This window comes from Gossypium arboreum, chromosome 13 (genome assembly GCF_025698485.1).
Source record: "Gossypium arboreum isolate Shixiya-1 chromosome 13, ASM2569848v2, whole genome shotgun sequence".
Classification (NCBI taxonomy): Eukaryota; Viridiplantae; Streptophyta; class Magnoliopsida; order Malvales; family Malvaceae; genus Gossypium; species Gossypium arboreum.
In genome coordinates this window covers 30,578,644-30,650,732 of record NC_069082.1, presented here as the reverse complement: position 1 = coordinate 30,650,732, position 72,089 = coordinate 30,578,644, and the positions used below count along the sequence as shown (strand labels likewise).

Sequence of the window (72,089 nt, the reverse complement as noted above, 5' to 3'; positions counted from 1 at the left end):
ACCATGTGTCCCCTGGTGTTGATTTTGAAATTAATTCAGTATGTGTAACACCTTTTATCCGTATTCAATGTTGGAGCAGGATATGAGGCATTATCGGAGTCACATCACAAGCAAACATACAATTCTTAGTCATAAATTTGCATCCAAATTAAAATCATTTGTATTTAATCATAATGTCCCAAATACGAGCCTATGAGGTGCAAAACATGCTTTGGGAGTGGTTCGGGACTAAACCGACAACTTAGGAAATTTTTACAAAACTTAGAAATTTTTTTTTGCTATGAACAGGGGTCACACGCCCGTGTGGGCAGGCTGTGTGGTCACACACACTCGTGTCCCTAAGCCGTGTAACTCTCTGTTTTGTAATGCATGAACAAATTCAGGTCACACAGCCAAGTTAGACGCCCGTGTGCTAGGCCGTGTGGTTAATTAAATTTTCATAAAACAGGAGTAGACTTCACACGGTTGGGGCACACACCTGTGCCTGAGGCTGTGTACCTTACACGATTGAGACACATGCTCGTGTCTCTGCTCGTGTGCTCAATTCTGAGCATTCTATTTCTCAAAATTTAGGTGCAGGGGACACATGGCCGAGAAACATGCCCATGGGGTAGATTGTGTGTCACACATGGCCTAGACATACGCCCATGTGTCTACCCGTATGGACAAAATAAAGGCTATTTACCAAGCCATTTGCCACCCTCATTTACACCTACACATGCACAAGTTCAAGGCATAATTCATAGTACACTTGGACAACCAATACATCCACAAACAAGGCCAATTCATGTCATATCATTATCACACATAACATACTTACAACATCATATTCTACCAAACCAAATCAAACCAAACTCACATCCACAATTACCAACACACATACTTTTATCATGCATAATTCTTCATAAATTTCATAGCATACCAATGAGCCAAGTTACATGGCCAAATACCATATCAAGCCTTTGACAATTACAATACATGCCATAATCTCAAAAGGTTTAAAATCATCGGTACCCAAAATAACAAATAGATAGTGTGAGGCGATCTCCGACGATCTCCAATTTGAGCTAGTTTGGTGACACTATAAAACATGGAAAATGAAATGGAGTAAGCTATATAGCTTAGTAAGCACGTATGTAAGAAACCCTACTATACATTAATCATGCAAGTTATATAACATAAGATAGTATAATTTACTAAAACCTCATGATCATAATTCACTTCCATCACAACTTACCTTGAAATCGTCATTTCATGAATTAATAATCATAAGCTTTGAGTACATACCTGTACTATCTCATAATAATTTCATACTTAGTCTCATCATTTTCATACCCAATGAATCACTCAGAATAAAAAATTTGGATACTCGGGAAACCTTGCACACAATGTGCCACATATGTAGCTATTGCTACCTTTATCTTATATCACATATGTGCTCGCTCTCGAGCTATCCACGGGCCTGCTCACACAAGCTGTCAGTTGAGACGTAGCTACATAGTGCTGCTCACACAAGCTATCAAGTAATCGCAACATATGCTGGTATACTTAGCCACTGGTAGGACGTACAGGACCAGCACCCGGAATCATATAACATAAAACCCTGGTGACATGTCACTTGTATCCTAATCTATTCCTAAGGTTCGATTGGGATTTCTCGCTTGCCAAATCATCGTTAAATGTGTCTATAAGTTTGATTACACAATTCATGCATAAATTAAAGCAAATAAAATTCATTAAAGTAAAACTTATTTAACATACGAACGTACCTCGGTTCCAAAAATGACAAAAGGATCTATTCATCAATTATTTTGTTTTTCCCCTGATCTAGAACCGAACTTCATTTTGATATATAATGTCAAATTTAACTTATTTAATCATCACATTATTCAATTCAGCCTAAAACACATTATGGCAAAATTTACTTTTTTGCCCCTAACTTTTCAACTTTTTACTATTTAGTCCTTAGGTTCGTAAAATGAATTTCATTCAATTTCATCACAACCCAAGCCTAGCCGATTGTTATATATGCTCATAATAGCCCACATTTTCCATTTATTCACACTTTTCTACACATTTTATAGACTTTTACAAATAAGTCCCTATTTGACGGTTTTACCGAAAATCACTTTTCAAAAGTTGTTTAACAAACAACAAACATGTATTTTCTACCATCAAACATAAAAATACAAGCATATTCAACATAGGTAAAATTTTAAACTTTAACTTTCTTTCAAATTAGTCCTTTAAATAGTTAAATCAAGTTACAATGATCTCAAAAATGTAAAAATAATTAAAAACGGGACAAGAACGGACTTACAATCGAGCTTGAAAGCTTGGCCAAAAACCCTAGCTATGTCTTCTCCAAATTTTTGTCTATGGAGGAAGAAGATGGACAAAAGTTTTCCTTTCTTTGCTTATTAGTCCATTTAATAACTAATTTACTAAAATACCCTTAATGAAAAACATTAAAAACATACTTAACCATGTCCATATTTGTTCACCAATTTAAACAATGGTCTAATTACCATTTAAGAACCTCTAATTTAAAATTTCATAACAATTTACTACCTTTAGCCTATAGAACTCAAATTTTACACCTATTGCAATTTAGTCCTCCTAGTCAAATTGAGTACTCAATCGATAAAATTTCTTAACGAAATTTTCACACAATTGTTCTATCATACTGTAGACCTTACATAAACAATAAAAGAAATATTTCTACTTCAAATTTATGGTCTCGAAACTACTATTCTAATTTGACCCAAAAATGGGCTATTATAGTATGCTCCACACGGCCTCACACACGGGCTTGTGACTTGGCCGTGTGGTATAAGTCAGTATACCCTACAGGTTCGGCATGACCTAGCACACGGGCATGTATGGTCATTTTTAGGGCACACAGGCTTGCCACATGGGCGTGTGTATTGGCCGTGTGACCCAAGTCAGACAGTTACACGGGGTCAGACACTGGCTGGGACACGACCATGTGCTCCCATTTCAAATGTTCGCACGGCCTGTGACACGGATGTGTCTGGTGGCTGTGTGAGACACATGGCTTGGCCACACAGGCATGTGTCCCTTGTTTTGAGAAAATTTTTTAAAGTTCCATGAAAGTTTCTTAAGTTATTGGTTTAGTCTCGAACCACTCCCAAAGCATGTGGCCTCGTAGGCTCGTATTAGGGACAACTTGATTGATGTTGATTAATGAATGTATGGATTGATTAAATGTATTAACAAGTATGTATAAATTTCTTATAAGTCTGATAATGCTTCATATCCTATTCCGGCGTTGAATATAGGTGAGGGGTGTTACAGGGCTGAACTGGAAAAGATATTTTCCTTTGCTAGAATTTGCATAAAAAAATAGTAATCACACCAGTTTGGGTATATCACCATTTGAAGCTTTGTATGGAAGAAGATGTAGGTCACCCACATGTTTGGTGAAGTTCAATGAAAAAAAGTTGGTTGGTCCTGAATTAATACGAGAAATAGAGGAAAAAAATTCTATCATTTGCAATCATCTGAAAGCTGCCCAAGATCGCTAAAAAGCTTACGTTGATCTAAAAAGAAAAGAAATCACTTTTGTGTTAGGTGATAAAATGTTCCTGGAGGTTTCTCTTTGGAAGAAATCATAAAGTTTGGCCAGAAAGGAAAGTTAAGTCTACATTTTGTAGGATCATATGAGATTTTAAAACAAGTTGGGCCAGTAGCGTATAGGTTGGCATTACCAACAAAGTTATTGAAGACTCATAATGTGTTCCATGTGTCTATCTTAAGAAGGAATCAATCAAATTCAGATCATGTTGTGCAAATTAAAGTATTGGAAGTAAAGCAAAATCTGTCTTATGAATAGGAGCCTATTCGCATCATAGCAAGAGAAGTGAAAGAGTTAAGGAATAAGAGGATCCCATTAGTAAAAGTGTCTTCAACTTTTCACAAGTATGAATTTCAAGGATGAAATTTTTTAAGCAGGGGAGAATTATAACAGCCCACCTAGCAGAGACTCAATATCAAGTTAATGGTTGCTGTATAAGTTGGTTAAGTTAAGCTTAGAATTAAGTAAATTATTTTTTTTGGCTGGGTAGTATATTTGTGGGATTCTCCATCTGACGAATTCCAAGTTTTAGCAAATTTCAAGTTCTGGCAAGGTTTAGAGTTTGGTGGACTCTTATGTTATGTATCCACCCATCCTAGATGTTTTGGCCGAATTTGTTAAGTTTGCATTCTTAATAGATCTGTTTCTATACTAATGGTATATTATGATGACTTAGTCATGTTGGGATTTAGTTGAGACTCAGTTAGAACTGAACTAGAATACTGTAAATGCTTAGACCTAAAACTTGTTAAGTGCATTTAATCATGGAAATCAAGGGTGTTAGTGGAATTATATGATTTTCCCACTAAACCTTGTCTTTGTTGCATGAGTATAAAAGAATATCGTTGGTCATCAAGAAATATAAATATATAAGAATATCGATAGCTTAATGATTTGATAGGGATTTTTATATTTCTTTTAGCTTAAGAAGCTAACAAATGTCTCAGCAATAAGGGTAAATGACCTGATTTGTAGATCATTATACTAGAGTTTTTGGTGAGTTCTTTCTTACTTCCATATGTTGTAAATTCCTTTATTGTATAAATTGTGTAAGGTAAGAAATCTTTCCATATCGTATAATGGTGTCTGTGTTGGTGGTGTCATCCAGTATCATTAGTGTGAGTATAGTTTGTCTGTGTTATGAAATACATACCCTCCTTATTGCACAAGCCAATACCACCAATATGTGATATGTGAGATGTAATGTTGAAAATGGGGGTTATGGTTGTGATGCCTCTACTAGGGAAACAATATTGCAAACCAAATAGATAGATCACAAGAAAACATACTTGGTTGAACAGAAATGATATGTAGAGTTAAGACGATGTGTAATGCATATGAATATGATAAATCGACATGATTCTGATTCTAAATTTTGGGTATGAGGCTGGCATAAGGATGAGTTGTGTTTATAAGTTATGGTTTAATTGGTAGATAATAACCGTCTATGTGTTGTGTTAAGTTGGCATATTGAATCAGTCTATATTCTGTAAACACCATTTGACGTATTATGATCATTATGTTGCACTTCCCAGAAAGGTTGGAACCATCGTAGGTATCGATGTTTATGTTTTATATATGCTTCCTATATCTTTAGAACTCACTAAGTTTAACTGAACTTACTCTGTTATCTTTTCCATTTTAGGAGTGTTAATTAAAGGAAGAGAATTTTGAAGGGACTATGCCAGAGTATTGTTGATTGTAAGCCTTCTGTTAATTTCATTATCATGCATTCTGTGGGCAGAGTGGAATGTTGAAATGTTTTGTACAAACTCTTGTAATGATTTGCAGTTTTATTAAACCTTGTTTTCATGAAGTCTTTTGTAAACTTTCGCAATATATGTATGTGTGTGTGTGTTTTATCCAATGAACTATAGTTTATGAGATAATGTTTTAGGCGTGTACGCCAAACTATTTTGACTGATTATTAACCGCCAATGATGCACTTGAAACTTTTGTAAAGGAAATAACTTTATCGACTTTTATAATGCTTCCACTAAACGTTTTATCTAAAATACATTTCTTGGCGTATAATTAATTTGTTTGTTTTGTAATTGTCATTTTGAGGACTATGTCAATATTTTAAATTATTAAAAATTTCAAAGACTTTTACTATAGTCGTTTGATCTTAAGTTGTGGCATACCATATTTGGATCCAAATATCAGGTCGTGTAAGGTGTTTTACATTATAATATTGAGTTTTAGGGTTTAAGGTTAGGCATAATTGTTTGATGTGTTTTTCCTCCATTAAATTAAATATTATCGATGTGATGAATAAAATAAAAATTTTAAAATAAGATTGATGTAAAAAAATAATATTAAAAAAATATATTTAAAATAAAAAATTACATCTTCTTATTTATTGTGGCATATTTATGCCATGAAGACAATTGTGTAACACCCCTTACCCGTTTCCTTGACCGGGACAAGATACGAGGCATTACCAAACTTAAACATACACAATCACATAAAATCGGGCCATAAAATTTCATTCAAATAAAAAAATTCATACATATGTATAACGTCCCTTAAACGGGCTTACAAGGCCCTAAACACGCATCGGAGATGATTCGAGACTAAATCTAAAACTTTGAAAACTTTTGGGAAAACTTAGAAAATTTCATCATGAAACAAGGTCACACGCCCGTGTGGGTAGGCCTGGTCATGTGGGCTCGGGACACGCCTATGTCCTCAGCTCTTTGTTTATGATGTCACAAAATAGATTCACAAGACCAAGTCACACATGCTAGGCCGTGTCTCCACACACTGAGACACACATGTGTCTCTGGCCAAGAAAGTGGCTATTTAACAAGCAATTTGGCACCCTCATTTGCACATACTTAAACACAACTTTAACAGTACTTTTCATATTGAACATTTAAACATCATCAAAAAAGTCATGATCATGGCAATTTCATATCAATTTATTCATGCATAAGGTATCATACTATGCCTAGTTTAAACTTATCAAACTTTCATACCATGACTGTCATTAACCCATTCTCTTATTTCATACTTATGCAAATTATGTCATCAACCAATTATCAAGCACCTAAACCATAACCACACACCCATCCATATTAAACAACATTATCACACCACATGAGCTTTGGCACATGCAAGTACATATAATTAGGCATTACAACCGAAATAGTCAATATAAGCCACATCTCATGGCTATATAAACAAAATGAATCAATATATCATCATAAGTAATACTTTTGGCCAAATCAAATGACACATACACAATTGAATAAGCCCCTATACATGCCATAAACTTAAGTGCTTGAATACTTATACCCCAAATGGTAGCTTGATAGTGTGATTGAATCTTCGGCGATTTCCAACCCAAGCTAGCTGAATAAACCTATAAGAGATGGGAAAGGAAGGGAGTAAGCTATATAGCTTAGTAAGTCCGTATGAAAATAATAAGCAACTTATTAACATTCTTTTTCCAAATTCTAACAACATGTTTTCAAGGTAGCACAATCATAATTGCACATAATTCAGTTAAGCTGTCACTCGAGGAATAGTTACAAAATTATTTATAACTTGAGTTAAATATTTCTAAATTAAGATCTATTAATTATTTATAACTTGACTCATATATATTTCTACCACAAAATTTTCAAAATTTATGGATTAGCCAATAAATACAGTTTATTCTTCAAAGTTACCCTATTTTGTTTGTTTGATATTTTCAACCTTTCTTTACTAAAATTAATTATCTCCTCATACGAGATTTGGATGATGTTTCCATTTGTTTCATTTGAAAATAGACTCATTAAGGATTTTAACATATAAATTATAACCCATAATTATTTGTTTAAAAGTTTTAATTATTTTTCCAAATCAGAACAGGAGATTCCAAAATCATTCTGACTCTGTCTCACAAAAATTCAAATATCTCATAATATAAAATTATTTTGCATACATAGTTTCTTTTATATGAAAATAGACTCAATAAGATTTATTTTCATATCTTATTCAACCACTAATTTGATTTCCACCATTTTTGGTGAATTTTCAAAGTCGGACTGCTACAACTATCCAAAACTATTTTAGTGTAAAATAATGATAACAAAGTTAATAACACCTTTACAAATCATTTCAACCATCATGGTATAAATACATATTTATACAACATAAGCATGGACCCAAAATCACAATGTCATCACAAAATCATTCTCATAAGCATGACTTACTTATTTACGTTGTTACAAAGATGCATCATAAACTGAAATCATTTCTCATGAGTTTTGCATACATACTTGTACCTATCCTTACCATTTCATACATACACATAATGCCGTTGCATCTTCGCTGTCTTGCTCACTAAGTGCCTTACTTAATATCTCGCACACCAAGTTTCATTCTCAATATTTCGCACACTAAGTTCCATATATATATATATATATAGCCGAAGCTATCACAAATCGCACACCAAGTGCCACATTTAGCCTAAGCTATTTCAAACCGCACACTAAGTGTCATTCTTAGCCGATATGTCGTTAAACATAACAAGAATCATGTATATACAATTTATACGATATCAAAATATTAAAAGCATAAATTTAACAATGCTTATTACATATGAACTTACCTCGATCGTTAAAACAACAGAACGGATCGATTAGTCTAATACTTTATTTTTTCTCGTTCTAGATCCAATTCTTGATTATCTCAATCTAAATAATATCAAAATTTACTTATTTAATCAACATTTCATTCAATTTAACAAATTTACACATTTTAGAAAAATTACATTTTAGAAAAATTACATTTTTACCCCTATTATTTCATATTTTTGGAATTTAGTCCCTAGGCTCGTAAAACAAAATTCATTCAAATTTATCACAACCCAAGCCTAGCTAAATATTTATCATGCTTATAGCAGCCCTCAATTTTTATTTATTTGTACTTTTAACCATAAAATTTCATAATTTCACAAATTAGCCATAATTTGCATTTTCACTCAAAACCACTTTGTAAAATTTGTAAAACTATCTTCTAACTTCCATATTTCATCATCAATCATAAAAAATCATGAATATTCATCAATGAAATCTCACAAAATCATGAAAAATTTTGAAATTAAAGGTACAGGCTAACTAGTACTCAAAGTAATGATCACAAAAACGTAAAAATCATCAAAAACCGAGTTAAAACACTTACCAAATTAATCATGCAAGTGCCGAATCCCAAAGCACCAAAAATGGATTTCTTCTTTCTCAATATTCGGCCAAATGAAAATAAAATGGACAACATCCCTTTTTTTATTTAATACATCATTTATTAACCATTTACCCCTTAATATTAAAACATTAAAACACATAATGGTTGTCCATCATTGTCCACTCATGTTACTAATGGACTATTTACCATTCAAGGCCATTATATGATAAAGCCAAGGCTATATAACTCCTTTAACTAATAGAATACAACTTTTGAATTTTACGTGATTTAGTCCTTTTTACCGAATTAAGCATTTAAACGGTAAAATTTCTTTACGAAACTTTCACGTTATTAATCTATCATGCTGTAGACCTTATTAAAATAATAAAATAAATATTTTGACTTTGGATTGTGGTCCCAAAACCACTATTTTGATTAACCCCATAAACAAGATGTTACAACTCTCCCCCCTTTAGGGATTTTAGTCCCCGAAAATCTTACCAGAAGAAGTTGCTTCCAAATATTATGAATCACTTTCACTAATTTCTCAGGGTCACAAATCGATTTCAGCCTTGCATATCTTTTTCCCATAGCCTTTGAACTTTAACACATAGCTCAGTTGATCTGTCAAATAGGAACTCTGTATATAGTGAAACAATAATGCGGATTTTTGGCCAAACAATCAACCACAATACAACTAACATCTCCTTTATTGGTGATAATGACAACCCCAATACGAAGTCTATAGTGACTTTATCTCTTTATCACACTCATACCATCACTGATTGTATTAGATCTGAATACACTTGATCTTTGGATTTAGCCTGTTGATAAATCAACATCTGAACACAGAATCAGAAATATCAGGTTTCATACCCGTATACCAAAAATACTTCATATAACTGTACACTTTGTTACGTTCAGAAGAAAAGATAAGCTACTACTGAGCCTCATATAAAAACTTCTAAAATTCAGAATCTAAAGTTGTTTCACACTGTACCCGTTTAGCTTGCAATTTGTTAAAGTTTTTCAAACTCGCAAAGAAAACATCAATTTAGCTTTTTATTTAGCTAACAATAGGCCATCATCAAATAAGATCAATCGAGTAACCACTTGCACAAAAATAACCAAAGATCTTTCCATTTGGCATCTGTAATTCTCAGCGATTAATCGATAACTGCTTGGAGTCTTTCAATAACTCAAATCATTGACACTGTCTTAATTCCAGATCTTTTTCAGTAACATTAGATACTTTAACCCATTAGGATTTAGGAAACATATGGCATTTTCTATCGAACACATGACATCATCGAATTCACAACACAGACATAAAAGTGGCCGTCTTTAAAAGTTCTCTTTTATTGTGACTTTAACCATCTAGAAGTAGAAACTACTTCTTTACATTCTCGTATTAAAGCTTATTTGAATCTGTTCAATAGTACATCACTGAAATTCATAAATTCTTTACTCAATTCAAACTGAACTCAGAATTAGAGCTTCGGTTAGTAATTCTTTCCATTGTTTCCAACTTTATTCATATGCAATAAACCATTCAAACTTTAACAATTGTGATAACTTTACCAATCAGAATGCTTTAACTCATAATAACATCATTTGGTTAGAATAGTCCAATAGGCACATCTCTGTATCAAAATTTCTAGAATATAATTTCTTCATTCAAACTATCCGTCTATATACTCGTGAATGCACAAAATTTGTTATTATACTTGAGGATACTTTACATACATATAACTCAAATCACATTTCAACCGACTAGCTTGCTCTGACAAAACAACTAAGTTGGTTTCAACTATCAAATAATAACATATAAAAATACTCTTTTCTTCATGCTGACAAAACAACTCAAACACACAATCCTTCAAAATTCTCTTAATGAGCTAATCACAAATCTTTTTAGCTTGAGGAAACAAATATCCTAATTGAATTCACTGACCTTAGTCAAACTCACTTGAGAAGGGAAAACGACTATACAATTTAATCTAGAGCTTCCATCATTTATATTTTTGCCAATGTCAATTCCTTACACAAAAATTAGAGAAATCTATATACCAGAATTACCACATTCTAGTTATCGAATCCGGAAATACAATCATAATAGACATTGTTATCACAAGTCTAAGAGCACACTTTAAGGATAAACCATGATTGATAATTTACGAAATAAGAGTGATAGGAAAAATCCAAAACACAAAGATCCAAGATACGATACCACACTAGAAGTCCGAGGACATAACTCATAAGAAAATAATAATAAAGATCCGGATGATTTTCTCAGAGAAACCAAAAGAAAACAATACTTATCTATTCTGGAATTTCATTATTTTCCGAATATACACATAACACAAACATCATTTAGTAGAAATAGAAGAATAGCCTCACATAATTTTTTACCATTGTCCCTATTCCAACTTAATAGAATAGAATTCCAAAGAGAATAAAGAAATACCGGTCATAAACCAACCAGTCCAATAGTGCTTTTGTCTAATATCATAGTTAGCTAATATTCTCACATGATAAGAATTTCATCAGAAAGAGAACGATCATATAAACCCCTAGGGACAACTAAATATGTGGAACACCCAAAGAAGTCATCATAATTTATTCAATCATAACTATTATACACAGACATCTTTACAACTCAAACATCATTTCTCTGACTAATTCTGTTATCATGAACACCATAGTATTCCAATCATTAACAAAAACCATTTCGGAAGAAATTTTAGTAAGCATATCTCTAAACTTCATACCCGATTGAGTCGAACAGTCGAGACTAATTTTCTTCTTTAACCATGACATTACATAATCTGTATAATCTTTAAAACAATCTAGTATTTCTTCTAAAACTGTGTTCATTTGTTACACTGTACTCTACTCTATTTACATTACTGATTATCCCCCCATTGAACTCTTTAATCTCATTCTTGTGAACTTATTCAACATAATTCTCGTAAATTTTTTGTCACAAAAGCAACACTAGTAAGGGAGAGTTGTAAAGCCTCTAACTTGACCTCATAACTATACACATATGACTCAACATTCATCGTCAATATAATATCATCACAATTCCAAGAAAATTAACATACTGATTTATTTTACAAATGTTTCTGTCATCCACAATTTCAAACAGTAAATTTACTTACTCAAGCCTAATATCAGTACTAATTAAATTTCAACATTTAACTTCAATTTTACTTACCAACATTTTTCAAATTAGAGAGCGTCTTACGAGTTTGAGTACGTCGTTTACTTGATGTCATAGTCCAACTACGGTCTTACACGAAGTCTCACATTGATGCCATGTCCTATACATGGTTTCATACGAAATCACATATCGATGCCGCATCCCAGACACGGTCTTATACGAAATCTTATACCGAAGCTATATCCCAGATATAGTCTTACACGTAATCTCATATCGATGCTGATGCCATATCCTAGATATGGTCTTACACGGGATCTCATATCGATGCCATGTCCCAGACATGGTCTTACACATATCACAATGCCATAGCCCAGCTATGGTCTTACATGTCATCATGATGCCATAGCCCAACTATGGTCTTACACGTACTCACATGTATTGCCATGGTCCAACCATGGTATTATCTGTCAATTCATCATCGAACGATCATAGTCATTTCCTGCGTTCTACTCAATTTGATTTTTCAACTCAATTTCATATTATCATATTATTTATGCTTCCATATCAAAACCATAAAACATAACAGTATAATACCTTTAATTTAGCAATTTAAACATAAGAGTCAACCATATGAACATACTGATTATACATTATTCGATAAGTGAACATAAATACACATTTCGTCAACTTGAGTAAATTAGCCTATCATATTCACTTAATTAGATAGGTTGGGGACATAACATCATACAAATACCAACATACATGGATAAACTTATCACAGCATAAACTTTTATTTCATTCCACGTTTCCGCATTTCTCAACTTATAGTTATCTGATTTCGTATATTAACACATACATATCATGAACTTCTATTCATACCTTTTCAAATTTCAACACATCATAGGCACATTTCAATCATTTCGATATCATTTTCAGTATTATTGAAAAATAGCTCGATTGGAAGTAATTTCTGTCTTAACAAAACAATTTCGTTAGAGCCGGGAGATATCACACTATCACGAGTAGTAATATGGCATGTATAACTAGACTCACATACACTAGGTTAGTCTGAGAATTGACTAAACCATAGCTCTGATACCACTAAATGTAACACCCCTTACCCGTGTCTGAGATCGGGACAAGATACGGGGCATTACCGGACTTAAACATACACAATCACATAAAATCTGGCCATAAAATTTCATTCAAATAAAAAAATATTCATACATATGTATAAAAAATATTCATACATATGTATAACGTCCCTTAAATAGGCTTACAAGGCCCTACACACGCATCGGAGATGATTCGAGACTAAACTGGAAATTTTGAAAACTTTTAGGAAAATTAGAAAATTTCATCATGAAATAAGGTCACACACGTCCGTGTGGCTCGGGACACGCCTATGTTCTAAACCCGTGCCTCTCCATGATGTCAAAAAAATGGCCAAGTCATACACCCAAGTGCTAGGGCGTGTCCACACTGTGACTCTGCCCATGTGGCCAAGAAAGTGGCTATTTACCAAGCCATTTGGCACCCTCATTTGCACATACTTAAACATAACTGTAATGGTACTTTTCATATTGAGCATTTAAACATCATCAAACAAGTCATGATCATGGCAATTTCATATCAGTTTATTCATGCATAAGGTACCATACTTTACCTAGTTTAAACTTATCAAACTTTCATGCCATGACTATCATTAACCCATTCTCTTATTTTATACTTATGCCAATTATGTCATCAACCAATTATCAAACACCTAAACCATAACCACACACCCATCCATATTAAACAACATTATCACACCACATGAGCTTTGGCACATGCAAGTACATATAATTAGGCATTACAACCCAAATAGTCAATATAAGCCACATCTCATGGCTTTATATACAAAATGAATCAATATATCATCATAAGTCAATACTTTTGGCCAAATCAAATGATACATACACAATTGACTAAGCCCCTATACATGTCATAAACTCAAGTGCTTGAATATTGATACCCCAAATGGTAGCTTGATAGTGTGATTGAATCTCCGGCGATCTACAATCCGGGCTAGCTAAATAAATTATAAGAGATAGGAAAGGAAAGGGAGTAATCTATATAGCTTAGTAAGTCTGTATGAAAATAATAAGCAACTTATTAACATGCTTTTTTCAAATTCTAACAACATGTTTTCAAGGTAGCACAATATAATTGCACATAATTCAGTCAAACTATCACTCGAGTAACAGTCACTAAATTATTTATAACTTGAGTTAAATATTTCTAAATTAAGATCTATTAATTATTTATAACTTGACTCATATATATTTCTACCATAAAATTTTCAAAATTTATGGATTAGCCAATAAATACAGTTTATTCTTCAAAGTTACCCCTATTTTGCTGTTTGACAGCTTTGACCTTTCTTTACTAAAAATTAATTATCTCCTCATATGAGATTCAGATGATGTTTCTGTTTGTTTCTTTTAAAATAAGACTCATTAAGGATTTTAAGGATATAAATTATAACCCATATTTTATTTTTTTAAAATTTTTAATAATTTTTAAAAATCAGAATAGGGGATTTTGAAATCATTCTGACTCTGTCTCACAAAAATTTAATTATCTCATAATATAAAATTCTTTTGCTTATACCGTTTCCTTTATATGAAAATATACTAAATAAGATTTGTTTTCATATCTTATTCAACCACTAATTCGATTTCCACCATTTTTGGTGAATTTTCAAAGTCACACTGCTACAACTATCCAAAACTATTTTAGTGTAAAATAATGATAACAAAGTTAATAACACCTTTACAAATCATTTCAACCATCATGGTATAAATACATATTTATACAACATAAGCATGGACCCAAAATCACATGGTTATCACAAAATCATTCTCATAGGCATGACTTACTTATTTACTTCGTTACAGAGACGCATCATAAACCAAAATCATTTCTCATGAGTTTTACATACATACCTGTACCGATCCTTACCATTTCATACATACACGTAATGTCGTTGCATCTTCACTGTCTCGTAAACTAAGTGCCTTATTTAATATCTCGCACACCAAGTGCCATTCTCAATATTTCACACACTAAGTGCCACACACACACACACACACACACACACACATATATATATATATATAGCCGAAGCTATCACAAATCGCACACCAAGTGCCACATTTAGCCGAAGCTATTTCAAACCATACACTCTATTTCAAACTGCACACTAAGTGCCATTCTTAGCTGATATGGCGTTAAACATAGCAAGAATCACGTATATACAATTTATAAGATATCAAAGCATTAAAAGGATAAATTTAACAATGCTTATTACATATGAACTTACCTCGATCGTTAAAACAATAGAACGGATCAATTAGTATGATACTTTATTTTTCCCCGTTCTAGATCCAATTCTCGATTATATCAATCTAAATAATATCAAAATTTACTTATTTAATCAACAGTTCATTCAATTTAACAAATTTACACATTTTGGAAAAATTATATTTTTACCCGTATTATTTCACATTTTTGCAATTTAGTCCCTAGACTCGTAAAACAAAATTCATTTAAATTTATCACAACCCAAGCCTAGCTGAATATTTATCATGCTTATTGCAGCCCTAAATTTTCATTTATTTTTACTTTTAACCATAAAATTTCATAATTTCACAAATTAGCCATAATTTGCATTTTTCTCAAAATCACTTTGTAAAATATGTAAAACTATCTTCTAACTTCCATATTTCATCATCAATCATTAAAAAAAAACATGAATATTTATCAATGACATCTCACAAAATCACGAAAATTTTTGAAATTAAAGGTACGAGCTAACTAGTACTCAAAGTAACGATCATAAAAACCGAGTCAAAACACTTACCAAATTAATCATGCAAGTGCCGAACCCCTAAGCACCAAAAATGGCTTTCTTCTTTCTCAATATTCGGCCAAATGCAAATAAAATGGACAAAATCCCTTTTTGTTTTTATTTAATACATAATTTATTAACCATTTACCAAATACCATATTTAACCTTAATATTAAAATATTAAAACACATAATGGTTTTCCATCATTGTCCACTCATGTTACTAATGGACTATTTACCATTCAAGGCCACTATATTACAAAGCCAAGGCTATATAAATCCTTTAACTAATAGAATGTAACTTTTACATTTTACGCGATTTAGTCTTTTTTATCGAATTAAGCATTTAAACAGTAAAATTTCTTTACGAAACTTTCACGTAATTAATCTATCATGCTATAAACCTTATTAAAATAATAAAATAAATATTTTGACTTCAAATTATGGTCCTGAAACCACTGTGTCGATTAACCCTAAAAATGGGCTGTTACAAATTGCTTCGTTATCTTCAATGCAGGAAAATAATATATGTTTTTGTAATAGCCCAATTTTTAGTGGTATCGAAAAAGACGATTTCAAACCTAATTTTCATAAATTGGGTCCGTAAACATTAAATATAAATATTTACAAAGTTGGTATAAAAGAATATTAATGTTTGGTCTTTCAATTTATTCCATTAATTCCTTAATTAGGGTAAAATGACTAAATTGTAAAAGTCTAATGGCTATAAATTTTAATTAGCCAAAGACTTAGGGATTTAAATTTCAACTATTAAAGGATTCTAAATGACTATTGAACCATATCTCAACTTGAGTTAGTGGGATGTGATGTATATAAGTAATTAGATTAAATTAATTAATTTTAATTAAATTAAACTTAATTAAATTTTAATCTATGTATAAATATGTCAACTAAGTGGAAGTTGTCATCTTTTTCGTCCTTCCTCTCCACTGGATTAATAAATAAAAACCTAACCATTTTGAAGCTCAAGAATTTGACCCTTGATTGGTAAGAAATTTCAAGTTATCTTCTTGTAATTTTTATATTTTTGAGGTAATGGGAGCTTGATTTAGCTAGCCCATGTACTAATTTACAAAACTGTTAAAGTTTTTGAAAGTTTTCATTGTTGATTTCTTGAAGAAATTGATGTTAAATTGATAGATTTTAAGCTTAGATTATGGAAAAAAAGTAAATTGTAATGTTTAATTATTAGTTTTGTATGTAATGACTAAAGTGAATAAAATATGAAATTAAGGTGAAATTTTGGTATAAATAGATAGTATAGGGTCCCTAAGGGATGTAATTGGAATTGGTTTTAAATCGTAACTCAAAATTGAAAGATATTGTAATTTTGATTTGAGGGAATAAATTGAATAAAATGTAAAAATTTAAGGGTATTGAAAAATGGAACTATATAGGTTCATACGTGCCACGGAATAGTGTATAAATGTTTGGTATTTGATAAATGGAATGGAATAATTGTATAGATCAAGAATTGGATCAAATTAGAGATAATCAAGGAAAAGTTAAGATTGTTGATTAGTCCCTAAAGATTCATTTTGTTTGCTGTTTTGACCAGGTAAGTTCATATGATATTTATGAATTAGATTGTATGTATTTGAATTATATGTATATGTTTGACTGTAAATAAAATTGGTTGTGAATTAGTACAAAATGTGAGAATTGGACTAAATTGAAAAGTATTGAAAATATATGTAATAAATACCAGTGTGAACTTAGTAAAGGTTAGAATATAATTTCCATGCCAAATGGGTTTTGTGCACACTTGTACAAGATTGATTACAGATGTTACCGAGATCCAACATTTGTTGCGGACGTGCAAATACATGTGACATAGGTTTAGCTCAAATGAGGAACTTGATGTCATTTTAAATGTTTAGCCCTAATAGGTAACCTGACATGTATATATATTCAACTTGGTTAAGCAATCGAATTTTTTGTTATAAAGGTTTAGCCTCACAGATAACTTGGCACGAATTTATTTAGCTCGGATGAGCAACTGGTGTGGTATAGTTACCTGTGTATTTGAGTCCATGAACTAGGGTTCATCGGGTGAAACAATTTATATGAAATGAGAAAATTGAAATAAGTTGGAAATTACTCAATGTTCTAATGAAAGATTATTGAATGATTTGAGTACAAAGCCTTTTATATTTTCATATGTTATTACATTACATCTTGGATTGAATGAGATTTATGTTTATTATCTATTGTGACATGAAATGGCATGATAAATACTTGTGAAAATACATGGTTTGATTATATGTTAAAACTCACATTGTTAATGTTGTGATTTGTAATTTCTAGTTAAACTATGCCAAATTATGGTAGCTTATTGTATTAATTAAAAGCTAAGGTAAGTTTTGTTTAATGCCTATGAACTTACTAAGCATGTATATGCTTATGCTATTTTTCCCTTTTTCCTTATAGATCGTTACCTTGAGGAACATGTCAAGCCGGATCGTCCTGAAGCTCACACTATCCCCAATTCAGTAGATATTTAGTCATTTTGTGTCAAGTGTTGTGGCATGTATATAGGTAACATGAAGTGTATCTTAGTGTATCTTAGTGTGTGTGCAACACCCCTAACTCGTACCCATCGCCGAAACAGGGTTTCAGAGCATTACCAGAACATTTAGAATATTTTTCCATTAAACTATGTAAATTACTATTCATTTACTGAGATCATCCATAACGTCCATTGATCGGGCCCTCGAGGCCCAATACAAGCATTAGAATTGAATCGACACTTAATCGGGACCTCTAAGAATTTTTCGTGAAACTACAAAATTTTTCCAAGGTGCAGGGCTCACATGCCCGTGTGGTCCAAAGGACACGCCCGTGTGACCCTAGGACACGCTCGTGCTAGAGGCCGTGTTCGACCCCGTGTAACTCATTGTCTTGCACAGATGGCTATGCCACATGCCCGTGTGCTAGGCCGTGTGGTTAATTAATTTGGTTCAAAAATAGGTGTAGGTTTCACACGGCCAAGACACACACCCATGTTCTAGGCAGTGTGGCACACATGGCTGAGAGACACGCTCGTGTCTTTGCTCGTATGCTCACTTCTGAGCATTCTATTTTTCAAAATTTAGGTGCAAGAGATATACGTCCTAACCACATGCCCATGTTACCAGGCCGTGTGTCACACACAGTCTAGACACACCCGTGTGGACAAAATAAAGCCATTTCTAGCTTCATTTCTCACCCAAAATTTCACCTAAAACCTGCACTTGAAACACACATCCAATACCAACCAATTCAAGCATTCAAATTGGGCAATTTCCATCATTCAACAAGGCATATAACTATATGCATGTGTTTATAAACTTACCTTAGAATAACTTAGACATTAGCATCATTTGATCACATATACATAACATATCACATATGAATATATCATCATAACCCACTTAATCATACCAAAATAAACCATTACTAGCCATTCCAATGGCTAGGTTACAAAACATCATTTTCAAGCCACTATTGGCCAAGTTGTCCTATACATGCCATTTTACGAAAATGATTTGTACTAATTATACCAAAAATGACTAGTTGATGGTGTAACACCCCTTACCCGTACCCGAGACCGGGATTAAGTACGAGGCGCTACAAAACATCTATTCAAACATTTTCGAGAAATACGGATTATAAAATCTAGTTCCAATTTGAACCCAATCAAACAACATCTTAGTGTCCCTATTATGGGCCTACAGGGCCCAAAACATACATTGATAAAGGTCTAAGACTAAACAGAGGACCTGAGAAAGTTACTGAAAAATTTTCTAAGTTAACCCTCACATGCCCGTGCAGAGGAAATGCACACACCCGTGTGCTTTGTGATACGCCTGTGTTCCCTACCCATGTGGAATTAATTGAATTTATTTTCTATTTTGAACCTACAAGGGTTTTCACATGGCCAAGCACACACCCGTGTCCCTGGCCCGTGCCCTTCACAAGGCCTAGACACGCCCGTGTGCTCGCCCGTGTTGAAAAACTCGAGCATTCTATTTATGACTTCAGCATGCATTTAGGGGCACAAGGCCAAGACACACGCCCGTGTGCTAGGCTGTGCCCTCCACACGATTGAGACACACGGTTGTGTCTCTGCCCATGTGTTTACTACCATGCATTCTGACTTAATATTTTTAGGTGCAGGGGACACACGACCATTTCACACGCCTATGGGGCGGTCCGTGTGTCACACACGGCCTAGACACACACCCGTGTATCCACCCATGTGGACCTTAGGATATTTTCCAAGCCTTAGGTCACCTTCTAATAACCATATCCATTTATAGTTTTTTGTAACACTTAACATGGTCTAATTATACTCTTAAATGACCTTAATATACCTCATTGCATGTAAACCTCATCTCATCGGTTTTTATACATGCTAGGTTGTCCCCTTTATCTTAAGGATTTCCATGACTTGTGACTCAATTAAGATTGGCTCGTTATCTTAATTCATTGCCAAAATTGTGGCCTAACCAGCCCATGTAATTTGGTCATGCTACATATAACTAATTGTAATACACCATATTTAATCATCACAAGAACATTGGAACATAACATGTACAATTTGGTAGGTCATAAACTACATCAACATGACCAATTTTCATGGCCATATATAAGTGAATATGTATGCTTTTATAAGCCTTCATATTGGCTAATTAAATGAAACATATAAAAAAATAACAAAAGGCCTATACATGCCATTGAACAAAATAAGAGTATCTATATACCAAAGGTAGACAAGATGATACTGTGTTGACTCTCCAACCATCTCCCAATCTTCGCGAGTCCACGAGCTATGGAAGACAAGGAAAAGAGAGGGGTAAGCATTTACATGCTTAGTAAGCCCGAATAACTGAAAAGTAAACTTATCGATTAATTAGCATGCATCCATATTGGGCAATAAAACCAACAAGCATGAAATAGTTTTCCTATCACATGCACTCAATCAAGAAGTTAGTCTCATAACAATGCACCATGTAATTTGTCTTAGATGAGTTCATCATTCAACATTTTCATTTTTATATCTCATGTTAATCCCATTGAGTTTCTCGGAAGTCTCGATGGATTATTCATTTACCGTCAAGTCATAACAGCGATCATCTCAAGTAGGCACTCTCGCAAACCTCACATTATACGACGGGATTACCAGTCCAGGCGAAGTCCCTCGCAATGTAAACTCATAGGGTGATGTTGGGCTTACCAGTCCAGGCTAAATACCTTGCAGTGACAAACACCCATAGTGACCTCGAATCTGAATTATCAGTCCAGGATAACTTCAGACCCTAGTTGGATTACCTATCCCGGCTAAATCCATAATGCACACATATTTTTTGAGAGGCTCGATCACTCAAGGAACAGCTGTCTGAGCTAGATCCTTCCTATATTTGAGATCAACGGATTACTCGTCCGGGCTAAATCCTTTTCTACAACACATGCAGGATCTCAAGTCATGGAAGCCATGGTTTATCCATCGAATTTCCCTTTTGACTTCAACCGGGACATTTATTATCATTTCATTATTATTAACATACTTCATAGATTTTCATGCCATCATTATAACCAATTATCATACATTCATAACACATGTAACTAGGCATATTAATAGTTTACTTAAAGTTATTCGAACTTACCTGGTATCTGTCGGTTTTGCATCTCGGTTATTCTGAAACCTTTCGTTTTCTTCGATCGACCTCTGGAATTTGTTCTTGGGGTCTATAAAAATAAAAATGAATCATTAATACCTCACATTATTCTCTTCGAGTCTAAATTTCACACCCAGACAAAATGACCGTTTTGCCCCTAACCTCTCACATTATTTACGATTTAGTCCCTAGGCTCTTATGATGAAATGCATGAATTTTATACATTAAACAAGCCTAGCCGAATGTTCTTTCCTCTCATGGTAGCCCACATGTAACGCCTCAATTTTCGAGTTTTCTGTGTTTCTGTGATTTTTAAAATTTGTGTGTGTTTTGGTTGGTTAAAATATATATTTTAGTAGGTTAGTGGGCCTTTGGAAGGCCCAAACTTAAGTTAAATCCGTGGTAGTCTTCGAAATTTTAATTTTATGAATAGGTGATGCAATTGGCGTTTGGGCTTTCAAGAGTAAAGGGGTAAAAGATGTCACAAAAAGGAATGTGGTGTAGTGGCAAGGTGGTGCCACTTAGGGGACAAAGAAGTGACGCCATAGAGGAAGCAAGGGGTCCAAGGTTCAAGTCTTGGCTCTTGCAATATATTTTGGTTTTTCTTTTCAATAAATCTGGAAGCAAATAGGTGCGCTTTAAAGTTTAATGTGTTGGATTTATGACACAAATGAGTTGATGGCCTAGTGGTGGTGGCATGAGTTGGCATGTGAGAGGACTTTGGTTCGAATCCCTTGGCACGCAAAGGTTGATTATTTTGCTATGTTGGGACGGCAAGAGTTGGTGTTGGTTTTAAACTCTTGTGATGGAGGGATCCCACATCGGGAAGCTAACATAAGAGTAGATGGAGAGCTGGCTTTAAATAGAGCAAACCATGAGGAGAGTAGGCATACCCTTCTTGGCTGATCCCTTTCGCTTTGTGACGTGTTCGTTTGGGTTGGACGTTAGCTAAGAGTGTTTGGAGCGTGGATTAACTGCAGTCTCCTAACAGGTGTGTATTTCTCATTACTCTAGTAGTAGGACGGCTATTTCAGGCCGCGATGGGTTGAAATGAGCCATGTGGTCCCAATGGGTCCGTAGGCCCAAGTGGATAAGTTGTAGAATTACTGAAATACCCCTGTAAGGTAGAATTACCAAAATACCCCTATAGGATAGAATTATTGAAATACCCCTGTAGGGTAGAATTACCGAAATACCCCTGTACGATAGAATTATCGAAATACCCTTGTAAGGTAGAATTACCGAAACACCCATGTAGGGTAGAATTACCGAGATACCCTTGTGGGGTAAAATTACCATTTTGCCCTTAGGGTGTTAAATGACTATTTTGCCCCTCGTGCGTAAATGACTAACTTGTGTGATGATTGGGTTAGTTGACATGGATTTATGTTAGTTATCGTTAATTCGTAAGTCTAATGTGTTAGTGATCGATTGTAATATTATCGCGTGGAAGATATCGTCATCAATCGTCATCAACCAGGTGTGTAAACGACACCCTCCCTTAGACTGAATCGATAAAAGCCGAAATACCGAAATGTTGGTATTTTATGAAGTCACGAGCGTGCGAGCGCTCGTGAGACAGTTGTTATTGAATATGGTGTATTTGGATGATTAGAGTGCAGAGTATGCATTTTCGTGCACAACGGTATTTTTGGGCTTATTGGGCCGAAAACGGGCCAATAGGCCAATGGGCTCACTTTGGTAAAAAGACGAGGTAAGTACTTCTGATTACTTGGTAAACGTTAGAATGAGCATGAAACCTTAGCAATAGGTAATAATTACTGAAATACCCTTATGCATGCAAAATTATGATTTTACCCCTAGGGTTATATTTTTTCTGAAAAGCATGATGTTACGTTTACGTATCGTATGCCATGACATATTATTTCTGTTGCATGGGACATGGGTTTATATTGATGGAGGAAGTGTTCTGGCAGCCTCGCTACAATCTGGTGGCCTCGCCACATATATCTGTTCTGGTGACTTCGTCACAATATCTGGCTAGCTCGTTGCAATCTGGTGGCTTCACCACATATATATATCTATTCTGGTGGCCTAGCCACAATATCTGTATCTGGTGACTTCGTCACAATATCTGGCAGCCTCGCTGCAATCTCTGTTGTGTGTAGTGGTTGGGTGGGTCGAGTAGTCTCCCCACATGGTGTAAGGCTGGTACGGGGGTGTTATGGATGGCTCTGGGTTGGGATTTCTGCATTCATGATATATTTGTTCTATATCTGCTATGGGCCTATGGGTTTCATTCTGATTTCTATACTGGGCCAAGGCCCAGATAAGTCTGACTCTGAGGTTTGATCTATTTTGGGCTATGGTTGGGTTATGTTACACACTGAGTTTACCGAACTCACCTTTTATTTTCATCTCTGTAGGAAATCCCCAACCATAGTGGGCTTAGAGCTATGAGGGATTCGGAGTGGCCACATCATTTGCAAAGTTGGTTTTTCTAAGTTAGTTTATTTTTATTATTTTATATTTTGATTTAATTTTGGGTTTTAAGTTGTAATAATGCTGCTATTTAAATTTCTTTTTCCGCTATGGTTTTATTTTTTGATTATATTTATACTATGTCAAAACTGCTAGTGTTAGGCTGCGCGAGTTTTCAAAATTAATGAACGTTTTCCAAGACTCAACAAGCACAACAAATGGATAGCCTAAAGATTGATAAACCGGCTTTTCATTCAACCGTTGTTTTTACAAAGACCACCCCAATCACTTAAACCAACTAATGCATACTAAGTCGTAAGTCCATATGACATGTCAGATCTGGCAATAACGCCTGGGCCAGGTTTGGGGTGTTACATTTAGTGGTATCGGAGCCAAGTTGCAATAACTCGGTTGTGGAACGGGTCTAAAAATTGGAGTTTGTAAAGAAACACTGAATAAAGGTTTTCGAAAAACATGTTTTTTGGAACTTGATTATAAATTATTTTCAAGAATGTTTCCAATATTTTCTCTTTACAAATAGATGATTTTAAAGATTAAAATTGGTTTTCTAAAATTAGGTTTTTTTTTTAGAAGGTGGCACACAGAATCTCCGGCCCAAGTGTGTAAGTTTTCTGAGCTTTTCTGATTGTTTCTGAAATATCTGTTATATGCTTGTACAAAACCTTATCATGGTACTCTAGTTAAGATAACATTGGAACCATAGAAACTCTGATATGTAGACTAAGACTGTAGCTAGGCTACCGCAAAAGGAAAAAAACTCAAACTCTGAATTACTGTTATTCATAAGACATCTGTAATAAACACTGAAATATTAAACTGATTCATAAAATTCTTAATCAGATAATACGAAATGAGTACACGAGCAGCTTGTGGAAGAGGCTGTGGACGTGGCCGAGGTAATGCTCAGGCTGAATCTTCGTCTTCAGGACATGTGCCGGTAGTAGATGCACCGGTACCACCAGCAACGGAGGTAGAGTCTCATGATCGAGGTGCCGGGGACGATGCTCTGTCCCAGGCAATGCCCGAGTTTTGGAAAGGGTTGTTGGGGCAAGTACGGGAAACGAAATTCAAGGGTCTATTTTTGAGCGACTCCGGCCAATGGAGCAGAGATATTTAGGGGCGTATCTGGTGTAGCTCTGAATATGGATGAGTATTGGTTAGAAGCCACAGAGCGGATTATGGATGATCTGGACTGCTCTGTGGAGCAGAAGCTGAAGGGAGCCATATCGTTACTCAGGGATGAGGCTTATCAGTGGTGGCTCACGGTGAGAGATGGAACTCCTGCTGACAGTGTGACTTGGGAGCTGTTTAAGACAGCCTTCAAAGGAAAGTATGTTGGGGCTAGTTACGTGGACGCTCGCCGAAAAGAATTTCTAAACCTAGTCCAAGGGAGATCTGATGGAGCTTCCTTTTGGAGAATTCGATCTCAGTTTGGGAATGGATTGGCTTGTTAAGCATAGGGCTACTCTGGATTGTGCTGCTAAGCGAATAATGTTAAAGACCACAAAAGATGATGAGGTTTTGGTGATAGGCAAGCGTAGAGATTATTTGTCTAATGTGGTGTTGGCATTGAGAGCCAAGAAGTGGATTCGAAAGGGATGTGAGGCTTATTTGGCATTTGTAAGCCAATCGAAAACTGAGAATCTGACAGTGGATAAAGTTAGAACCGTCAAGGATTTTCAAGATGTTTTTCCAGAGGAGCTTCCAGGTTTGCCTCCGAACTGAGAGGTTGAGTTTGGAATTGACTTGTTGCTTGGAACTGCACCAGTGTCCATTGCACCTTATAGGATGGCACCGAAGGAGTTGGTGGAGCTGAAAGCCCAAATTCAAGATTTATTGGATAGAGGCTTCATTAGACCAAGTGTGTCTCCGTGGGGAGCACCAGTGTTGTTCGTAAAGAAGAAAGATGGGTCAATGCAGATGTTTATCGATTATCGGCAGTTGAACAAACTAACGATTAAGAACAAGTACCCACTGCCGAGAATCGATGATTTATTAGAGGAGCTTCAATGTTTTCCAAGATTGACCTTCGATCTAGGTATCATCAGTTGAGGGTTAAGGAGGTGGATATTCATAAGACGACATTCAAAACTCAGTATGGTCACTATGAGTTCTTGGTTATGCCATTTGGGTTGACGAATGCACCTGCAACATTTATGGATTTGATGAATCAAGTGTTCCAGCCATACTTGGATCGATTCGTGGTCGTCTTTATCGATGATATTCTGGTTTTTTCTGAAACTGAAGAGAAACATGATGAGCATCTTCGTATTGTGCTGTAAGTGCAGAGGGAGAAGGAGCTTTATGCAAAATTCAGTAAGTGTGAGTTCTGGTTGAGAGAGGTAACTTTCTTGGGGCATGTTGTCTCTGCTGAAGGGATCAAGGTGGACCCTTGAAAGATTGAAGAGATTCTGGATTGGAAGCCACCAAGGTCAGTGTCAGAAATTCAAAGTTTTCTGGGTTTAGCTGGGTACTATAGAAGGTTTGTGGAAGGATTTTCTATGATGGCAGCGCCTTTGACAAAGCTTATAAGGAAGGGAGTACCATTTGTTTGGACTGAGAAACAACAGGAATCTTTTGAGAAGCTGAAGAAAGTTCTGACCGAGGCACCTGTACTCATTCAGCCGGAGTCTGGAAAAGATTTTACCGTATGCAGTGATGCATCACATGTAGGGTTGGGCTGTGTGCTGATGCAAGAGGGTAAAGTGGTTGCTTATGCATCGCGACAGTTTAAACCACATGAAGTTAACTATCCTACTCATGATCTGGAGTTGGCAGTGGTAATCTTTGCGCTTAAGATTTGGAGACATTACCTATACAGAGAAAGGTGCATTATATACACAGATCATAAGAGTCTTATGTACTTGCTGACTCAGAAAGAGCTGAACCTTAGGCAGCGAAGATGGATAGAACTGCTTAAGGATTATGACTGCGCAATTGAGTATCACCCAGGCAAAGCTAAGGTGGTGGCTGATGCCCTAAGTCATAGAACTGTATCTGATCTGAGAGCCATGTTTGCTCATTTGAGTCTGTATGACAACGGTAGTCTGTTAGCAGAACTGCAAGTTAGGCCGACCTGGGTGGATGAGATTAAGGAAAGACAGTTGAGGGATGAGTCCCTGGTTTCTCGATTCCGGCAGGTTAAGAATGGGGATACTTCTGAGTTCGGACTGAACAGTGAGGGAGTTCTGTGTTACCGAGGTAGAGTTTGTATTCCGAAGGACTCTGACTTGAGGCAAGCAATTCTGAAAGAAGCTCATGGAGGTCTGTGTGCTATGCATCCTGGAGGGAGTAAAATGTATCGCGACTTAAAGGAGTTGTATTGGTGGCCTGGATTGAAGTGAGAGGTAGCGGAAGTTGTGGGAAAATGTCTGACTTGTCAGCAAGTGAAAACTGAACATCAATTACCCTCCAGACTTTTGCAGCCAGTGAAAGTACCACTTTGGAAGTGGGAGAGGGTAACCATGGATTTTGTGAGTGGGTTACCCTTAACACCATCGAAGAAGGACTCGATTTGGGTAATTGTGGATAGGTTGACCAAATCTGCTCATTTCATACCTGTCCGCACTGATTATTCACTTCAGAAGTTAGCCAAATTGTATGTGGCGAAAATAGTACGACTTCACGGAGTGCCAGTGTCGATTATTTCTGATCAAAATCCTAGATTCACATTTCGGTTTGGCAAAGGTTGTATGAGGCGTTGGGTATGCCGTTGAACTTTAGTACAGCCTTTCATCCTCAGATTGATGGTTAGTCGGAAAGGGTTATTCAGATTTTGGAAAACATGTTGAGGGGATGCGTTATCGACTTTCGAGGTAGTTGGAAGGATTACTTACCATTGGTAGAGTTTGCATACAATAACAGTTATCAGGCAAGTATTCGAATGGCTCCTTATGAGGCACTGTATGGGCGAAGATGTCGTACACCTAGTTGTTGGATCGAGTTGGGTGAACGACAGGTTCTTGGACCTGAGTTGGTGGTAGATACTGAGGATAAGGTCAAGTTGATTAGAGACCGGTTGAAGGAAGCATCTGATAAACAGAAGTCATATGCAGATTTGAAGCGCAAGGAAATTGAGTACTCTGTGGGTGATATGGTCTTCTTGAAGGTTTCACCTTGGAAAAAAATATTAAGGTTTGCGAGGAAAGGCAAGTTAAGTCCGCGGTTCATTGGGCCTTATCGGATTCTTAAGCGAGTGGGTCTGGTGGCTTATCAGTTGGAGCTACCTCCAGAGTTGGATAGGATTCATGATGTCTTTCATGTCTCTATGTTAAGGCGGTATCGTTCTGACCCTACTCATGTTGTGCCGGTTGCAGAGATCGAGGTCCAAACAGACTTGACTTTTGAGGAAGAGCCTGTGCAGATTTTGGATCAAGATGTTAAGATTTTGAGGAGGAAATCAGTTCTGCTAGTAAAGGTGCTGTGGCATAATTATGGCAGAGAGGAAGCTACTTGGGAGCCAGAAGTGGCGATACGTCAACAATATCCTCATCTATTTGATTCAGGTAAAATTTTGAGGACGAAATTTCTTTAAGGAGGGTAGAGTTGTAACGCCCCAATTTTTGGGTTTTCTGTGTTTTTGTGATTTTTAAAATTTTGTGTGTTCTGGTTGGTTAAAATATATATTTTAGTAGGTTAGTGGGCCTTTGGAAGGCCCAAACTTAAGTTAAATCCGTGGTAGTCTTCAGAATTTTAATTTTATGAACAGGTGATGCAATTGGCATTTGGGCTTTTAAGAGTAAAGGGGTAAAAGATGACACAAAAAGGAGTGTGTTTTAGTGGCAATGTGGTGCCACTTAGGGGACAAGGAAGTGACGCCATAGAGGAAGCAAGGGGTCCAAGGTTCAAGTCTTGGCTCTTGCAATATATTTTGGTTTTTCTTTTCAATAAATCTGGAAGCAAGTAGGTGCGCTTTAAAGTTTAATGTGTTGGATTTATGACACAAATGAGTTGATGGCCTAGTAGTGGTGGCGTAAGTTGGCATGTGAGAGGACTTTGGTTCGAATCCCTTGGCACGCAAAGGTTGATTATTTTGCTATGTTAGGACGACAAGAGTTGGTGTTGGTTTTAAACTCTGGTGATGGAGGGATCCTACATCGGGAAGCTAACATAAGAGTAGATGGAGAGCTGGCTTTAAATAGAGCAAACCATGAGGAGAGTAGGCATACCCTTCTTGGCTGATCCCTTTCGCTTTGTGATGTGTTCATTTGGGTTGGACGTTAGCTAAGAGTGTTTGGAGCGCGGATTAACTGCAGTCTCCTAACAGGTGTGTATTTCTCATTACTCTAGTAGTAGGACGGCTATTTCAGGCCGCGATGGGCTGAAATGAGCCATGTGGTCCCAATGGGTCCGTAGGCCCAAGTGGATAAGTTGTAGAATTACTGAAATACCCCTGTAAGGTAGAATTACCAAAATACCCCTATAGGATAGAATTATTGAAATACCCTTGTAGGGTAGAATTACCGAAAGACCCCTGTAGGATAGAATTACCGAAATACCCTTGTAAGGTAGAATTACCGAAATACCCTTGTAGGGTAGAATTACCGAGATACCCTTGTGGGGTAAAATTACCATTTTGCCCCTAGGGTGTTAAATGACTATTTTGCCCCTCGTGCGTAAATGACTAACTTGTGTGATGATTGGGTTAGTTGACATGGATTTATGTTAGTTATCGTTAATTCGTAAGTCTAATGTGTTAGTGATCGATTGTAGGATTATCGCGTGGGAGATATCGTCATCAATCGTCATCAACCAGGTGTGTAAACGACACCCTCCCTTAGACTGAATCGATAAAAGCCGAAATACCGAAATGTTGGTATTTTGTGAAGTTGCGAGCGTGCGAGTGCTCGTGAGACAGTTGTTAATGAATATGGTGCATTTGGATGATTAGAGTGCAGAGTATGCATTTTCGTGCACAACGGTATTTTTGGGTTTAATGGGCCGAAAACGGGCCAATGGGCCAACGGGCTCACTTTGGTAGAAAGATGAGGTAAGTACTTCTGATTACTTGGTAAACGTTAGAATGGGCATGAAACCTTAGCAATAGGTAATAATTACTGAAATACCCTTATGCATGCAAAATTATGATTTTACCCCTAGGGTTATATTTTTTCTAAAAAGCATGATGTTCATTTACGTATCGTATGCCATGACATATTATTTACATTGCATGAGACATGGGTTTATATTGATGGAGGAAGCGTTACAGCGACCTCATTTGCAATCTGTGGCCTCGCTACATATATACGTTACGGTGACTTCGTCACAATATCTGGCGACCTCATTTGCAATCTGGTAACCGCCACATATATATCTATATATATATATACTTACGGTGGCCTAGCCACAATATACATATCTGGTGACTTCATCACAATATTTGGCGACCTCATTGCAATCTCTGTGGTGTGTAGCGGTTGGGTGGGTCGAGTAGTCTCCCACATGGTGTAAGGCTGATGCAGGGGTGTTATGGATGGCTCTGGGTTGGGATTTACGCATTCATGATATATTTGTTCAGATCTGCTATGGGCCTATGGGCTTCATTCGATTTGTCTTGGGCCAAGGCCCGATAAGTCTGACTCGAGGTTTGATCTGTTTTGGGCTATGGTTGGGTTATATTACACTTCGAGTTTACCGAACTCACCCTTTATTTTCATCTCTGCAGAAATCCCCAACCATAGTGAGCTTGGAGCCGGAGGGATTGAGTGGCCACATCATTTGCAAAGTTGGTTTTTCTAAGTTAGTTTATTTTTATTATTTTATATTCGATTTAATTTTGGGTTTTAAGTTGTAATAAGGCCGCTATTTAAATTTCTTTTTCCGCAATGCTTTTATTTTCTGATTATATTTATACTATGTCGAAACGCTAGTGTTAGGTATGTATGTTTTCAAAATTAATGAACGTTTTCCAAGACTCAACAAGCGCAACAAATGGATAGCCTAAAGATTGATAAACCGGCTTTTCATTCAACCGCTGTTTTTACAAAGACCACCCCAATCACTTAAACCAACGAATGCATACTAAGCCGTAAGTCCATGTGACACGTCAGATCTGGAAATAACGTCTGGGCTGGGTTTGGGGTGTTACACCACATTTCTCCATTATTTCACATTTCTACCACATATTTTACACTTTTTTCCAAAAGGTCATTTTAGGGGTTTTTTCATGAAAATCAGCTAGAATAAGATGTTTAACACACATCCAACTTTCATATTCCACCATAAATCATCAAAGAATAAACATGTCACACATGGGTCACTTTACATACATGAACCCTAACTCAAAATATGGGTAGAAATGGAGAGAGTAAGTTACCGGGATTTCAAAAATACGAAGAACATTAAAAACGGGGCTTGGGAGCACTTACTATTGAGCTTGAAAAGTGAAGAAACCCTAGATATAGTGGCTCTCAAATTTCGACAGCAAGGTGGAGAAGATGAGCTAAGTTTTGGCCTCTTTTTCCATTTTATTTCATTAATTAACCAAATGACCAAAATGCCCTTAAGCCCTTTCTTTCAAATTTTATCCATACATGCCCATTTTTGCCCAAAAACTTAGAAATTGGGCAAATTTATCTTTAAGGACTTCTAATTAATAATCTAAAGCAATTTCATACAAATTGCTTATAGAACCAAAGTTTTGCACTTTATTCAATTTGGTCCTTAATTTCCAATTGGACACCTTACTCATAGAATTTCTTCATGAAACTTTAAAACATGCATATACTCATATTCTAAACCTCATAATAATCATAAAATAAATATTTTAATGTCAGATTTGTGGTCCCGAAACCACTGTTCCGGCTAGGCCCTATTTTGGGATATTATAGATAGTGTGACGATGCTCCAGTGATCTCCAACCTTCACGAGTTTCCAAGCACTATAAAACAAGAGAAAATAAAATGGAGTAAGCATTACATGCTTAATAATTTTGTATAATGGTAACTAAACTTACCAATCCTGTTTATTAAATTTAAGCACACTATATCATGTTTTCCATCCATTTGGCTAAATTGCCTAAACACATACATCCAATGAAACATGTTAGTCACCAAATTCTTCATATTAATCAAGTAACATAGATGAGCTCATCAAGAAATATTCTCTCAAGTCATTATCATTTCATCTCAAGATATTCATGCCATGTCTAGAGCTATATGTTCGTTGAATCATTGAATTTTGATAGAAGCTTAACTAGTACACTCAAAGTGTACGAATCAATAATCCATCAATTTCTTATTCAAAGGTACCCATTAGGGCACTTAACCAAGAAACACTCTATTGAGCCAGATATCGTATAATAAGATTACTAGTTCAAGCTAAATCCTTTATATAACATAAGCTTAGAGGAGCTCAATTAAGATTACTAGTCCTAGCTAAACCTTAATCATAACATATGCTCGAGAGGCATTATATCAGGATTACCCATCTGGCTAAATCCTTTCTATAACAAGGTGTAATAGCCCTAATTTGTCCCTAGTCGGGAAGTGGTTTTGGAACCACAAAATCGAGTTATAAAAATAATTAAATGTCATATTCTATGTTTTTGATGTGAGTAAATGCATGTGTAAAAGTTTCATGCTTTGATTTGGTCATTTGTATGTGAATTTATTTAATAGGACTTATGTGAGACACTTTTGAAATGTGATAGGCTAATTTTATAATGGTCTATTAATGCATGTATTGAAAGGAATGGTTTTGCATGTCAAATTAACCATTTTAGATAGTGGCCGGCCATGTTATTAGTTAACATATAATATATGAATTTTATATTAGCATTACTTTAATTAAATGGCTTTATATTATAGAATAGTAAGAAATAAAAATGGGAAAAAGGGTGAAGAAAACAAGGTGCTCATCCTTGTTCCTTCTTAGCCGATTTTAAAGAAGAAAAGGGGGCAAACCATTCGGTGATTTTAAGCCTTAAATAAGGTAAGTAATTCATGTTATCTCTTGGATTTTTAGCATATTTTAAGTTAGGTATTAAGTTCCTTAATTAGCCCATGACAAAATTTTTAGTTGTGTGGTGTTTTGAGCATTCGACCATGGGAGAAATTGAAGTGAATGGATTGTTGTTCTTATGGTTTAATGGAATTTGAGCTAGTTAATACTTGATTGTTAGCATTTATATGTGAAAGGGATGAATTTGGACTTGTTGAGTTACATGAATAAACCTTTTGTTTTTTTTTTCTTAGTGTTAAATGAGAACAAATACCGTTGGGTGATTGTATGAAATAATTAAAGATTTTCATATCAAAAGGTTCGGCTTTGCAAATGAATTTAAGGGTATAAATCTTGAATAATGTTATGTATAGGTTTTGGCTTTGATAGTAATTATATAAGTATAATTAGTCATTTTGATAATATGGTATGAAGTGATAAGTAAAAATATAAGGGTAGCTTAAGTTAAATAACTTTCGGCTATGAATTTTCATGTTTAATATTTTTATGTTGATGTTCAAATTGAAAATGGATGTTAGTTGTGTTATAACACTTGCTTAATAATGAAAAGATCATGAGCTTAAGGCTTGAGTGGCATTCGGCTTTGGAGTAAAAAAAATTTAAAATTAATTAGGAAATGAATTCCAAGTTAGTGAATTATGTGTTAAGAGAGGATTTAGGTTTTATATATATATATATATATATATATATATGTGTGATTATATTGAATTTAAGAGGCTATGTTAGCTAATTGAAGATTTCGGCCCTAATATTATAGTGAATATTATTTTGAACAAAGGTTTTAAATTATATAATAAAATTGGTGAGAATGTTTTGAAAGAGGTATATACAATTAAGTTGAGTCGAGAAATGATTTCTCAAATGTCTAAATGATATTCGGCTTAGGCTTGTAAACATGTCTAGTCAGTGGAGAATGTTTTTAAAATGGGGAAGGTTATGAGCCGAGTTTAATGTTAAAAGAAATATTTGAACCGATACATATTGCCAAATGTATTCGATTGTGACTTACCAAGTATACAAATTTGATAATGCTATAATAGTAGACTTAATTGGACTTTAGCATTTTGAGTGATGCATTTGACTTGTGTGTCGACCTTGGATGATATGTATTATTATATGAAATTAAGTGATGTTTATGAAACTCGAAATTTCAAGGTGATTAGCTAGTAATATGTTCGGTTGTAATGAGTGGAGCATATGCATGATGTTAAAATAGTAGTTAATAAGGTCAATTGTACTTTAATTGTATGATATACATGCATTAAATTGAATTGCTCAATTGATAAATAATTAAATAAATTTATTTGTTTAAATTAAGCTCAAGAGCTAAGAGGATCGAAATCAGATAAGGGAAGCCTATCCGTAACTGTTCAAATATACTCGAGGTAAGTCTTTGAGTAATGAAACTTAGCTTATGATTTGATAAAATCATGGTATATAAGCATAATAAATAAATTGTGACCTATTGGTTCTACTTGAATTACGTAGTGGGATAAATAATTTGTGTATATGACTTGTAGCCGAATGGTTATAGAAATCATGTTGGATAGCAAAACGAAATCGTGTTCTTTGTATGTGGCTATTGAGCCGAAAGTGGAATGGTTGATAAGCACGTTGTGCTTTTGTTCAAGTAATGCAAATAAAATGCTAATGTGTTATGATATATATATATATATATATATATATATATATATGCATGATAATGGAGAATTATATCCGGCTAAGTCCCGGCATTCGTCTTGGTGTTATATCCGGCTAAGTCCCGAAGGCATTCGTCTTTGGTGTTATATCCGGGCTAAGCCCGAAGGCATTCGTCTTTGGTGTTATATCCGGATAAAGTCCCGTAGGCTTTGTGCTGGTATTATATTCGGGCTTAAAGTCTTGCATGCTTTGTGGTGGTGATTGGATTTGGGTTTTAAACCTAGCAGACTTAATGCCGATGATTGGAGTAAGATTATGATTTCGAATGTTCGTAGTAAACTACCATTGAATATGTCAAATACATTAAGTTGATCAGGTATGTATTATATACTTTTATATGTTAGATTGATCGGAATTGAATCATGATTGAGAAATGAGAAGTATATGTGAAAATCTCATATGTGTATGTGTGTATTCGGTTATGGTGAAAGGTTATATGAGATTGATTTGGTGATATACATGTTAAATAATATGAATGCAAGAATGGGTAATAAATTTGCTTGGGACAGCAGCAGTAACGTGATTTTGGAAAATCACCATAAATTGTGGGAGTTGGTTTAGAGGCTGAATAAATTATGTCATGAAATCTTAATGAGTCTAGTTTCTTATAAAAGAAACCGTGTGAGCAAAAGAATTTCCAATAATGAGATATTTGAAGTGGCATGGAATAGAGGCAAAATGACTTCGAGTCCCCTGTTCTGTTTTCAGAAAATCATTATAAATGGTAAAAAAATTATTATAAGATAAAATTTATATCCTTAGACTCCTTAATGAGTATAGTTTCAAATTAAATAAACGATAACATATTTCGAATTCTGTATAATGAGAAAATTGATTCGTAGTGAAGAGTGATCAGAATAGTCAAACACTGAAACAGGGGAAACTTCAATAAAAATCTGGTATAGATTGGTCAAACCAAAAATTCTGAAAATTTAATGGTTGGAAGATATATGAGTCTAATTTCAGGGAAAATTAACGGAACTTGATTTGGAGTTTCTTATCTCCAGTTATAAATAATTTAGTGACTGTTGCTCAGGAAGACAGCTTGTAGTGAATTTGTGATTTTGTTGCAAACATGGTTAAAACTTGTTAATGAGATGCTTTTCGAGTTCTTATGATCTTATTTGTGATTTCAATATTTGGTTTTAATTGAGTTCAGATTCAAGTGAGGTGAATTTGCTAAATATGCATTATATTCATGGATACTTGGCCAAAATGGTAATTATCTAGGAATGATTTCTTGAAAATTTGAAATAATCGATCTATAAGTAAATTAATTGTTTGCATTGTTTAAAACTTACTAAGCATTGAAGCTTACTCCGTGTTCTCTTTTCCATTTCTTATAGGTTTATACTTTAGCTCGAGTTGGAAGGGCCGGACATATCATCACACTATCGAGTCATTATGTGAGTTGAGAAGATTGTATATCATCATGGTTTAAGGCATGTATACGATAGACTATAGGTAGAATGATATTTCGACTTTGTATACATTATAGCCATGCGAAGATAGCTTGCTCATTTTGTTTAGAGAAGCCTTATAATTGAACTAATGTGGTGAAATGTTTTAGTTATAACTTGACAGTAGTTAATTTGTTATTAGATATTCGGTTATGTTTTGATAGTGAGTATCTTTGACCTTATAGAAGTTTTGTTCAGTCAAGTAATACCTCATAACCTTATTCCAACAATGGATACGGGTTAGGAGTGTTACACAAGGTCAATGGGATTACTCATCATAGCTAAATCCCGTCCATAACAAATGCAGGACCTTATTAGTTTCGGAAAGCGTATATAATCATCGGAATTCAATATTCAATAGGGACTTAACCCCTTTTTCATCATTTCAACATGTATTAAATTTCTCATGAATACATTCGAGTAATGTACATCAATATGAATCTCATTCCATACAACACAACATTCAATTAAACATAATTACATGCTGGATTAAGTTACACGAACTTACCTTGACACTTGTTGGTGTAAAAAGTCTACTAATCCAAAACCTTTTATTTTTCTCGATCTAACCTCGAATTAGTATTGTCCATATCTATATAAATGCAATCAGTTTGACATATTTCATATTCAAATGGACTCAATTTACATCCTAGGCAAAATTACCATTTTACCCCTAACGTTTCCATAAATTCCAATTTTGTCCCTAGGCTCGGAAAATGAAACTTGTGCAGATTACTCTCTATTCCAAGCCTAACCAAAGCCCTATTACAAATTTTCCAGCAAATGTACTCATAAAATTTTAGAATATTTCATCAAATTTTACAACTTTTCATTTTAGTCCCTAAATCATGTTTTCATCAAAACTTACTTTGTAAAAGTTGTTTATCTATCAATAATCTTTCATTTTCTACCATGAATTTCTAATTTCCAGCATATGCATCCATGACCCATTTTCATACCTTGATAACTTTTCAAATTAATCCCTCAAATAGAGAGATTAAGCTATCCTGGTTTTAAAAATACCAAAATTACTAAAAACGGGACAAGAGAACTTACCCAATTAGACCTTGAAAGTTTCTTTTCTCTCTCCTAGGGTTTCCATGTGTTTTAGGTTGAAGATAACATAAAATAAGATGATTTCTTTTATCATCTTTTTAATTAATTAAGTATTTTGCTATTTCCAATTTAGTCCTTGTCCTTTTTCTATATTTCCATGGATGAGTCATCAAGAAAAATCTACATACTTTTCTTAATGGTCTAATTACCATATAAGGACCACTATTTTTAAATTCCATAGCTATTTGATCCTTATAGCTATTAGAATTCAACTTTTGCATTTTACGCGATTTAGTTTTTCTCGTAATTAAACACTTAATCGATAAAACTTTCATATCAACATTTTCACGCGACATGCCTATTATAATAAGGACCATATAATGAAATAAAAATAAATCATATTTTTTGATCGGATTTGTGGTCCCAAAACCATTGTTCCAATTTCACCGAAAAATGGGTTGTTATAGTGTGAATGTGTTTACTTGTGGTAAGTTTTTTTAACCGTTGCCTATCATATTAAATTGGTGTCTTGAATTGTCAATGGTGTTGGACATATATGTGTTTTATGCAAAAGATGTGATGTTCAATAACTATGTAAATGACATATGGAATGATATGAAATGAGTTAGAAATGGTTGCTTGTTTGATTGGTGAATGAAATGGAAATGCATTTGAACATTAGCAACTTGAAACATGCTTGTAAAATGTGGCTTACTTTTATGATTGATGGTTAAGCTCAAAGCTTTTATGTCATAGATGTGCATAAAGTACACAAGTTCTGGTAATTGAAGTGGAAAGGTAAGTTTCAAAATGGTATGGCATAAGTATAGTTTGGAAATTTCATGACTTGATCAATAGATTGAATAGCCTTGAAATGTTTTGGTTTAATTGATGAATAAGTGTTGTTTAATTTGTTAAGATGTTGAACTAGAATGTTTGAGCTTGTTTAGCATGATTTGGTAAGTTTTGAATCAAGTAAAAATGGTGATTGTTGAGCATATTGAATGGTTATTGATTGAAACTTGAAATATGTACTAAAATGATTCATTTTTATTAAAAACAATGTCCATGTCCCGATGACCATCCTCCCTTGTCGCAATGTCAACCAACAGTAAGTGATGCCACAGTGTCAAGTGGCCTGACATCGTGACGTGATATACTGTTTTAGCAATATCATGACGTGGAAGAGATGATGTAACGACGTCGACCCGAAACTTTAAAAAATTTTCAATTTCGTCCTATTTCGTGTTCAAGTTAACAAAAAGAGCTTTCATAAGCTCTATTTATACTAAAAAATTATTGTTTAACATGGTTTTGAATGTGATTGACACTTGATTGTTGATTGCATGTGCGCATGATTATTTACTGTATATTTGACTATAGTTGTTCCGGCAACAAATGATGCATTTTATAGCTCGGACCTAACTATTTGGTTGAGCGAGGAATGTTATTGTTTTTTTACTGAACAATGTCAATGTATGCCACCTATTGATAGTGATTTGAAAATTTTATGTATGAAAAGTTTTGTAATATTTAACCAAACAATATGTTTAATGATATAATCCCTAATTTACAGTTTGGAATTATGATGTTATGAGAAACATTATGAAATTTAGTCCATAAAATTAATTAATAAAGAATAATTATTTTTATGATTTATTGTTATTAAAATCATGCCTAGTATAATATTAATTAAAAAACACCCATAATCATTTCATATATATGTTGACTTATTCTAATCAAGGAAGTAATAATTTTTATTCTAATTTCTTGTTAATAAAACCATGCCTAATATAATATTAATTTTAAAAGAAACACTCGTAATCAATTTATATAAATGATTGCTTATTCCAACTTTAAATATAATATTAATATACAAACATATTTTCCATATAAAAAACTTAATTACATAAACATTAATGTACCATGTTAAAGATTCATATTATTTTTGGTATATTGCATATTAAAAGACTTTTTTTAATTGTAAATAATTTTATGTTAGTTCTTTAAAGTTATTTTTAAAATCACATTCTTTTGACTATTTTAGTTAAATATGTATAGGAATTAAATTTTAAAAATAATATAAAATTTTTAATTGTAAATTAATATTTAGGTATTCACGGTTTTTCTTAATGTTCTTATTTTAAGGTTATATTTAAATTTGGAAATGGCCAACTGCCATAAAAATAAATTATGGGTACTTTGTTTAGGCTTAATGGTAAATTTAGCCACTAATGTTTGTATATTTTATCATCATGGTTCTATTTGTATTCTTCATTTTTTTTGCCATCAACCTTTTTTTTTTACATTCGCTTTGTCTAATGATTTAATGAATAAATTCAAGATTTCAATCTTTCATACATTTGTTTACTGAAAAATTTTCTTCTAAGTTAAATTTTTAGACAATTATGTTTATTTTCTTTGAATTAAGAGTTAATTTTTAATTTAATGTATTATTTATTTATTTTATTATTTTCCCATGTAATTATCTTATTGGGTTATCTAAGTAATAAATTACATCTCATTAAAATATTCCACATATGAAATTCCACATCATCCCCATTAACTTTTTAATGGCACTTTCATTAAATCTGCTAGAAAAGTAGATTGAAAAAAGAACAAAGGTTGATAGCTAAAAAAGCTAAAAATACAATTAGAGCCATTTTGACAAAATATGCAAACATTAGTGATCAAATTTGCCATTAAGCCTTTTTCTTAAATAATATTATATTAGGCATGCTTTTAAATAATTATTATGCATATTTTAACTTATATTAGGTATGCTTTTTTTAAATTTACTATGAATCTTAAACTTTTAAAATATAATATATCCCATAATTAATATGTCTTTTTAGATTATAATGTAGGCCATAATAAATATAAGAAATTAATTTGTCTTTTTATTACATTTTAAAATATAATTTTTGTAACGATTTAGTTTTCATTGTGTCAGAAAAGGCAATTTCAGGAGCCTGTTTTCGTAAATCGAGTTCATAAATATTTAATATAGATATTTACGGGGTTATCATATTGATGAATTGAAATTTGATTAAGTGATTTAATCAAAATTGTGAGTAATTATGGCTCATGGACTAAATTGTAAAAGTTCAATTGTTATATATTTTCAATTAGATCTACTTGAGGACTTAAATAACAATCAACCAAATGACCAAAATAACAAATAGACCTATTTTTTTTGTAAGAAGAAGAAGAGTATCAAATTACAAAACAATAATTATATCAATATCATCTTGCAAATTATTTAGAATGAAATTATCAATTTGCTGGGGAGGAGAAGCAAACTCATGGAGACCAAATTGATATCAAACATCATACCAGCCAAGGCATTAACCACTCAATTAGATTCTTTGTAAATATGTTCGATGCAAACCACCTATGCTAAAGGCCTAATTTGAGCATTAAAAACAAGTCAGGATTAAATCGGGATCTCGGAGAATTTTTCGTAAAATTTCAAAATTTTTCTTATATACAGAGGTCACATGCCCGTGTGAGTAGGTCGTGCGGCTCACACGACCAAGTGACATGCCCATGTCTTAGGCCGTGTGGACATTCGATGTAAGGCACACAGCCTGTGTCCTTACCTGTAAGACCCCAAACCCGGCCCAAATGTTATGGCCGAATCTGATGTGCCACATTGAAGTTAAAAATCCATGTTTGGTTTTAGTGCTTTAAAAACTGACTTTTGTTAAGCTCACAAAGTGAATGGGAGCTGGGCACCGTAGGAATCTGTAATGAGGAGGTGAGCCATGAAGGTCGCTAAGTACCAAGCTCTTCTAATGGATCCAATCCTAGACATGCCCACAACCATTGCCACACTTGGTTAAATCGAGTTGTAATTTATTTAAGTTGAAATCTTTGATAAATTGGATAATTGTGGCGTGGTGTTATTTTGAAAACAATTATCATTTTGAAAACACGTCCTAAGTCTAGCCCATTTATTAACAAACAGATTAAAGTTATTAAAAATAAAATAATCCCAGAAAAATAATTAAAATGGCCTTATTACAACCCAAAACCAAACAATAATATTAATAAGATAAAACTTATAAAGAAATAAATTGGCTACTTATTGCATTTAAAAGAAACAGAAACAGTAGTGTGGCCATCTCCGAGTCCCTCGCAGCTCTAAACCATCTAAGCTTTAGGGATTACCTGCACAGTTAGAAATGGGGTGAGTTTACGAAAACTTAGTGTGTAATCCCAATAACAAACAAACAATGAAAACACAGTATCAATACAATCTGGGCCAAAGCCCTATTCAGTCTCAACATATACTGGGCCGAAGCCTTTCGTTTAACGGTTACTGGGCCGAAGCCTTTTCATAAATCAAATCACTGGGCCGAAGCCTTTTCATAAATCATATCACTGGGCCGAAGCCTTTATTATAAACGGTATGGCCCATAGGCCCATTTCAATAACACATGAAATATCAATGAATGTATGCAAGCCCATTTCAATATCACATGAAATACCAATGAATGTATGCAAGCCCATTTGGGGAGACTACTCAACCCACCATCCGCTACTCTCCACCCGTACCAACCAACACACCATGTGGGGAATAACTCAACCCACCCAACCAACACACCACTGGCAGCATAACTGCTTTATCGTATATCTGGAGGCATAGCCTCTTTAATAACTGGGGCAAAGCCCTTTTCGGTAAACTGGGGCAAAGCCCTTTTCAATAAACTGAGGCATAAGCCCTTTTCGGTAAACTGGGGCATAAGTCCTTTTCAATAAACTGGGGCATAAGCCCTTTTCAGTAAACTGGGGCATAAGCCCTTTTCAATAAACTGGGGCATAAGCCCTTTTGCACTTCCTCCATCCATATAAAAACCCAACCCAATGCATTTATGAATTCATCATGTGCATCTCATACATATCATGTGTATATCATACATATCATGTGCATATCATATCAATCATGTATATCATATCCCACGTATCAAATTTATAATTAAACCCTAGGGGTATAATGGTCATTTTTACCTAGAGGCAAAACAGTCATTTTCACATTATAATGGTAATTTCATAATTTTACCAAATATCAGGGTTTTCCATGTTCATCAACAATTATCAATATTTTCGAGTGGTTAAACAATGATCTTTAACCCACTTTATCAAACTCGGGCTTTTGGGCCCAAAACCTCTAATGGGCCCTACGAATGCCGATTTAGCCCATTAAGCCCACATAATCCAAATTTTACAACAGTACTAACCGTGTTAACATGCAAGTTTTCTAGATTCCATTTTCTATCAGTTTTACCCAAATGGGCCCAAAGCCCATTGGGCCCGATTCTAGCCCATTGCGGCCCAACTTACCATCGTGCACAAAATTGAGTTCTTACTTGTTCCATCGATCCAAACACTAATCATATCGTATTTATCACATCTACACCCAAACGCAACGTTACAAGTTCCCAAAAATACTGGTATTTTAGCATTTCGGCTTCTCAGCAAATATTAATCAAGCTATTACGAGGGTTAGTACACACCTGTTACAGGTTGAAGTTGAAATGTTTCCAAAATCAATCACCTACGATAACCACCACCTATCACTCAAACTTAACTAATCCAATATCAATATATGTAAATCCTAAGCACATCAGTCATACGGAACATAACGGCATATTCGTCATTTTACCGTACAAGGGTATTACGGTCACTTTACCCTACAGAGGCTTTACGGTCTTTTTACCTAATAGGGGTATTTTAGTCATTTCATCCTACAAGGGTGTTTTGGTAAATCTACAAACCAAAGGTATTTCAGTAATTTTGTAAACCAATGGTATTTCTATAATTTTTATAAAGTCAAGGGTATTTCTGTAACTTTGTAAATTAGGGGTATTTTGGTAATTTTACAAATTGAGGGTATTTCGGTAATTTCATAAACCAAGGGTATTTTGGTAATTTTACAAACTAGGGGTATTTTGGTAATTTTACAAACCAAGGGTATTTTAGTAATTTTGTAAATCGAGGTAAAACAAGAATTTCAGAAATCAAGGGTAAAACAAGAATTCTATAAATCGAGGTAAAATAGTAATTACAGAAATCGAGGTAAAAGCGGTAATTATATAAATTGGGGGTAAAATAGTAATTCTGTAAATCGGGGGTACTTTGGTAATTTTACAAGTCGAAGGTATTTTAGTAATTTTACAAATCGAGGGTATTTCAGTATTTTTACAAACTAAGGGTATTTCGGTAATTTTAGTAAACTAAAGTATTCTAAACAGGGATAACAATACGAATGGGCCTAAAGCCTATTCTCGGCCCAAATGGGCCCACACGCTCGTGTGGCCCTTTTAGCCCAAATCTAGCCACAAATATGAGATTCACCTAGCCTAGTCCAATATTTGCTACACAATCAAACAAACTTGTTCAATTGGGCCTGTAGGCCCATTGGGCCCACATGGCCCTTTTTGGCCCATCACGGCTCGAAGTAGCCATCCTACAGCTAGAGTAGTGAGAAATACACACCTGATTAGCGACTGGAGTTAATCCACACTCCGAGCACTCTTAACCGACGCCCAACCCAAACGAGCACGCATGCAGCGAAAGGGATCAGCCAAGAAAGGTACCTTTACTCTCCTTATGGTTCTCTCTATTTAAATCCAGCTTTGTAGCCACTCTTATGTTAGCTTCCCGATGTGCGATCCCTCCAACATCAGAGTTTAAATTCAACACCAACTCTTGCCGCCCCCTGTTAGCAAAATAAATGCTCCTTGCTTGCCAAGGGATTCGAACCCATGCCTCCTCTCAGATGCTCCACACGCTTCTTGCCACTAAGCCACAAGGCTTTTTGTGTCATATTTTATCCCCAATTAATTATAAGGTCTAAAGGCCAAAGTCCAGGTTCCCTTAAAAAAAACAAAATAAATTGCAAGAGCCAAGACTTGAACCCAGGCTCCCATACAACCTTAATGACGCCACAACCACTAGACTACATGCTTCCTTGTGTTATTTATTTACCACAATAATTTAAAAGGCCCTCATCCAAGCATCTAGGTTTTTTTCACTTAATACCAAAATTTTTGCTAAAGCCCAAGTTTGAACCCAAGATTTCTCCAACACTTCTCAAAGCCATTAACCACTAAAGCAAACATTTAATTGTTTCATTTCATTGCACAATTAAATACCTATATACAACCTCCTTACGGACCCCCACTCAAGGCTCAATACTTCTTGGCCCAAATTCGGGGTGTTACATTACCCTTGTAACTTTTTGACTTGGGTCACATGGTTAGCCACACGCCCGTGTACTAGGCCGTGTGGTCAATTTAATTTTCGAAAATTAGGTACAGGATTCATGCGGCCAAGACACACGCCCGTGTTCTAGGCCATGTGACACACACGACTGAGACACACACTTGTGTCTCTACCCATGTGTTTAATCTTGAGCATTCTGTTTCTAAATTTTAAGATGCAAGGGACACACGGCCAAACCACATGCCCATGTGCCAGGCCGTGTGTCACACACGGTCAAGACACATGCCCGTGTGTCTACCCGTGTTGACAAAATAAAGTTATTTCCTAACTTTATTTCTCACCCAAAATTTGCCAACAACCTACACCAACACTTGTAAACATATACCAACCAATTCAAGCATTATGACCAAGCCAACTCTAACATCTAACATGATATATTATCACATGCATTCATGCTTGTAATCTTACCTTTTATAGACATACTTTTTTTAACATAACTCAATTAAACTATACTAAACACATATGTAATTACCATGATATAACCTTATAAATATACCAATTCAAACCATCACTAGCCATTCTAATGGTTAGATTACAAACAACCATTTACAAGCCAACAATTGGCCAAGTTAACCTATACATGCCATTATACAAAAATATGTTTACTATTTATACCAAAACGAGCTGCTGGATAGTGTGATGATGCTCCGACCGATCTCCAACCTTTACGAGCTTCCGAGCACTATAAAACAGAAAAAAATAAACCTAGTAAACATTTAATGCTTAGTAAGTTCGTATAATAGGAATTAAACTTACCAATCATATTTATTTAAATAAACACAACAATAACATGCTTCCCAACAAATTGACAAGTTTACCTAATCACATATGCTCAATTAAGCAAGTTAGTCACATATTTCACATGTACATCAAATAAACATAGATGAGCTCTTCATGCTACAAACTTTTAGGTATTTCAGAAGCATTTGAGACATAATTCTTTTATTCTCATAATTTCTCATGATAGGAGATTTATCCGTTGAATTATTGAAATATTGATGGATACTTAGGTAGTATACGCAAGGTATACAAATCAATGATCCGTCAATTCATGTTCAGGGGTACCCATTAGGGCACATAATCAAGGAGCACACTCTCAAGCCACATATCAGGATGTTCAGATGAGCCATGTAATAGAATGCTTATCCGAGCTAAATAGGAAACTCATAAGAGTTTTAATTAGAGAGCTCATGGAGCTTAACAGGTAACTTGAAGAGTTATTATCAGAGAGCACTAGATAGCCATTTAGCAGAGAGTTCAGGTGAGCCATGTCAGGATGCTCATAAGAGCTTATATCAGGATGCTCACGTAGAGCTGCGTTTGTGTCTGCAATATATGCTGGAGCACAACCAACCGAATCATGTAACAGGACGCTCACAAAGAGTTATGGTAATGCGCAACACATGCAGGATCGCTACCGATCAGGATGCTCGCAAGAACTATTTAACAAAATGCTCGAGAAAACTTTTAACAAGATGCTCGTCTGAGCTATATTCTGTCCGCAACATATGCAGGGCCACATTCATTATGGGAAATCATGTATCCATCGAAATTCATTATTCAAATGGAATTTAACATTTTCCGGACGTGATTGGACATGTGATTATTTCATATATTTATAACATTTATATAATTCAAACAAATTTTTAGCATTTCATATAATTTACATAAATACATACTACATTCAATTTAAGTTTAAAACTAAAAACAATTTAGTTACACGAACTTACCTCAACACTTGTTCGCATTTAAAAGTCTACTAATCCAGCACATTTTCTTTTCCTCGATCTAACTCTTTATTTTGTCTTTTTGGATCTATATAAATGAATTTAATCATCAATTCATTATATTTCATATTCAATTGGATTCAATTTACATCTTAGGAAAAATTACTATTTTGCCCCTATACTTTTCATAAATGACAATTTCGTCCCTAGGCTCGGAAAATAAAATTCATGCAATTTAATCCTTATTCCAAGCCTAACGAAAAATTTCATATAACACTTACAGCACTTGTATTGCAAAAAATTCAGAATTTTTCCATAACTTTTACATCTTTACAGTTTAGTCCCTAAATTATAAATTCATCAAAATTCACTCTACAAAAGTTGTTTATCTATCAACAACTTTCCATTTTCTACCATAAATTTCAAAATTTCAGCATATTCATCCATGTCAAAACTTTTTTACTTTGATAAATTTACAAATTAATCCCCAAAAGAGATAGATTAAACTATTCTGATCTCAAAAATATAAAAATTACTAAAAACAGGACAAAAATGCTTACCCAATTGAACCAATTAAGCTTGCTTGAGCACTTTTCACCTTCCTATAGTTTCCATGTCTTAATTTGTGGAAGATGATATAAAATGATGATATTTTTCTATTATCATCTTTTAATTATTTTAGTTTCCAATTTAGTCCTCTTTTTCTAATTTTCCATGGATGACTCATGAAAAATATCTACTAACTTTTGCATTTATGCAATTTGGTCATTTCCATAATTAAACACATAATCGGTAAAATTTTTTTATTAGAATTTTCATATACATTCCTATCATAATGCAGACTATGCAATAATATTAAAATAAATTTTATTTATGGCTCGGATTTGTGGTCTCGAAACCACCATTCCAATTTCACTGAAAATGGGCTGTTACAACTCTCCCCTTTAAGAATTTTCGTCTTTGAAAATCTTACCAGTAAAGAGATTTGGATATTTCTTTCTCATGGTATCCTCCGATTCCCAGGTAACTTCTTCTATACCATGTCATTGCCAAAGAACTTTTACTAATGCTACATTTTTATTTTTTAACTCTTTTGTTTCACGTGCTAGGATTTTGATCGGTTCCTCAGTATGAGTCATATCAGGCTGGATCTCAACTTCTGTCGAAGAAATAACATGTGAAGGATCCGATCGATACCATCGCAACATATACACATGAAATACATTATGAATTCTGTCAAGTTCTACTGGTAATGCCAACCGATATGCAATAGGTCCGATTCTTACAGTAATCTCATATGGCCCGATGAATCATGGACTCAATTTTCCTTTTCGACCAAACCGAAGAACTTTCTTCCAAGGTGATACTTTCAATAATATCTTATCACCGACCTGAAATTCTATCTCTTTTCGTTTAAGATCGACATAATACTTTTGACGATCTGAGGCTGCTTTCAAACTATACCGAATCACTTTTACCTTTTCTTCAGTTTCTCAGATCAAGTCAACTCTGTTTATCTTTTTCTCACTGAACTCTGTCTAATATAATGGGGTTCTACATTTACGACCATACAAAGCCTCGTACGGTGCCATTTTAATACTGGACTGATAGTTATTATTATAGGAAAATTCAACTAAAGGTAGATACTTTTTCTTGTTATCTTCAAATTCCAAAATACAACACCAAAGTATATGTTCCAAAATCTATATAACACGTTTGGACTATCCATCAATCTGAGGATGGAATGCGGTATTGAAATGTAACTGCGTACCTAGAGCTTCTTGCAAATTATTCTAGAATCGAGACGTAAATCGAGGATCTCTGTCTAAAATAATGGAGATAGGCACTTTATGCAATCTGACAATCTCAGAAATATATAATTTAGTCAATATATTCAAGGAAAAATCTATACCTGCCGGAATAAAGTGTGTAAACTTTGTTAACTAGTCAACAATTACTCAAATGGCATCTTTCTTCTTCGGAGATAGGGGTAATCACGATACAAAGTCCATGGTAATTCTTTCCCATTTCTATTCTGGTATTGTAACTGACTATAATAATCCTGAAAGCACCTGATGTTTAGCTTTTATCTTGCTGAAATATCAAACATTTAAATACAAATTTAGAAATATCCCATTTCATTCCCAACTACCGGTATATCTTTTTCAAATCATTGTACATTTTTTTACTACCAAGATGAATGGACATGGTACCATTATGAGCTTCATGTAGATTCTTTTGTACTAGTTTTGATTTCTTCGATACACATATTCTGCTTATGAATAACGAACAACCATCAGACCCAATCTGAAATTCTGAATCAGGATTCAACTCACACTGTTCTCGTTTAGCTTGTAATTCATTATCACCCTTTTGAGTTTCATAGATTTATTGTAGAAATGTCAGTTTAGCTTTTAACTCAGCTACAATTGAACCATCATCTGGCAACGACAACCAAGTATTCATTGCTCACAATATAAATAAAAACTTTCTGCTAAGGGCATCAACAACCACATTAGCTTTTCCTAGATGATAGTTAATAACAAGATCATAATCTTCCAATAATTCAAGCCACCTGCGCTGTCTTAAGTTCAAGTCTTTTTGCAACATCAGATACTTCAAACTTTTATGATCGATGAATATGTAACACTTTTCACCAAATAGGTAATGCCGCCAAATTTTCAATGCAAAAACAATGGCTGCTAACTCTAAATCATGTATAAAGTAATTTCTTTCATGTGGTTTTAGCTATCTAGAAGCATAGGCTATTACTTTACCTTCTTGCATCAATTGTAACACTCCTTACCCGTATTCAATGCCGGGACAGGGTACCATTACCGGACTTAAGCAGAACCAAACATACAGAACCGAGCCGTAAAATTTCATTCAAACTAAAATCAATCAATTAAAGTCAATTTGTCCCTATTATGGACCTACGAGGCCCAAAACATACATCATTAGCGGTCTGGGACTAAACCGAGAATTTACGAAAATTCTAAGAAAGTTTCTAGGTTAAAGCCTCACACGAACCTACAGGGGTTTTCACACAGTCGAGCACACGCCCGTGTCCCTCACACGGCCTGGGACACGCTGTGTGGTAGCCTGTATGATTTTAGCGAGCATTCTATTTATGACATCATCATACAAATTTGAGGCACACGGCCAAGTACAAGACCGTGGCTAGAGGCCCTGTCCTCCACACGGTTGAGACACACGGCCGTGTCTCTGCCCGTGTGTTTACTACCATGCATGTTAACCTAAAATTTAAGGTGCAGGGGACACACAGCCGAACGCACACCTATGGGGCTGACCGTATGTCACACATGGCCTAGGCACATACCCGTGTGTCTACCCATGTGGACCATTTGGAGGCTATTCTCCAAGCCATTGGTAAACCTTAAACAATCATACACTTCCATATGTTCAATGGCATATTCCATGATATTTTTAGACACTTAAACATGCAACATTTTAACATCACTATAACCCCTTTTTATACTAGTCCATTAGTATTCACACAACCTTATCTTTTAGTCATTCCTCACCAATTTCATGGTTTACCATATTCCTTATTATCAATCCATTATGAGTGCTAAATCATGCAACCACATACAAGCAAATAAATAGTCATCCATCACCCAACACATACACATCTTAGTATGCATGCAAAGGTAAACTTAGGGATACATCCCAATCATTAATATGGACCAAATCACATGGCCACATACAAAATAATCAATGCCCAAATAAGCCATTACACTTGGCTACTTCAACATGACACATATACACAAAATAGACGAGTTTCCTATACATGCCATGACCAAAATAATTAAACCCTTTTATACCTAAAATCCTTGAAGATAGTCTGATCCGAGCTCCGACGTCTCCAGATCCTTTGAGCTAGCTTGACGTATCTAAAAAGAAGGGAAAAGAGAGAAGGGTAAGCTATAAAGCTTAGTAAGTACACATACAAATAATCTACATTTTGCAACTATTGATAACCTAAGCATAATTACTTATCCATTGTGATACTTTTCATCATGTCACATATATACTTACCTTCCATAGTTATATGCACATGCTTATCCAAATACATATCATTCATAATATCATCATATACTAAGTCCTCATAGGGTTTTAGTACATATAATATCATCATATACTAAGTCCTCATAGGGTTTTAGTACATACCTGTGCCATCTTGCACACATATGGCTTACTTAAATCTTACTTTCGGAATTCATATTACGTTACCCATTGAACACTTGGAATATGATTCGGACACACAGAAGAAATGCACCGAAGTGCCTGAACGTAGCCTTGGCTACCTGACAGAAAGTGCACCGAAGTGCCTCATATCACAGAATCACATGCCGCTCTCAACGGGGCTACTCAAAGAGCTAAGAGAGTATCCGAACACAACTCAGGATACCCAGCACTCGAACCCTAGCATGTATCACATATTGAATTAGCTCATAACACACATAACTATCCTAGTGACATGTCACTTGTATCCTCAACTATTCCTAAGGTTCAAATAAGATTTTAGACTTCTAGACCTTTACCGAACTACTCGCATAAACGATATCTTTCACATGGCCAATGTATCATAATCATATAGCAAAGTATCAAAACATGTTATATTATCAACATAGCCAAATAAGCATATTAAGCATACAAATATCAATAAATCATTTAATAACAATAATTAATGTATTTATTTGCATATGTACTTACCTCGGTTCAAAATATTGGAAATCGAGCCTAAACCTCGTAAACCTTGTTCTTTCCCCGATCAAGGCCCATATCTCGATTCTCTTGATCTATAATACCAAATTTAGCTTGTTTAATACATACATTACTCAAAACGACCCAAAATTCATACTTGGGTAAAATTATTATTTTACCCCTATACTTTTATATATTTGCAATTTAGTCCCTAGGCTCAGATAATACAATGTATGGGATTTCTTAGTTACCCAAGCCTAGCCGAACATTTTTCATGTTCATAACAGCCCACATTTTCCTTTCTCTCACATTTTTCTACCATTTTCTACAACTTTTACAAAATAGTCCTTAAAGCCCTTTTCATGAAAATCTACTTAGTAAAAGTTGTTTACCATCATTTAAACTCTCATATCCTTCTATAAACATAAGCTTATGATGCATGGGTAAATTTTTAAACATGAACCCTAGCATGAAATATGGGTAGAAATAGAGAGAGCAAGTTACCAAGATTTCAAAAATATGAAGAACATTAAAAACAGGGCTTGGGAGCACTTACTATAGAGTTTGGAAATCTTGAAAACCCTAGCTACGGAGAACCCTAACATTTTGGCAGCAACATGGAGAGAATGAGCTGTTTTTTGGCTTATTTTCCCTTTTTATTTCATTAATATACCAAATGACCAAAATGCCCCTAATGCCTTTCCTTCAAATTTTTCCATACAAGCCCATTTTTGTCCAAAAACTTAGAAATTGGGAAAATTTCTCTTTAATACCTCTTAATTAATAATCCAAAGCAATTTCATATAAATTTATTCTAAAACACAAATTTTGTAACTTATTCAATTTGGTCCCTAATTTCCAATTGGACACCTTATACTTAGAATTTCTTCATGAAACTTTAACACATGCATATATTCATATTCTAAACCTCATAAAAATCATAAAATCAATATTTTAATGTCAGATTTTTGGTCCTGAAACCACTATTCTGACTAGGCCCTATTTTGGAATGTTACATCAATACATAGCCTAAACCATTTAATAACGCTTCACTGTAAATTATAAATTCTTTACCTGATTCAGGTTGAACTAACACAGGTGCTTCAGTCAACAAGGCTTTTAATCTATCAAAACTTTACTGGTATTTATCAGACCACTCGAATTTCACATTTTTCTGCAATTATCGAGTCATCGGAGAAGCTATTATTGAGAACCTTTTAACAAACCTCCAATAATATCTTGCTAGTCCTAAGAACTTCTGACTTTAGACACATTTTTCGGAGGTTTCCAGTTAACAATTGCTAAAATTTTATTCGGATCTACCCTAATACCTTCAGCAGATACTATATGTCTGAGAAAACCAACTTCCTTTAGCCAAATTCATATTTACTGAATTTGGTATATAATTGTTTCTCTCGTAGAGTTTGCAACACAATTCTCAGATGATAGCATGTTCATTTTCATCTTGAGAATATACCAGATTATCATAAATAAATACCACCACAAATCTGTCTAGATACGTTTGAAAATTCTGTTCATTAAATCCATGAATACTGCAGGTGCATTTGTCAAACCAAACCGCATCACAAGAAACTTATAGGTCCCATACTTGGTTCTGAAACCTGTCTTTGGTATATCAGAATCTTTTACCCATAGTTGATAGTAACCAGACGAAGATTAATCTTTGAAAATACAATGGCACCATTCAATTGATCAAACAGGTCATTAATACGAGGTAGTGGATACTTGTTATTTATTGTGATTTTGTTGAGCTTCCTATAATCAAAACACAACCTTAATGATTCATCTTTCTTCTTTACAAACAGAACCGATGCATATCAAGGTGAGAAACTGGGTCAAGCAAAACCTCTGTTAATTAGTTCTTGAATTGTGGTTTCAATTCTTTCGGTTCAGTAAGAGCCATCCTGTAGGGTGCTATAAATATTGGTGTTGTCCCCGGAACAAGATCTATAGAAAATTCTACCTCTATAATCAGTGGTAAGCCAGGTAATTCTTTCGGGAACACATCAGGAAATTCAAAAACAACTGGTACTAACTGAATTTTCGACTCAGTTACTTTAGTATCTAACACATAAGAAAATTAAGCATCGTACCTTTTTTTGACATATTTCTATGCTGATATAGCCGATATCACATTAGATAACCCATCCAGTTTATCATATTCATTGTAAAGTAACTCACCATTCTAACACTTTAACACAATGTATTTCTGTTTACAATTCACTACTGCATCATGTTGGGTTAGCCAATCCATTCCCAAAATCCAATCAAATTCGTCAAAGGGAAACAACACAAATCAGTCTAGAAGCAATAACCTTTTACCATCAACTGATAGTTTTTTACAAACTTTATCCATCATAACATATTAGCCCAGAGGGTTTGAAACTTTAACAACAAAATCAGTGAATTCAAACTTTTTAACAGACATTAAATTTGTGCATATGTATGAATGTGTTGAACTAGGATCAATCAAAGCAGTAATATTAGTTTCAAGTAGAGAAAATGTACCAGTAATGACGTTTGGTGTAGAAGCATCCTTTCTTGCATGTATAACATATGTCCTTGTCAGTGCTCGTGCCTCAGATTTTACTGTTGAGTCTTTTGTAGTACCTCGACTTTTACTGACATTGCTGGGATGACGGGTGGTCTGCCTCTCGAGGCAGGATTACTCGGCTTCGAAGTCTGATTAGTGTCTTTTTTAATTTTTTTTGGAAATCTTTAAGAAAATGATCAAAAGAACCACATTTATAGCAAGCCCCATTTCTCATATGGCACTCTCCAAAATGAAATTTATTATAATGTTTACATTTCGGTTTGGGGTTACCAACACTTCCAACACTTGTTACATATAGAGATGAAGATCTTAGGTTAGAGCGTTGAGAACCCTGCTCTTTTTCGGAATACCCCATAGATGTGGTATAATGATCACGGTACTTCTTTGATTTCTTCAAAGTAGATGATTGCGACTTGCCCATAAATCTTTTACCAAAAATCTGGGCTTCTTTCTCTGATTGTTTCTTTTCTTTACTTAATTCTTCTGCTTTATGTGCTCGATCGGCCAGTACCACAAATTCCCTTAATTCAAAAATTCTAATCAACAGCTTATTATCTTCATTTAATCCTTCTTCAAAATGTTTGCACATATCAGCTTCAGTCGGAACCCATTCTCTAGCATATTTACTTAGCCGAATAGATTTTCGCTTATATTCAGATACGGTCATGTTTCCCTGTTTGAGCTCTAGAAATTCATTCTTTTTCTGATCTAGAAATCTTTGACTGATATACTTCTTTCTAAATTCAGTATGGAAGAATTCCCACATAACATTTTCTCTTGGTACAACAGAAATTATAGTATTCCACCAGTGGTAAGCTATGTCTTTTAATAAATATACTGCACATTTCAAACACTCAGTTGATGTACATGATAATTCATCTAAAACCTTGATGGTATTTTCAAACCAAAATTCATCTCTCTTTGGATCATCATCAGCAGTAGCCCCAAATTCTTTTGCCCCATACTTACGAATTTTATCCACCAAAGGCTTATCGATTCTAAAAGGATCAGCATCTTGTAGCATCTCTGGAACTGGTTGAGGAGCAGGTGGGAGAGGTTGTTGTACAGTAGGATTTGTTATAAGTATTCAGTGAACCATTCATTCATCATTTGAAAGAAGACTTGTTTTACCTCCTCACCTCGGCCCCTAGATACGGGCCTTCTATTACTACTAGATACAGCTCATTGAACAGAAGCTTGAGCAGTGCTTTTAGCTTCTTCAGATTCAGCTCTAGCTTGGTTGGATGACATTACTATATGAAAAACACATTTAAAATATTGGTCAAGAGATATCACACTATCATAAATTATATCATGGCATGTATAGCTAAACTCGTACTTGCTGTGTTAGTTCGAGAATCAACTAAATTATAGCTCTGATACCAATAAATGTAATACCCCTAGCCTGTATCCGTCGCTGAAACAGGGTTACAGATCATTGTCGAAGATTATAGAAAAAATTTATACAATTCATGTCATTTACTATTCATATCCAAAACTAATCATATCGTCCCTTGAATGGACCCTTGAGGCCCAATTTAAGCATTAAAAATAAGTTAGGACTAAATCGGGATCTTAGAGAATTTTTTGTAAAATTTTAAATTTTTTCTTATATACAGGGTCACACGCCCGTGTAAGTAGGTTGTGTGGCTTAGACGGCTAAGTGACATGCCCATGTCCCAGGCCGTGTGGACATTTGATGTGAGGCACATGGCCGTGTCCCAACTCGTGTCTCTACCTATGTAACTTTTTGACTTGGGTCACATGGCCAGCCATACGCCCGTGTGCTAGGCCGTGTGGTCAATTTAATTTTTGAAAATTAGGTGTAGGATTCACACGGCCAAGACACATGCCCGTGTTCTAGGCTATGTGACACATATGGCTAAGACACACGCCCGTGTCTCTGCCCATGTGTCTAAGTCTGAGCATTCTGCTTCTAAATTTTAAGATGCAGGGGGCACATGGCCAAACAACATGCCCATCTGCTAGGCCATGTGTCACACACGGTCAAGACACGCGCCCATGTGTCTACCCATATGGACAAAATAAAGCTATTTCCTAGCTTTATTTCTCACCCAAAATTTGCCAACAACCTACACCAACACTTGCAAACATATATCAACCAATTCAAGCATTATAACCAAGCCAACTCTAACATCTAACATGATGCATTATCACATGCATTCATGTTTATAATCTTACCTTGTATAGACATAGTTTTTTAACATAACTCAATAAAACCATACTAAACACATATGTAATTACCATGACATAACCTTATAAATATACAAATTCAAACTATCACTAGCCATTCCAATTGTTAGATTACAAACGACCATTTACAAGCCAACAATTGGCCAAGTTAACATATACATGCCATTATACCAAAATATGTTTACTATTTATACCAAAATGAGCTGGTGGATAGTGTGATGATGCTCCAATCGATCTCTAACCTTTACAAGCTTTTGAGTACTATAAAACAAAAGAAAATGAACCTAGTAAGAATTTAATGATTAGTAAGTTCGTATAATAGGAATTAAACTTACCAATTATATTCATTTAAATAAACATAACAATAACATGCTTCCCAACAAATTGGCAAGTTTACCTATTCACATATGCTCAATTAAGCAAGTTAGTCACATATTTCACATGTACATCAAATAAACATGGATGAGCTCATCATGCTACAAACTTTCAGGTATTTCAGAAGCATTTGAGACATAATTCTTTTATTCTCATAATTTCTCATGACAGGAGATTTATACGTTAATTTATTGAAATATCGATGGATACTCAGGTAGTATACGCGAGGTATACAAATCAGTGATCCGTCAATTCATGTTTAGGGGTACCCATTAGGGCACATAATCAAGGAGCACATTTTCGAGCCACATATTAGGATGCTCAGATGAGCCATGTAATAGGACGCTTATCTGGGCTAAATAAGAAACTCATAAGAGTTTTAATCAGGGAGCTCATAGAGCTTAACAGGTAACTCCGAAGAGTTATTATCAGGGAGCACCGGATAGCCATTTAACAGGGAGTTCAATCGAGCCATGTCAGGATGCTCATAAGAGCTTATATCAGGACACTCACGTAGACCTGCATTTGTGTCTGCAATATATGCTGGAGCACAACCAATCGAATCATGTAACAGGACGCTTACAAAGAGTTGCGGTAGTGCGCAACACATGTAAGATCACTACAGATCAGGATGCTCGAGAAGACTTTTAACAGGATGCTTGTCCGAGCTATATTCTGTCCACAAAATATGCAAGACTACATTCATTATGGGCAATCATGTATCCATCGAAATTCATTATTCAAACGAAATTTAACATTTTCTAGATGTGATTGGACATGTGATTATTTCATATATTTAGAACATTTATATAATTCATACAAATTTTTAGCATTTAATATAATTTACATAAATATATACTACATTCAATTCAAGTATAAAAAATAAACATAATGTAATTACACGAACTTACCTCAGTACTTGTTCGTATTTAAAAGTCTACTAATCCGACACATTTTCTTTTCCTCGATCTAACTCTTTTGTTTGTTATTTTTGGATCTATATAAATGAATTTAATCATCAATTCATTATATTTCATACTCAATTGGGTTCAATTTACAACCTAGGCAAAACTACAATTTTGCCCCTATACGTTTCATAAATGACAATTTTGTCCCTAGGCTCGGAAAGTGACATTCATGCAATTTAATTCTTATTCCAAGCCTAACCAAAATTTTCATATAACATTTACAACACTTGTATTTCACTAAATTCAAAATTTTTCCATAACTTTTACATCTTTACAATTTAGTCCCTAAATTATAATATTATCAAAATTCATTTTACAAAAGAAAGCCTTTTCATTTTCTACCATAATTTTCAAAATTTTAGCATATTCATCCATGGAAAAAAAATTTTACTTCGATAAATTTACAAATTAATCCCTAAAATAGATAGATTAAGCTATTCTGATCTTAAAAATATAAAAATTACTAAAAACGGGACAAGAATGCTTACCCAATTGAACCAATTAAGCTTGCTTGAGCACTTTTCTCTTTCTTAGGGTTTTCATGTCTTAATTTGGGGATGATGATATAAAATGATGATATTTTTCTATTATCATCTTTTAATTATTTTAGTTTTTAATTTAGTCATTGTCTTTTTCTAATTTTTCATGGATGATTCATCAAAAATATCTACTAACTTTTCTTTAATGGTCTAATTACCATATAAGGACCTCAAGTTTTGAATTCCATAGCTATTTGGTCTTATAACTACTAGAACTCAACTTTTGCATTTTAGGCAATTTGGTCCTTTCCATAATTAAACACATAATCCATAAACTTTTCTTATCAGAATTTTTATATATAACATTCCTATTATAATGCAAACCATGAAATAATATTAAAATAGATTTTCTTTATGGCTTAGATTTTTGATCTAAAACCACTGTTCCGATTTCACTATTACAATTGGTTACCTATTAGCTTTAACATTCAGAACCAAGCTCCAAGTAGATCCCACAAGCATACCAGAATTGTGAGGAACATTTCCAAAAACAAATGAATTCCTTTGTTTTCATACAAACCAGCATAGTATACCTAACAAGGAGTTCCAATTAACATATTTGAATTGTAAATTTAGTTCATTAGAAAGATTGACATTCACCCATGATAAAATGTCAGTAGACCGCATGATGAATGTCAATTAGTTTAAGTAATAAAGGTTTAAATTAACTAAAACATAATTAAATTAAACTATAGTGGAAGGAGAGATGAAAATCATCTTCTCCAATCGTCCAAAATTTTGACTAATTTGATTTTTATTTGAAATGTTAATTAGGTGAGATTTTAATTTCAAGTAACCATTAGCATTTTAAATAAAATAATCTTTCAAGCATTTTGGCATTAATTTCAAGTAAGTTCCTAGCCATTTTTCTTTGATTTTTATGAAAATTGAATCATGAGAGCTTAATTTGGCTAGCCCATGTACTAAATTGTAAAAATGTTAAAGTTTTTGAAAGTTTCCATGGTTGAGAATTGAACGATTTAGGTGTCAAATTATTAGAAATTAAGCTTAGTATGTGAAAAGGACTAATTGTAAATTTTAATTGTTAATTTCGTACATTAGGTACCAAATTGAATAAACTAAAAAAATTGTCAAGAATTTTTGGTAAGGATAGAAAATAGAGGATCCCTAATGAGTTTTAGTAAAATCAAATTTTAATCCAAGGCCCTAAATTAGAAGTTATGCTTGTCTCGATTTTAGGGACTAAAATGAATAATTTGTAAAATATTTGAGATTTAGTATTTAATTCTAATTTGGATAGAATTTGATGTTGTATTATTATTTAATCATTACTCGTAGCTAAAGATGATGCATGACTGTGGATAGGGAAAGGAAAGGTGAGAAGCGACGACGAGTGACACGAGCTTTCAGATTGTATCTCTATGACTCGAGATCAATCTAATTACTACATATTCATGACATTTTGCATTATATAATATTGAGGTGAGATGTTAATGGTTATTTATTTGAAATGCTATGGTTGAAATTGAATATCGAGAAATGCACTAAATTGAATAGAATAAAAAGTTATATGACTTAACTAATATAGGAAATTGGTATGAAATTGAGCTTAATTATGTTATATTATACGATGAAATGATGAACTGATGTTGAATTGAAAATGATGGGACATGAATTGAACTATATGATAACATTAGAAATTGGTTACTCTATTAATTGTAAAGGTGTATACTTCGATTTAGCCGATGATACACTTACGTGTCAGTATGTTTGCTTTGGCTTATTTGATGATGCACTTATGTGCTAGTATAATTGTTTTGGTATATCCAATGATGCACTTACATGCCAATATAATTGCTTCAATTCATCCGATGATGCACTTATGTGCCAACATGATTTCTTTGGCCTATTCGATGATGCACTATACGTGCTAGTATAATTACTTCGATTCGTTTGATGATGCACGTTATGTGTTACTATAATTTCTTTGGCTTGCCCAGTGATGTACTATGTAACACCTCTCGCCCAGTCCAGTCATCGGACCTAAGCTATAAGTTGTTACGGACAATTACCATATAATTACAAATTACAAATAATTTACAATTCAAAATTCATAAATAAGTACTAAATAATTCATACAAGTATGTATACGATATTTCAGGTAAATATAGAGAAAACATAAGCTTAAAAAAGATTAGGGAATGAATGGGGATTAATTTGAATAAAAAATAAAAAGTTAAAAAAATGAAAATAGAAGACACATAATCGTGTCCCTTGCCCGCGTGAAATGGCCAAAGCCATATGGATGACTCACATGGCCGTGCGTGTAACCGTGTAAAAACTTGAGGTCGTGTGGTTTTGGAGTCAAACAATCGTGTCGCTAGGCTATGTGATAAAGCTCAGCCTGTGTGGCCAGACTATGCACAATTCGAAATAGGGTCACACGACCATGCCTCTAGGTCATGTAACAACCTGATTCTGTGTAGAAAAACCTACACCTACAATCAATAAGACACACGTCGGTGTGTGATGGAACAGTTGTTTCGGGACCAAAAATTTCTATCATGTCAGATTGTAAATACTATTTAATAAATATTTACGGAGTCATAAGCCTCGTATTAAAATTTGGTTAAGAAATTTTAACGTTTAAATAACTAATTAAGGAAAAAGAACTAAATTGTAAAAGGTGCAAAACTTGTTAATTATAACATTAAGGTGATCAAATAGTTTAATTATTATATGTGAGAGGGCTCATATGGTAATTAGACCATAGTAAAAGCAGATGGACGGCTTTGGACTTTGAATTCATTAAAATGCATGATAATTTAAAAGAAAAAGTTGTGATTTGTAAAATAAAACTTAAGAAAAAATAAAATAAAAATGCTATCATCTTCCTAAAGGAAGAACCACTGAAAATTAGGGTGTTAAAACACCATTTTCATCAAGCTTGAAGTTTGGCTATGTTTTTTGCTTGCATGTAATTAATTTCTAACTTGTTTCTTGTAATTTTTATGTTTTTGAGATTATTGCAACTAGGTCCATCTAACCTGTAACTTTGTCTTTGAATCTGCTAAAAATTTTGGAAGTTACCATTGATGAATCTTGGTTTTTTGTGATGATAATTATGTATTTGAAGCTTTGATGGTGTTATTTAGTTGTTTTGTGAAATGATTTTTGTTAGATTTTGATTTAAAGATTAAATTGTTAAAATGTAAAAATTTCAAGGTTTAATGGTGAATTTGATATATAATAGGGACTGATAAAGGTCCTAGAATATTCGGCTATAATTTGATTTTTATAAAATGGTTAATTTGATGATTTTTGGGTTAGAGGACTAAATTGAAAAAATAGTAATAGTTTACGAAAATGTGTAATTAATGAAAATTTAAGGGTCATATGCATTGCATGGAATGTGAAATGTTTATGAGATTAATATATTGTGTTTAATTATTATATAGATCAAGATTTGAATCAAAGAGGCAATAACCGAGGGAAAGGGAAAATAACGGAATAGTCCCTGCGTGTTGATCGGAATTGAATAGTAGGTAAGTCCATAGTATTTCAATACGTAAATAAACTTTTATAGCATTTCAATACGTAAATAATTTTTTACATGTAATATTATATTATTATTCTTTAATTAATATGTTTATATATATAATTAGTGATGATTGTACTTCGGTACCCCTGAATGCACATACGTGCCCCTGTTTATACTTCGGTACCCATGAATGCACATACGTGCCCCTTTGTGTACTTCGGTACCCTTGAATGCACATACGTGCCCTTATTTGTACTTTAGTACCCCTGATTGCACATACGTGCCCTTGTTTGTACTTCGGTATCCTTGAATGCACATACGTGTCCCTGTTTGTACTTAGGTATCCCTGAATACACATATGTGCCCTATTTATACTTTGGTAACCTCGAATTAGATAGTATGTGAATTGTGTCTAATTGTACTTAGATTAAATGTTATACTATGTCCTTACTAAGTTTTGTAAGCTTACTAGTTCTTGTGGGTTATTCTGTAGATAATCGTTCCTGATATTTTGGAAGGATCAATCAACCGGGTCACACTATTTGGAATGACAGAAATGTGCAAGTGTACACAATCGCCACAAGTAATAAAGTGACAAGTAAATGTCGAGTTATCATACCCACAGGGACTGCGAAAAGAATTATTTATGAATGCAATTTAAAAACACTTTGATGAAGAAAAATATTTCAATTTGAGAGGGTGATTAAAAATTAAGAATTTAACTAAGTAAAATAAATAAAAAATGAAGTAAAAGTCTAATACACGATTTCAAAATATGATTTAATCAAGATGACATAATTGTGCTAGGCTAATTACATTTCTTCACTTAGAATTATGAAACTCATGTTTATGTTGTTACGAAATAATTCATGGCAACTCGCTAATTTGCTAACTTATGAACATACTTACTTACCAAAATCCATTTATCTCTTGACTATATCCCTATGTCAATTCAACCGATTAAATGAATTTTAGTAAACAAATATATTAATGCACATACATACTTATGGAATCAAAACACTCTCTTGTACATATCCCTAGCCAATTCAAACAATTAATTCAATCACATAAGCACATAAAAGATCATGTGAGGAAACAATGTATTCCTACCTTGAAACAATTTAATCACAATAATCTTACAAGTTATGCAAGGCAATTGTATCTCTCGATATTGTTGCTAATTTAACCCTCAGCTACCTTAGAAGATTAAATATGCACTGATTAAGTATTGTGTCAATTAATTACAATTTCAATCTGTTTAAATAATTAATTCATTAGTTTCCTTACAATTGTAATGCAAGAATAACTTAGTCATGATTTTACTTAAACAAACATCTTACCAAGGCCTATAACAACATAAAAATAATTTTAATAAATTAAGACGATGAAATGCAATCAACCTAAAATGAATTAAATTTAAGCCATATCAATTAAATTAAACATACCAATATCACAAATATTCATAGACATGTTCATCATAAGAACAAAAAAAATTAAAAGGATAGGGAACAAGAAGCAAATCCAGTGTTTTCCGTGGCTTGACTAGTTGCTCCACTCTTCTCCGCTTGTTCTTGTCGAACTGAGGCTTCCACGAACACTTGAACGCTGCTCCAAATGATGGAAGAATCGCTCTTTTCCAAGAGATGAAATTGGCAAGAGGAAAAGGGAAAAATAGATGGGAAACAAAGAGAGAAAGTTGAGAGAGGAGAGAAAAGATAAGAATGTTGTGGTGTGTTGAAATGAGCAGCCAAGGGGGGTTTTTATAGGGTGAGAGCCCTGCTAAATATAGCCAAAATCAGTAGCCAAAGAGCCCTCCCATGACCGGCCACACATGTGGCAAGTTTGAAGTTTTGAAACTTGCTATATTAAGGCCGGGGCAAATCGAGAAAGGCACAAAAAGTGGAGGGGTTTGCTTGCAACTTAACGAAGTCTTCAAGGGCCTTTTTGTAACAGCCCGATTTAGGACTTGGTCAGAATAGTGGTCTCGGGACCACCAAATGGAGTCGAATAAATTATTTTATTATTATTTTGGAGTCATTGCATGTTTATATTAGTGTATGAAAAATTTGGTGAGTTAATTTTGACGTTCGTGAGCTCAATTGAGAAAAAGAACTAAATTGCATAAAATGAAAAAGTCCTAAATTGATAGCTAAAAGTGTGAAATAGCTAGAGAATAAAGATTGGGGGTCTTTAAAGGGAAATTAGGCCCTATTGTGATAACTTGGCCTGTAACACTCCTAACCCGTATCCATTGCCGGAATAAGGTTATGAGGTATTACTTGACTGAACAAAACTTTTATAAGGTCAAAGATACTTACCAGACATAAATTACCAACAATGCAAACCTGTCTCATTGATTTTCCATAAGAGCTCTTATAAATTTCCAAAATGACTAACTATCAAAACATAACCGAATATCTAATAACAAAATAACTACTACCAAGTTATAACTAAAACATTTCAACACATTAGTTCAATTATAAGGCTTCTCTAAACAAAACGAGCAAGCCATCTTCGCATGGCTATAATGTATACAAAGTCGAAATATCATTCTACCTATAGTCTATCCTATACATGCCTTAAACCATGATGATATACAATCTTCTCAACTCACATAATGACTCGATAGCGTGATGATATCTCCGGCTCTTCCAACTCGAATTAAAGGATAAACCTATAAGAAATGGAAAAGAGAACACGGAGTAAGCTTCAATGCTTAGTAAATTTTAAGCAATGCAAGCAATTAATTTACTTATAGATCGATTATTTCAAATTTTCAAGAAATCATTCCTAGGTAATTGCCATTTTGGCCAAGTATCCATGAACATAATGCATATTTAGCAAATTCATCTCACTTGAATCTGAACTCAATTAAAACCAAATAATCAAATCACAAATAAGATCATAAGAACTCGAAAAGCATCTCATTAACTAGTTTTAACCATGTTTACAGCAAAATCACAAATTCACTACAAGCTGTCTTCCTGAGCAACAGTCACTAAATTGTTTATAACTGGAGCTAAGAAACTCCAAATCAAGTACCGTTAATTTTCCCTGAAAATAGACTCATGTATCTTTCATCCATCAAATTTTCAGAATTTTTGGTTTGACCAATCAATACCAGATTTTTATTGAAGTTTCCCCTATTTCACTGTTTGACTATTCTGACCACTCTTCACTACGAATCAATTTTCTCATTATACAGAATTAGAATTATGTTATCGTTTATTTCATTTGAAACTAGACTCATTAAGGAGTCTAATTATATAAATTTTATCTTATAATCATCATTGTACAATTTACAATGATTTTCTAAATACAGAACAGGGGATTTCAAAGTCATTTTGACTGTATCTTACGCCACTTCAAATATCTCATTATCTACAATTCTTTTGCTTACAAGGTTTCTTTTATAAGAAACTAGACTCATTAACTTTAATTACATAATTTATTCAGCTTCTAATTCAATTTCCACAATTTATGGTGATTTTCCAAAATCACGCTACTGTTGCTGTCCCAAGCAGATTTATTACAATTTGCTCTTTCACACATTCCTTGCATTCAAATTATCTAAACATGTATATCATGTCATTCAAGATCGAACTCATATAACATAGGCATTAAAATGCTTCACTAACAGCTTTAGTTCAATTGAAACGATTAAAATACAATATCATATTCACATTTAATTTTCCATGATCGTAATCACCTAAAAATAAATCATATACTTCCACAAACCTTTCCACAAGGACCAAGTGTTTATATTTGAATATAAACATAAAATCACTTCACATAACTTCACACATTTACCGAACATATCACGATCACATATATAGTCATAACACTTATTCACAGATGCATCACTTTATATATTTATAATTTAATTCAAATCAAATCACATACGAGTACATGATACGTACCTGGCCAACTTAATATGTAATGCACTTTCAATTTGTCAACTTAGTGTAGGATCTTGTAATTGTATACTTTTATCAAATTCATCAGCACTTGGCCTGCTAGGTATAAAACCCGAAATTATATTATCAGCACAAAGCCTGTGGGACTTTAGCTCGGATACATTTCAAAGACGAAGCTCATGGGACTTTAGCTCGGATACATTTCAAAGACGAAGCTCTGGGTCTTTAGCGGATACATTTCAAAGACGAAGCTTCTTTGGTCTTTAGCCGGATACATTTCCAAGACGGGCCGACGGGACTTTAGCCGAATACATTTCCAACTGAAGCTGTGGGTCTTTAGCCGGATACATTTCAGACGAAGCTCGTGGGTCTTTAGCCGGATACATTTCAAAGACGAAGCTCATGGGTCTTTAGCCCGGATACATTTCCAGTGTCTTGCTTATTTATTCACATGTTAACACATTTCACATAACATATCACATTAGCAATTCAATTGCTTCATTCGAATATAAGCACAAAATGTACACCTACCCTTTAACTTTCGGTTCAATAATCATACACAAGGAACACAAATTCAAAATCCTATGCCATGACATATGTATCCTAACTATTCCTAAGGTTCATACAGGGCTTTCGAATGTCGTAACTCGGTCGAATCGAAAGCTCGAACATAGTTTTCAAACTCATACACATTCGGCATTTACAAGTATAAATTCATATATTATATACCAGCATATATACTTAACATTTAACTACATTTAGGCATGTGTATTTGCTTATAAACTTACCTCGGGGCGTCAGTAAAAGCGAGAGAGAGTCGCTAGTCGACAACTTTCGTTTTTCCTAGTCCAAATCCGATTTCTTTGGTTCTTGATCTAAAATATTCAAATTAAGCTCATTCAAACATATTTTCATTCAATTTAGTCCAAAAACACATAAATGGTCAAATTACCATTTTGCCCCTGACATTTATAATTTTTACAATTTAATCCCTATTGCACAAAACACAAAATATGCAAAATTTCAAGGTACCCATGTTTGGCCGAATATTCCTAATGTTCATACAAGCCCATTTATTTCATATTTTAGTCCCTTAAATTATTATTTATGCAATTAAGTCCTTATTACTCAAAATCATCAAAAACTCCAATACAAAATATGTTAATCTAAAACATATCTTTTATTTTTCATCATCAAACAAAAAAAAAAATCACAAGTTGTTAACAATGGCACAACTCAAAATATTCATCAAAATCAAAATTTCAAGCATGGGTTTTGTAGTACTCGAAGCAACGATTTCAAAAACGTAAAACTTATCAAAAACTGAGCTGAACACTTACCTTAATCTAGCTTGAACAAGGCCGAACCATACTTTGTTTTCTTTCTTTTTCTTTGTTTTAGTTTCGGTGCAAAGATGAAGGAAATAACATGAATGTGGCTTATTATTTTATGATATAATAACATATATTATTTTATTATTAATTTACCTAACTAACCTTAATGAAATAGTAATAAAATTATATAACCTATGTCCATTACCGTACAAGCCACATGTTAATGGAATAGTTACATTATAAATACTCCAACTTAGAAAATCACCAACTATTTGGCCCTCTTACTTTAAACTATCAAATTTTCAATTTACGCAATTAAGTCCTATTATTTAATCGGACACCCAAACGAAAAAATTAAATTACGAAATTTTCACAGATATAAATTCACACAAAATAAACATAGAAAATAATTTAAAAATATTTTTCTGACTCAGATTCATGGTCCCGAAACCACCGTTCTGTTTAGGGTCTAAATCGGGCTGTTACAACTCTCCCCCCCTTAGGGATTTTCGTCCCCGAAAATCTTACCAGTGAATAGGTTCGGATAACGTTCTCTCATTGTATCCTCTGGCTCCCATGTTGCTTCTTTAACTCCATGCTTATGCCAAAATACCTTAACTAACAAAATCTTCTTATTCCATAACTCTTTAACCTCATGAGTCAAAATGCGAATCGGTTCTTCTTCGTAGGTCATATTAGGCTAAATTTCAATCTCAGACGGACTAATCACATGTGATGGATCAGATCGATACCTCCGAAGCATCGAAACGTGGAATACATTGTGGATCTTTTCTAACTCAGGTGGCAACAATAATCTATAAGCAACCGGCCCGATACGTTCTATAACCTTATACGACCCAAGAAACCTCAGACTCAATTTGCCTTTACGACCGAATCTGAGTATTTTCTTCCACGGTGAGTCTTTCAAGAAAACTTTATCTCTGATCTGAAACTCTATATCTTTCCGTTTCAAGTTCGCATAAGATTTCTGTCGATCTAATGCTACTTTCAAACTTTCACGGATCACTTTCACTGTCTGTTCAGTTTCTCTGATCAAATCGACTCCGTGTATCTTATTTTCACTGAGCTCAGTCCAATACAATGGCGTTCGGCATTTACGACCATACAAAGCCTCACAAATTTGCTGATTAAACATCAATTTAGTTTCTAGCTCAGCCAATAACTACTCATCATTTGATAAGATTAATCACATGATTGTCGGTCGTAAAACACATAAAGATTCTCGCTCAGAACCCCAAAGACTATAATCATTTGCCCAGATTGATAATCAATCACTGACTCATAATCTTTCAACAGTTCGAACCATATTTAATTCTTGTGTCGAATAACTCTTTACTTGAGAACTGGCGCTTCAATAACAATTTCTTCAACTGTTTATCACTTTATTGATAAATATTACATCATTTAAAAGATATTTTCACAGATAACCATATAGAATCATAAGAAAGAAGAGATCTGTAATCTCAAATATATCACTATCTTGATCTTTTTAAGAAAGCGCCATATCGGATGATGATATCTCAAAGATGTCTCGGAGGAAATCCGAGTAAAACATCACTCACATGCACCGTAATTAACGTAATGAAATAATATAATCTTCATGTATACTAAGTAGATCAAAAACTAGTAGGATCAAAATACCAACATCACACAGATTCTATCGTAGATCTTTTCTTTCAATAAAATGAAATAGGATACTAGAGAAAGATATAATAATGTCAATTGTAACCCGAATAGCCCAACAATGCTTTCATATATCAATATATATAGATGACGTTCTCATATGATAAGAATTTTCATTTGAAATATACAGTTATACATACCTCTGAGGATAAATGTACACATAGAATGCCCGAAGAAAACGTAGTAACCGCCCCGACTATAATCACTGGCACTCACTATCATTTCAATTCAAACATTATCCTACTGTCTAATTCTATCATCACCGATTTCACAATATTCCATTACTAATAGAAATAAATTCAGAAAAACTTCCAGTTAATACGTTCTTTAGACATCATACCTGAATACTTTCATCTCATCTGTAATGGCCTAAATTCAAGGTTATCGGAACAATGGTTTCGTAACCATAGATCCGATTCAAAGAGAAATTTATTTCAATATTTTTGCTTGAAAATTGATATGATAGGAAAATCGTATAAAAATATTGATAGAAAAATTTTACCAATTTAGTGATTAGATAGAAAAAGAAATTATTGAAGAAATTGGGTAAAAACAAGGTATCGAGACCTCTATCTCGTAAAATCGAGTCAAAAATAATTTTATAAATATTTATGAAATGTTATTAATGTGGTATTAAAATTTCGTTAGGAAATTTTAATGTTTGGGTAGTCAATTAAATGAAAAGGACTAAATTGTAATAGGTGTAAAAGTTGCTAGGATGATTAAATAGCTTAAGATTCTAATGAGAAAGGATTTAAAAGGCAATTAGACCCAAAATTTATTTGGGCTGGACGGCAAGGGTATGAAATCAGCAGAAAAATTGATAAATTAAGGGTAAAATTGGAATATTGCAAAATTAACTAAATAAAGCTAGGACTAAATAGGAAATATCTAGATTTCTTTTCATTTCTCTTCAATTCCAGCAGCTAAAAACGCCATAGGAGGATTCTCTAAGCTGGTATTTCATAATTTTGCACCAAGTGAGTTAATACTTGTCTTTTCTTGTAATTTTGTGTTTCTAAGACTTTTACAACTAGGTCCTACTATTAAATTCATTAGTTTTGATTTCATGGATGAAATGAAAGTCACCATGGTTGAGTGCTGTAAGTTTATGATGAAATAGAATTAAATTAAAGCTTTAATTTGTTTATGAGATGATTTTATTAGGTAATTTCAATAGAAATTGATTTTTGGGACCTAATTGTGAAAACGCTTGGAATTAAAGTCTATTGCTGAAATTCTGGTTCCTAAAGGTTGTAAACTAGTTTAAGGTGATATAATAAAATGTTAATTGAGAAAAATCATCTCAATTGAGAGGCTAATTGAGTAGGGACGAAATTATCATTTATTAAAAGCTTAGGGGAAAAATGGTAATAAACAGATTGCACAAAAACAGTTTGGACAGCAGCAGTAGACTAACTTTGAAAAATCACCATAAATTTTAGAAATCGAATTAGAAGATGAAAAAAATATGGAATTAAAGTTTATTGAGTCTAGTTTCTCATAGAAGAAATAGTGTAAGTAATGGATATGTAAATTTTTAGATATAATGAATTTTGTGAGACAAGGTCAGAATAAATTCGGGTTCCCCTGTTCTGACTTTGAAAAATCATAAAAAATTTAATAAAAACAATTATGGGCTTAAATTTATATTTATAGAATCCTTAATGAGTCTATTTTTAATAGAAACAAACAAGAACATTATTTGAATTCTGTATGAAGAGATAGTTAATTTTTAGTGAAGAAGGGTCAGAACTGTGAAACAGCAGAATAGGGGTGACTTTAAAGAATAAACTGTACTTATTGGCTAAACCAAAAATTCTGACAATTTTATGATAAAAATATATATTACTCTAGTTTCAGGAAAAATTAACGGATCTTAGTTTGGAGTTCCGTAGCTCAAGTTATAAATAATTTAGTGACTATGACTCAAGTAGACAGCTTTGAATGAACTATAAATAATAGTTGAATTATAGAGAATGTTGCATATGAACATGAAATGTATTAAATTGATAATTAAATTTATTTATTTAGACCTAGAAGATTCAAATAGGAAGCTAGATCGAGGAAAGGAAAAAGTTCGGGATTAGTAGATTTTTATTGTTTACAAACAAGTATCAAGGTAAGTTCATGTAACTTGAATTATATTCTTAAATGCTTAAAATGCACGTTTTTGATATGAATATGATTTGAATGTTCATTATATGAAATTTATGAAACATTGATATATTTGATAAAAGGGGAAGAAATCCCGGTTGAATGAAAGGAAAATTCGATGGATCTCTGAAAAGGAATTGACGGTAAAAAGGATCTAGCCCGGACGGGTGATCCTATCTTGATATAGCCCTCCCGAAGAATATGTGTAAAATGGAATTAGCCCGGACAGGTAATCCGAATTAGGGTCTGAATTTAGCCCGGACTGGTAATTCAGATCCAAGCTCATTAGAGTAATTGTCGTTGCAGGGGATTTAGCCTGGACTGGTAATCCCGACAATACTCTATGAGTTTATATTGCAGGGGATTTAGCCTGGACTGGTAATCCCGCTGTCAGGTTGAGGTTCGCGTGAGTGTGCTCTCTGAAATGGAAATGTGCACACATGAATATGAATTGACAGACCCGGAATTGTACACTAAAAGTGTACCTCTGAAAATCCATCGAAATTCTGATAAATTCAACGGGATAAATATGGAAAAATAACAAGGAAATGGAAATCATGGTATTGACGAGCTCATCAATCATGGTATATATATATATTATTGATACATGGAAATTATTGTACTAACTTGAATGTTGAGTTTGTGCATGTTAGGGTAATAATGCATTGAATGGATATATGAATGTTTATTATATTATATTGAAAATATTAGGTAAGTATAATTCTTGTTACATGAGCTTACTAAGCACAAAGTGCTTACCCCGTTTCCTTTTTCCCTGTTTGTAGTGTTAAGAGCTCGGAGGTCGGATTTGGTCGGAGACACATCACACTGTCAACCTCAGGATTTCGGTATATAAAGAAACTTTATTTTGGAAATCAATGGCATGTATAAGCTAACAAAGTAAATGTTAACGTGAAATGAATGTAAAGTTAGCCATTAGTATGGTTAACAAACCTGGTTTTAGATATGTGATGACGTTATCTTATCTTATAAATATGCATGAATTTATCTTGAAAATATGTTGAATTGATTTGGTTGATGTGGATTGGTCTCGATTTAATATTGCAGGGAAGGTTAGATATTTATAAAGGGGCTATATTGAATATAAAAAAAAAATTAATTCGTAAACTCCGGTAATGCCTCGTACCCTATTCCGGCAATGAATACGGGTAGGGGTATTACATCATCGAATTCAACTTCTTCTTTAACAGTGAATTGGCATATTACGAATGGCCTTCAACATGATCCAATATCTTTTCTATTACTGTCTTCACTTGCGGACTCATTCTCTTATCTGATCACAATACTAATCTTTCAACCACGAAACTCTGTAATTTCACACTTGTAAGCGTATTTAATCCATATAGTACGGATCTCATTACAATGCTTTACCGATGAGGGGGTGAGGGTTGTAAAGCCAACAATTTTAACTCTTACGTAAGCATGCACATCACACATACTATTATGAACTAACAGTTCATTACTAATTCTGTATTCTCAAACATCTAGCAATCATTTACTTATGATCACTTGGTACTTAACACATAGCTCATACACTAATTCAAATCATAAATTCTAAGTCAAAATATTCACACAACCATCATATACTCAACCTCATAACTCATATACTCATATAATTATAACATTTATCAATAGCAGAATATCATGCATTCTGATTCATACCTTTTATGAGTTTCAACTCATTACCAACACATTTTCACTCAAACGTTTGAGTATAACATTCTATACTATCAGAATTAGCTCGATTGGAAAGCATATCTGTCTTACAAAACAATTTCGTTAGAGTCGGGAGATGTCACACTATCACGAGTAGTAATATGACATGCATAGCTAGACTCACATACGCTAGGTTAGTCCAAGAATCGACTAAACCATAGCTCTGATAC

At 34.0% G+C, this 72,089-nt stretch overlaps 1 long non-coding RNA gene across 2 annotated transcripts; it reads left to right on the top strand.

Moving 5' to 3' along the window:
• The first annotated feature begins 70,077 nt into the window (after window positions 1-70,077).
• Window positions 70,078-71,176, top strand: LOC128286461 (uncharacterized). 2 transcript variants are annotated; one of them, XR_008277039.1, is made up of 2 exons: window positions 70,078-70,147; window positions 70,968-71,176. It is a non-coding gene; the product is annotated as an uncharacterized LOC128286461 (long non-coding RNA). The 2 variants fall into 2 exon arrangements; XR_008277038.1 differs by lacking the exon at window positions 70,078-70,147 and adding an exon at window positions 70,345-70,766.
• The last annotated feature ends 913 nt before the right edge of the window (window positions 71,177-72,089 follow it).